Genomic DNA, 72089 nt, shown 5'->3' on the forward strand with positions numbered 1-72089 from the left:
AATCAACTAAGGGAAAGAAGAAAAATAGTAGCGCTGTGAATGAGGAACAAACGTGTGGCAACTTTAGTGCTTAAGCGGCTTCTGCACCGAGCCCTCTTTGAAAATATTGTCAAAGCTTTTGCTATGAAATAAGCATAAACCGTGTTACTACCAACATTAAAAAAGCCTCAAACACCTCAAGATTAGCAATTTAAAGCTTGACGCATTTTGGAACGCAAAGATATAGTGATCGCTTTAGTATATTGTATGTTCCCTTCGATCACACCCTACCTAGCAATTGCTGAGAACAGGAAAAAGATACACAGCGCAACACACAACGCAAACTGAACATCGAATATATCACGGCCGGGCAAGTCATTTTATATCAACCAATCACAGTTAGTTATCCAACTAGTCGGTGATCACAAGTGAGTGGTATGTCACTCTGGCTATTTGTGAGTGTCAATCACAAATCACGTGTTTGAATTGTAAATAAAGCCCATACTGCGTGCCAATGTCTCATTAATATGAAAGAGTCAGTGATGTCTGATTGACAGCGCGCAAGGACCAATCACCAACCAACCTAGGCTCCTCGGTCACTGCTCAGGAAATATAAGGCAGAACCGGCCGCTACACTCCTCACAAGACCACCGCTGAGCTTCATCTTCGGACGACAACCCAAAGAGAACTGACTGCAAGAACACGATTACAAGGTAAGGCTCTGCTTCTTTGCCATCCACATTAAATGTTTGCAAAGAAATGTTGAATTTATGCCGCGTAAAAATCACACAGTTGTTTTCAGGCGTGATAATTTACGTACACATTGCTAGTTTAAGATTGCTCGTCGTGCAGTGTATTGGTAAGCAATAATGACATCACTCTAAATCCAAAGAAGTATTTTCAAAACCTAACCTGATCGGTTTTCAGCCCTGTGAATATTACACTTTTCGAGAAAACACTCACACCCATGCACATTTTGTTTTGTTTTTGTCATCACGAAACTCTCTTTATTCTGAAAATCAGTCTTTTGAAAGATCATTGGAAGTCATCTACAATTCTGAATTTGTCTTAAGTGACGGACTACTTTCACAGGGTGTTCGGCAGTATTTTTAATCTAACTTAACCTAGATCACGATTCGGAAGGTTACTTTTTCGGATAAATGCAAATGATCATACACGCCTTTAACTATTGAATTAAATTAATCCGCAGCTTTAACGTCCTATATAATGGAAGCATATGACAGTAGTAGGTTGAAGTCAGCCTTTGATTATCAGTCTGTTCATATTACAGAAATGTTTAATTTTGACATAAATGTCTCAAATGAAACTATGATATTTCTCCCCACTTTTACCGTACCTGCGGAACGTTTTGGCAGTTGTTTGACCGTTAAAAGCGAACGTTATTGAAACCAAGGCTGACTTCCAGCCTGGGGTGTTTACATTAAACGTTGATGAACTTTTTTGGAAAAACGTTTTTTTTTTTTCTCTTCTATTTCGTTTTCTAGTTCTCTAACGGTATGTTCAAAGTTGAAATGAACAAATGTAATGCCTTTTATTGTTTGCAGTTGAACAAACTATGTGGAATTCTTTTTTGGTGCTTGACATTTTCCTGAAATTTCTTATATAAACCAAAATCCTATCTGCGAATAATATCGCGGTAAAAACTGTTTTTTTTGTTTTTTTTAGGGGGGGGATACGCCCAAGAGTACGTGAACGTGGAGTTCAAGAACCCAATGAGAGAGAGAAAATTTAGCTAATGGGGGTGAGGTGGGTTGGATTTCACATCCACAAAATGAGAGCCTTACTCTCGTCAGTGATGGAATGGAGAATGACGGGGTGTTTGTCAAAACTATCAAGCTACACTTCCTTTTGTTGTATAAATTTTCCTGATATTCTGATATTCTCTTCATGATACTGCGATATTCTCAAAATACACAGTTAAACCTCTCCTGCTTATTTTGGGGTTTTCTGCAAACTTTGCGTAAAGCCTTTGTTTTTGTTGAGATTGTCTTTCTTCTTCTTAGGCGAGCCATCAGATAACAGACCGTTCGGGTACCGGGTCCGGTATGCTAATTTCTTTCACCCCAATCGGTATGAAGCCAGAAGCCACCCGGTCACTGAAGCGTGACGCCCCAATCGGTCCAAACGGGTGACTCAGGGTTTCACAGTACGCAACATAAATTGAAGTCTGGACATTGTTGGAGGATTATTCGGCCAGCTGGGATTACCAGCGGCAACTTCTTTGAAGCTCATCACAGTCATTGTTGCCTACTGGAGGATTAGCGCTTCACAAATTGGTTCCTTTGTGATGAGCCAGAGCCATGGTGCAGAAGCATGGTGGAGTTAATCCAGGCCGATCGGTTCCATGCAAGGTCCCAATCCCTTCAACATACTGGGCGGGCTCAACCCCGAACGGTCCGGGGAGGGATTCTAATTTGAGGGTTCGCCTTAGTGTTCTATCCAAATCCCATAGCTTTTGGACATAAAATTTGCAACTTTGGAAATAAAACATGGTCATATCCCAACGAAACAAAAACAAGGAACAAATAGTAAATTCGTCCATATTAATGTAGCGTCATCATGACGTAATTAAGGGGTCCTCTGACGTCATCTAAAAGTTGCACAGTTTAAAAGTCCTTTATCTCGAGAACTACAAGTACTATTGAGTTCAACGTTTTATATACGTAGTCAGGGAAGGTACACAGATACAATTTGAGATGATGTCATGATGACGTTATCATATGATTTTATATGAACCTTTGAAGTTGTGACAATTGTCGCAATATCTAACGATCTCAACATGTTACAACATTATTTTGCATTAGGTTTTGAAACGTCATAGACACATGCACACAATTTCACCACAAAAATTGTTAGATCATCATGACGTTACCAAATATGTAATATTTTGGGGGAAAATGCAAATAAAGTACAATGCGATCGTTATGAAACTTGGTCGGTAGGTAAACATTGTTACCAGTATGCAAAATCTGAGGTGACGTCATGATAACGTTTTGAAAATATTTTTTAGGTGTTTTTCTTAACCATACACTATTTTCGTTTCATTGAGGAAAAACGATCCTCTCATATCCTTGTATAGTAAACTGAAATTGTAGTAAATTGCTATAAACAAACTGATTTCAACCTTTCTTCATTTAAGTACGCTTGTTAGGTCATGTATATTTGCACAAAATTGTGACAAATTTGTGACGTCATGATGACATCATCAAAAATGCGATTTTTCACAACACATGTAAGGGTAGGCCCGATCGTCATGAAACTTGATGGGTAGGTAGATTATATGCAAGGTCCGAAGTAACGTCAAGATGAAGTCATCAACTGATTTGTAATAGATTTAAACAAAAAAGCTTGATTGTTTGCTCTACTAGCACAATTTGACAAAAAGAAATCTGATTGACTTTAAACTAGGCACAGACAAAGCAGTGGCGTCACCAGACTTTTCAGTCTGGGGGGCACAGGGGGGCACAAGCATTTGATGGGGGGGGGGGCACTTAGGTGGATACGGATCGCCGTCCTGGGGGAGGGGTCTAAGGGGAGGTGGTTCCCCCCTCCCCTTTGGACAATTTTCGCATACGGAGGATGGGCTAGATGCAAAATGGTGCCACATTTGATGCTAAATTCGATCTGAAGATATCTCCAGAAATTGCTATTTTTGAGTTAATGATTTTAACAACGCGCATAATTTTTTTTACCAACCCAAATCTCAGATGGGGGGGGGGGGGCACTCGGGGGGGGGCACTAGGTTTTCCAGGGGGGGGGGGGGGCACGTGCTCCCCCCCCTCCCCCCCCCCCCCCCCCCCCCTTGGCGACGCCACTCAGACAAAGACCCAAAAGTAAAAATTGTCCTAGACAAGTGACATTGTGATGGCGTCATCAGGGAAATCAAGGACAAACACGTGCAACACCATCGATAAATCGATGATAGAAACCAAATCCAGGCCTCCTCGGTTTGGACACGTGTACAAAACCAATAAGAGCTGTTGCGAAAAAGGTATAATACAAACAAAGGAAAAGGGAAGAGGAACAAACGAAAAGCCCCGATTTACACCATAAACAAACGTACTAACTCCTGCAGAGGTTTGCTGGAAATTGACGTCATCATGGCGGTATCACGTGTCACGTGACTGTGCATACTTCGAAGCATAAATCTCCAGATGCCCGATTGGGTTGAAACTTGTTATGCATCTAGACCGGGATTTGTAATAAATGAAAATGACATGTCATTGGACGTCACATTAAATGTGCATTACGCTAAGGCTGATATCTACAGAACTGTGTGTCTGATTTGGTTTTACTTGGTATGTTCCTAAACTGGGGGAATGTAATAGACAAAAAATGGAAGTGACTTATGATGACGTCATCGCATGACATGTCACGTCATCATATGATATGTCACACAGAGTTGTATTTTAGGCCTATGTCGAAATGCTATATGTCCCATTTGGTTGTAACTTTGTATGTAGATAATCCGGGATGTGTTACAGATGAAAATGAAAGTTATTTCATGATGACGTCACCATTTGACATTTGGCGTCACATTAAGGCGTATTTTTTAAGGCTAATATATTCTAGGTACAGAATTATAGGTCCGATACAGGACCTATAATTCTGTTGTTAGATGATGTTGTAGATGACAGTTAAATTGACGCCATGATGACATCACCGTATGGCACGTGACGTAACATCAAATGTGATTTTCCATGTCTATGCATAATTACTGCATGTTCAATTTGGTTGTAACGTGGTATGTACCGGAACGGGATGTGTTATAGACGAAGACTGAAGTAACGTCTTGATGACTCGACATGTCACGTGACGTCAAATTAAAGGTGCAGTTTCAAAGGCCTATATCTGAAGACCTCGTTATATGCAATTTGTTTATAAAGGTTATATTTTCATGTTCCCCTTATTTTCATGCCTCTTGTCGATAACGCAACATGATGTTGCATTTGAAACAGTGTGCTATTTTCAGAACCATACATCTCATTACTCTATAACTTTCTAATCCACGTGTATGTCATATCAGTGTATAACATGACCTAAACATGCAATAACCAGCAGTCTTTAACACGACTTCAACATGCATTAACAAAATGCCGAAACAGCTTTGTGTTTGTCCACAAACATAAGTCCCTTTGTTAATTGTTTTCTTTGTATAATTTTCAGGTGACATTCAACTTCATTTACTGAGGTGTCTATTTCAGTTTCGGAACGACGTATAAAGGTGGGTGTTTAAGAAATTGTGTTTAAAACTGCACCATTCTTTATCAACATCGTTTCAAACCTGTGAGACATCATGTGAGGAGCAAAGCCAATCTCCTGAGAGATTTTTTTCTTGAACAGAATTGAAAACGTAAAATATTCACAATGTTTTTCATCCTGAATACAAATAGGCTTGTGTATGCTTTTTGGTTGAACTAACAAAAGGCGATGAAAGTCAAGGCGTTATTCTTGAGGTGGGTGTCGCCCACCCTAACGTGAGACAAAGTACATACGCTCCTTTTCCCTCTACAAAAACGTAAATTTCCGTCGATAGTTTCTTGCTTTTTTTATCAAAGCAGACAGAAAAGATCTAATATTATTCTGTCTGCGCTGAGTTGAATGCATATTTTCATTCATTCCCATTTCCCCACTGCTTTTGACCAAAAATAATGCATTCGTCTCTCGTTTGTTCTCTTGCTATTTTAGACATGACTTCCTTTTTGTGATCTAGGTTCTCTGTTTTTTCGGTGTGATATATAGATGAAGTTCTGCGTGACAACAATTCTTTCAATTGCTCTCCTTCTCGGAAACTCTTTCAAACTTCGAGCTTCCGTTACTGGGCCGGTTCCCTCGGATGGTGATGGCCCTGCGTCTCAGATGTGCCACTCCTACTGCCAGGGACCAGCCGCAATACCTGGAATTCCAGGTTTGCCTGGTCATCCAGGCCAGTTAGACCCCGCTGGGTCAAAGGGCGATGCAGGATGTGCAGGTGAAAAGGGTGAGATAGGACCAATCGGTCCCATGGGTGAACGGGGAGCACCTGGTGACGCTGGAATAGGCCTGCCCGGAAAAATAGGTCCAAGAGGTACACCGGGTTTAGTTGGACAAACCGGGGAAACTGGTGTCAAAGGTGAAAAGGGTGAACCTGGGGAGACTGCATACGACTCCAACGAGCGGGTAGCATTCACCGTGACGACCAGCACAGATGTTTCTTCGAGTCATGACACACGTTTGCCCTTCGAGGTTACCAAGACGCTTCTGCTGGGTACCAGTTTTGATCTCGAGACCGGTACATTTAATTGTGCGGTGTTTTCTGTTAACAGATACCCACAACATTTTCTTTTCATCCACAACATTTTCTTTTCATCCACCTTTGGAAAAACAATGACGTGGTTGTCTCAGGCCATAGCTCTATGTCAAATCTTTATGAGCAGGTGTCTGCCAGCGCAGTGGTGATTCTCCAGCAAGGAGACACGGTGTATTTGACAATGAGAGGCAAGTCTTGGAGCAATTCACAGTATCACCCCGCTTCATTTAGTGGATTCCTCCTTTACGCCGAGTAAAATAATAACCTCGTTCATACCTAACCATGCGATACGATTTTGTTACTCCTTTCTAGTTAGCTAAAAAAGACAAAACATTTTATGTCAGTATCTCTAATAATATGTAAAAATGTTTTTAATTCTTGCGGTATTGCATGAAACATTTACACGCATCGTAACCAAAATTTTCTAGCAACTTGCCGTATACATGAGCATTAACAATTCCAAAGGGATATTTGGTTAAAAACGTTTTAACACATGAAGTAATGCAAAAAAGTGATTGTTTACTTAATACAAACCAATAACATCATTTGTAAACCGTTCCTCTTTTTGTGTAAATAATGCTCAAGTAACTGTAATTGTAATAACATGCGTTGCATAATAATGCGTTGGTATCTTTAATGTCAACAAAAGTTTAACAACCTTGTAATGTTGATTTCTACTGTTTACATATTTAAAAAATGTCTAGGAAGTCACAAAAAAAGTTTAAGCATATAAAATTATGTTCTTCATCCAAACTGCAGTGCAAAGAATCATTAAAACGATATTGTATTTTACATTGTGCTCTCTTTTTACGGAAGAATCAATACAATCATCAGTGTTAGGACGGTTCCGGGAGCAACCGCGAGTAATAGGCAGGGCGGTTTCGGGTGCTACTGTGACCAGTGGGTTTAAGGAACAGTCTCCGTTGAGTTGAGTGTTTTCAAAGAAAAAAAATAACCACTATATTTTTGCATGAATTAAATAATCATAAATCATACTTTTATATAAATTTATTATGGTATTTTAATGTCAAGAAACTGTGTCATCACATCGTCAGAAATCTCAATATATTATTGAGCATTTGTCACAGCAAATGTTGGTACACAGTAAATGTTGGTGATTTGTAACACATATGCCCTTAGAAAAAGACCAAAACATGATTATTTTAAAGAAGCTAGTGCATTCCGATATAACTTTTTTGCCACTGGAAAATTGTGCATTTGCTGGACTCCGTGTGTATGCTCTCAATCAATAAGAAATAACTTGTATAAAATAATTATAAAATTAGGGTTAAGACATCAAACCAGAAGAGGGCGGTATGAAAGGCAAGTGATCTTGCTCATAATTCCAGAGAAGTAGGTGTGCCAATGGTATAAAATGCGGCAGAGAGTCACTACTTTGGAGTTTTGAGGGGTAACGTGCAAGGAGTCACTGCCTGTTTTTTTGGACTAGTGGATTCTGACGGATAGCCAATAAATTCACCATGGAGTATCGTTGCATATCAACCAAAACTCATAAGTATTAGCTGAAAGAAAGATTCACCTTTTATTTGTTTCAATCCTAGGATGTCGATGGAAACAAGGATGAATAAATAGGGAATAATGGGTTTTCTGCTTTCTGGCGAAAGTCACCATTATATTATATTTGAATACCCTGATGGTAGTCACTGGACCAGAATATTGATTTAAGGGAAAGTGCATATTAAAAAGAAATGAAAAATAATCAGAATCTGTGTAAAATATGTCGCTAAGTTATTAAAATATGTTACTCATTTCATATTCAAAGTCTATACAAGCTTTTTTGACAAAGTTGACAAGGTATTTAGTAAAAGGAAAACAAAGAATAGCATACATACAAACATCCGGCTGCTAGGACGGTTACTGTTTGAACCAAGTGAAAGGACATTGTGACGTTTAATTTTGAGCCAAACATAACACAACATCCAAGCAATTGGATTAAAATAAGTTGACTTGTTAGTCTATCATCGATAGCCAGGATAATCTTACTCACGTACTTCATAATACGGTACCCTGGCGCACTAAGTCTACATTATTCCAATTTTGATCCCTCGAAATTATTTGTTTCTGAAACATCTGCATTTTTTCTGACATAATTTCTGACCAGATCCCTCTGCACAAGAGCTGACCTGGAATTAAAAATCTAACAAAATAAATAGTAACGCACTGTACCGCTCTGAAATCCCACTCCTATTGGTTGACAAACTTGACCCTAGTCTAATTGTTAACTGAATATTCAGTGCGTAGGAAAACGTCACAAAGTCTACACATAGAATGTCAATATTGGCTGACGATGAGCGTCAAATTGACTTGTTCAGACTTGTTAGCCGTATGACGTCCCTGGCTAGCAAAGATTCAGACCTACGATGTAAATAACTAGTGACACATTCAAATCGAAAATATATATAAAAAAATATATACAATGTATATTAATACAGTTATTAGCTACTATAAGGCGTGAGTAGTTAAATCGACTATTAGATCTACCTCGCTTCATAGCATTGCTCAGCAAGTTATTGTGCGCTGAAGCACAGCATTTTGCATGAATTTTCACAAACAGCTTACAAAACAGTTCTAGTGGCTTTTTTTTACATTAGAGTTTGCATATGTAATACTGCATACAAAATTAGTGGATACGAAAACGTGCTAAAAACAGTAAATGGATCTATAAAATAATAACTAATAAGCAATATCTCGGATTCGTTTTTTTTCTTCTTTTGATCCACCCTGTATAAAGAAATTTAGCCGTGATCCGATTAAGATTTCCTGGATTTATAAAGGTTTGAGGTTTTTTTCTTTTTAATTATTCACTTCCTATTTCTTCACAGCCTAACAAAATTAGTCATGATCTATATTAAGTTGCAACGGTATGTTGTTCAAAGCATATTCTTTATGATTTGTGAATTAAATTGATTACACATGGGACGTATAGTGTCTTAGATTTTTTTAGAATAGCTGTATTTTTTTCTTTAGTTTTCCTCTCTAGAAATCTCGCCTGAAAACGAGTTACCAGAATCCGTTGCAATGCAACTACTCCTGGTGCTTATTTTGGAGAGGACAATATTATCTCCTGGGGTATTAGGGATATCACTACTGGTAGTAAACTTGGTTGTCCTTTTCGCTAAAGGGAAGTTATATGTGTTGCTTCTCCGATACAGACGAACCGGAATGCGCCGCAGGATAGGCAGCCAGGCCTCGCGAACCTCCTTCTGCCTTGCGCAGAACAGAAGAAAGATCAGCAAACCTTGAGCCGAGTTAAAAATGGCAAAAAGCACCTGAAAAGCAAAGGTGGAGGCCCTGATAGCGGACAAGAGTCCGAAGATCCAAGTCAGACCGAGCAGCACTGAGATTGCCACGGCGTTCTGCAGGCGCCGGACCGTCTGCTGGCGTGTGCTTTGACTGCTCACTGACGTAGCCTGGCACGTCAGCTTGCGCATGATCAATGCAAATATGACGAAGTTGAAGAGAAGAACCAAACCGATTGGCAGCAACAGACCAACGTAAAAGGCACTTCCAGGTTTTAAAAAGCAGCTGTCAAATCAAAAGATATATCGTACATTGTATTACTTCACTGTATACCACAACAAAGCATTGTCCCCGTCACATTGAGGCCCGACATCTTCTGTGAAATAAAATGTGTCTCGATGGACATCATTAATACATCCAAAACTGAAACAAACGCACTGTCGTGTTCAAAATAAATAATTACGTTGAGCGTATTTGTTGTGACCAACTTACTGTTTGTTGTCTGAATATTGCGTGTAGTCTGCAGCAAGAATAGTGATGACGACCAGCAGTGGCAACCCTGTATGTCAAATTGGTAAGGAGTGAGTTATTTGAAATAAATTACGTGGTTGGATTTTCATAAACACAGGCCACTGAACTTCCAAAGCAAAAACTCAAGTGCATGATTTTACTATTATCTCTTCTACTGTGATTTGCAGTACGTTTGAAAACTGAATTTTGAGGCAACATGTTATTTTGACACGAACGTACCTTTCATGAATCTTATCTTCAAGCCATTATGATATCGTGTCTCAGAATTCTTAAACAAACATTTTACTGTGTTAATTAAATCTGAAGGGTAGGCCCGCACACATGGCCAAACAAAAAATGTTAACTTACTGGCAATTGAAAATGGGCTTGTTAGAGCCTTTCATTGAATCTCAGCAATGTCCTGCGATTTGTTTTAATTGATCTTTGCGTGCACTTAATGTACAATTCATCAACTTCCTCAACTTTTTGTGTCAATTGGCGAATTAGTCTGTTTATTTAGGCCTCAGCTGTCTTCATGGTTTATGATCGTGTATACTATGTCATAAGCTGCTTACAATATTTTGTTTAGATGGCAAGATGCTTGAACAGTTTTCTTTAAGATAATGCAGAAATCTTACCCCAGCTTGCACAGGAAGCTTTGATCATGAAGTGAGCAACGTTGGCATTCATCACCTTGACCAACATAAGGTATAAGTTGATGGCTTCAACAGCCATCCAGAGCATTGCAGCCAGAGTGAAGTAATGGATGAGGACAGCTACGAAGCCGCATGATACTCCGCAGGGAGATGCCTCAATGCCTGCCAAGAAGAAAACGTACAGTCCCAGCAAAGCGAAGCACAGGCTAAGAAGGATCTGTTGCGGTTGCTTGCTTCGGAATTTCCTGATATAGTGAGAAAAACACACACAACATATTCTGAAAGTTGTAGGAAAGTCGAGCATTAACCTGACTGCGTGCGAGCAGCAAGGACGTTAATTATCTCATGTAACATTTCGTTACAAGAGACACAATTAGTGAAAAACACGCCCAATAGACAATATGTATGCAGCAAGCCACTTTGGGTTTTATACTACAAGGGTTTTGCCTACTTCCTAGACCTATATATATCTAACTTAATAGGCCTACCTTAGTTATTGAGTTTCTTAGGCCGAGTATTTAATGAGCTTACCAAATTCATAGCCATTTCTGCATTGTTCGTTTTCATTTGATCGTTTCCATTGTATTTATTAAGCTGCACACATATTTTTTGTTCACTAGCTCCACTTACTTGAAGGAAAGGTACGTCACCACAGTAGTAATAACTGCCACGATGGACACACCACATATCATTTTACTGATGACGTCAAGCGCGACACTGCTTCTTCCGTAGATATCCTGCCATCAGAATAGCAAAGGAGGATAAGTGACACATCCTGCTTGCTGCAGTTTTGCATTTATCTGACAATTTATGAACAACACATTGATGTTGATCTCACCACAATGACAGCGAAGTTAGTCAAATGATCGCAGATGCAAACAGCTCTACCCTTGCTATCCATCTCCCGCTTGCACCCTTTAGCGGACCAATCTCCGAAACCATTATTCAGGCTGAAATCCCAGTAGACACACTTGGACCTGCATTCATATCCATCCGCTGTCTCGCTTTCACTGTTGACCTGCAAACAATGTATCGGCGAAAATAAAATGGTTAAGGTGGTCCAATGGTTATACAGTGTCCGAATCATGTGCCGAGATACGTAAGTTCGAACCCTGGCAGAGCACATGGTGCTTGTGTTTTAAGGCAAGAAACTGAACTGCAATTGTCTCTCTCCTCCAAAGAGTGTGAAGGTAAAGTCCAGATTGCGTTATTCTCGAGCTGATGTATGAGAAACAAATTGTCTCTTGTCCTGATCACTAGGTGTAATAAACGTGAAGTGCTTTGATGCCCTTGGCATAAAACGCTGTACGCGCAACAAATTAAGAAAAGCTTGGGTACAACCTGCATATCATTTGGTTATCGATGATGGATTGTGGCGATGTGAAATAAACATGCTGTGTCAAGGAAGGATCCAAAGAGGTGTACATATTTGGGTAATATATTTCATGTTGACTGCATGCACCTCATTATCCATCCCATCCCCATTGAAAACCGTGCACCTAAATACCATAGCCAGCCAGTTTGAAAAAAAGGCTAAAACACAAATCACATTGCTTGGCTGCAACTCAGTTATGATTGGTGATGGTGGGTTCTCTATTTTGACTCCTTCCACAGTGGCAGCGATGATGCGACTACCAACAGAACGCCGGAATTCACCGGGGCTTTCATTGGTGCGTAGTGTAGGCGACCGGAACAACTTGCTGTTCTGGTAGACAAATACACTGATGTTAACAGTCTCTCCTGTTTGGAAAACAACATAGTTGTGATTCATGTTTGAAAATAACACAGATGAAATTTAAATCCAAGTAAATTCTTACAAAACAAATTACAAAGTATAATCAACCGCATACATTAAGGGGAGTCAGGTTGGCGCCGTGGTTTTTCTCTCGACTTCCCTCCTGTGGTCTTGGCTCGATTCCTGCCATGCTCCACTTATTGAACTATGTTTTTAGTCCTACTTCATTCCAAAAAATATTCATTCCTTGGGCTTTTCAAAAAATATTCATCGTGGTTCCCCCACGTCTAAAACTGTAATGTAATCATTATTTTCTGTAAAGGTATCTTTAAGCTTGCAAAGTAAGGCATGAAGAACGCCATTGGCAAATCGTCGACTTCATCGAGCGAAATATATAAAAAATAACATTAATAATGTTATTATAGCAATAATATGACCTAGAACGGTGAATTAGGGAGAAAATATTATGTCCACAGACCTGTATACCAACATTTGTCTACATATTACCTTTGACCCAGTGTGATTTGACACTACCCAACTTTCCTTATTTCTAAATGCCTCCTCCTACTATCTAACTTTCTTTCAAACCAGTACAAAAACTCCCCTCTAAAGGGTACTTGTGAACTTAGGGAGACATCGAAATGTCTCCCCAATGTGGCATGTGGGGGGGGGGGGGTACGGTAATTAACTATACAGCGTCTCCCTAAATATACGTATACAGCAGTTGTAGCATGACCAATTTTGAAGGAGTATACCCATTGTCTCTGCTTGAACAGTTTCAGCAGGAAGAAATATAGAAGATTCCGTCTCCAATGACTCATCCTGCTCGTGGCAGATGACGGTATCATTATCCGTTAACACATCGGGCGCATCGTGATCTCGTAGAGTTGCAAACCAGAAACCACTCGGCTTGGAACCTCTGGGTAAGGTCAGTGCAAGAACGGCAACGCTACTCTGAGTCTCGGTGAAGTTAGCATCACTCGTAAGCTGTAAGGCTGTAGTGTATGACTCCAGGGCCTGAACGATCCGTGACGGCGAGGAGTTCTCGTCGATTCGGTCAAAGATGGCCTGGTCTACCTGCAGGATGTTGTTGACTGTAATCACAATGTTGGAAGCAATCTACAACGAAAAGAAAACAACTAAAGTCTTGATTCTCAGTCACTTTGTGATATAGACTTTAGATGAATTTATGTCACATTTCATTCACAAGTGTCAACCTGAACTACGTCCTGAGCTAAAACGATTACCTAACCAATGGAAGCACATACTCTGTTAATGTTCACGCGATTTCATGCTATTGTTTTGCAATTTCTTCTAAAGTCAGCTGGCATATGTCCCCATCTTTGAACAAAAAAATGTCACACAAAGATAATCTGGCCACAAATCAACCAGGTTGACTGCAAACGATAGGTTTTTGCCTTGGGATATATGTTTGCCTCACTGTAACGGCCTCACGAGGCAGAAAACCCAGCAAAAATTGACTGCACACAGTGATATTTCGTGAGTTACGTGCTGAGCAAATGACGTCGAATGAAGGTACTGAATATACTGTGTTCATAAAGTTCATCAAGATGAAAGACAAATTCAATATATGGACCAAAATACAAAACAAAATTCACCTCATTTGAGGGGTCACTAGCGGTTACAAGCTCCTCCAAAATTTCTGCCACTTGAATGATGTTCAAATGATTTAATTCTGCATGATTATTGGTAAGACGTGCAACTGTCTGCGAGATGAAGAGCGCATTCTGACGTGTAATGCCAATCTATGGGTATACATAAGAGTGATGGTTTAAGTTGGTCAATTCTAAGAGAAATTTAATTAAAATGTGTATAGGTACTTTTTAAGGTTAACATTTCAATCGCAAAACTGTTTTTTCCCTGTTAAGATTTGGATATTCATAGCGTTTGGTAGCTAATCAAATTTCAGAATACCAAAAACAGATATGCGTACCTTAGCCACGCATCTGAGAAATGCGTTCAAGTCGGTAATATCTTGACACGTGTCCAACTTTGGCTTCTCTGGAGCTGTATTAACGTAGGATATATGGATTCCTTCTAATCAGCAATATTACGACAAGCAAAATAGTTTTGGTAATGTGTATCGATGTGTCGACTCGTATGCATGGATGTATACTCCCACAGCTATAAAACAATACGATACAAAATCATTTTCTCTTGATTTCCGATAAAAAGGCTATTCTTCGACATCAGTGCTAAAAGCGTCAGTGACTGTTGTCAGACAGAGAAATAACAAACAGTTACCTTTCACAAAGAAGCTTAATGTTTCCGATGCCGAGCAACCATCTGAATCAGTCACTTCACAGGTCACATTGTGTGACCCAAGTCCAAACACTCCTCCCCTAACACCGACACTAATCGCAGATACGAGATCCGTACAGTTGATGCCACTCAGGATAGGACCTTCTTCTACGTCTGTAGCTGTTATCTCAGTCCAAGACACCTCTGCAGCAAACCCACCAGTTGCAACAATCGGATTTGCGATACTTGGTACTGATATGACCGGATTAGCTGTGTGACAAACCAGATATTGCTCATTTCGTCAGCGCTAAATATCACACAATCTGGTAAAGACAAGTACTTTCTTCTCAAACATAACGTAGGTACGGTATAGGTCTTTCAAACATGGTTCCATCGGGGAAAAAAGAAACATACATCAAAAGTACGTCACATACCTGAGACAATGAAGATTATCTTTCTTATTAGCAAAATCCAGCCCTTATCAGTGACAAGGCAGATCACTGAGTTTAATCCATCATGAGTAGTGAAACAATACACGTGCTCAGCACGGGCGAATTTCACTTTCCTGTTGTTATTGAAGGCAGTAATAGCTGCTTGTGGGATCGGGGAATTCAACCGATCGGCATCAACACACATATGTATAACAGTGGGTTCGGATACAGCTGGACACCCTGTAATGAAACCGTAGCATCCGCATTGTAAGTAAGTCTCAATTGAAATTACTCGAATCGTCAAGAAAGAATTAAGCAGTTAATAGTGTTGAACTGGTGAAGGAAACACACTGCACCATTCAAACAGTAACCACAGCTTGTTGAATCTCAATTGACTGTTTAGTCACGTTCATTACTGACTGTTATGACGCTAGTAAAATGGGGCCAACAAGTTCCAACATTTATTCTTAACCTGCCTTAAAATTCGCTTAAAACCCGTCATCGCACCCCCCCCCCATTTATTTAAGACTTAGATCCGCCCTTGGTCACTCAGATCATAACAATTCAGCTTGATGTTGGTCTGACGATAACCGCAGTTTCACTGTTAACTGCCGCTTATTTTGGGTACAAAAGTAGCATCAATAAAATCAAATTATGTAACATTTAGATACAGTTCATTGCCATATCGTTGTTCGCAGGGGTTTTCTTTATTATTTCAGAAAACGACAACAAAAGTCAACCTCATGCAAGACGCCAGAATGAGTTTTCGAAGTTGACCGTCGTTTACCATTCAAATGCGGATATGATGGCAATCTTTCGAGACAGGCAGGATCAAAAGGAGCACTTGAAATTAGAAAACATAAAAGCAGTATCATTTATTCGGTACTGATCACCAGGCCAAATCACAATTTTGTCCATTCATGGCATGGACATTAATTGTGGCTTTGATTCAGACTCGTTTACACCACCTTTACAGAAATTGCTTTTAATTTTGGGATTCTATAATGTAAGTAATTGAAGGGCAACACACTTTTTTTCTCGATATATTTATTGTTAGATACAAATAACCTGGTGTATTATATTTGATTTGATCCTTATTTGACATGCAATTATACGGTTCTAATGACTAGACTGAGATGGTCATGGGTTGGATCTTTCATAATAATATAGAATGAGGTTACTTACCAAGTTGTTCTTGGGTTGATCGGAGACTGTATGAAAGGACATATTACGAAACCTGCGAGCGTGCACTTGGTTTTAAGGGGCAAAGTGATGACATTCTCTTCCGTTGTCACAACGAGGTGTTTGCTGGAATCATTAGTCAGGAACTTTAGCCCTGTAATGGGATATCGTGTCCCCTTAAACAAATAATACAAAGATTTAGAAGACTCACGTTAAATTCACCACGGTTCATTAAAAGTCATTAATAAGTCAGTCAAAGTCATGTCGTATTATTTGAATCAAGTCTCAGGTCAAGTGCAAAGATTATTAAGTGAACAATTTCTTTCTTATTCACAGACCTTTGATTCAGCGGCGTAATTACTACAAGAGCAGGCACGTGGGACGTCCTTCAATAATTTCTTCCACCCCTACCCCCCCCCCCCCTTGCCCCTGCCTGGCCCCCTCCCCATTTAAAATCTTGATTTGAACACTACAATTTGTCTTCAGCACCTCTCTTGAAAAATATATGAGCATATTTTCGAAATTGCTTTTACTTTACCTGGCGTGACTGAATTGATTTTATCTCCAGCACTTCGCTAACAAACCGAAAATGTTGAGAATTTCCAAATTAACGTGCATTGAGTGAAAACTTGAACCGGAGTAGGGTGAAAAAATAACTTTATGAGTGTTATATTGCATCTCTATTAGAATGAGGATATTTAGAACAGAGACAGTGGTGGTCTGAGGGCTAGGGTCCAATTCTGGTAAAGGGACCAGATTTTATAGGAGTCTTTTTTATAGGCCACCGAAGAGCATGATTTCCTATAAAACTGTTCCATATTAGTTATGGAAATTTCAAGTTCCTTGATTTGCATAGGCCTACTATCACTCATGGCACGACCTAGTTTTCTCACCAGATTCACTTCAACTACTGCAAATGTCTCATCTGGGCGGCTGCAATATTCTTTAAAAACTTTCATCACAGTTCCAGATGCTGTCAATAAAGTTGGATAGATGCAAGTTATAAGCTAGTTTCTACAGCAAAAGTAGTTCTGACGTCTGTTGTTCTCTGGAGCAGATTTTCATTTGCACCTAATTTTGATGTCTTCTCAGCCTACACTGTAATCTCGCTTGTAATACAACGAATTCATTAAATGCTAAAATAGAATCATGGCTCCAAAGAGAAACAATTGAGAGAAGCACAACTCGCCAACTAAAACAGCACAGCCCACAATTAGACGAGGGTTTGCTGGAGTACACAGAACAAATAAAAAAAAAAGTTCAAGCCATACGGTATTTCTTTGACCAACATTAGAAATATTTAAGGGCACCAGTTAAATAAAGGGGTTAGGTGTATTAATATAATGTGTTTCACAGCAAACAATGTTGATGGCAATCGCAAATTTGCCTGTGTACATTAGAATACGAAAACATTGCTTGAGTAGTAAGCATAGTGCATTTGAGAAGACACGAAAATTTGTTTTCCGTCATCATTTGTCAAAAAAAAAATCATGTTTTATGTTATGACGAGACGAACTGCTTGCCTAACTTCGTAAAACCCTTAACAAAGAGTTTATTTCACTGCACACTATGCTTTATATACCTATGGCATACACATTTAACATCGTGGCATCATACTTTTCCACTCCACTGCATGTCCCAACGAAACAAAATCAAGAAGAGAAAAAATAATTAATACATTAACTACTATACTCACTTGTACCAATGTAGTAAATAGAGTTGTCAAAATCGACAGCTAGGCTGGTAAAACGAACATCGTCTACGTTAAATATGGGCGGATCTGATGTTGGAAAATTGGCCGGTGGTGCAACTTGAGTTCCTCCAGTTCGTTCCATGGCGTTATAGCTGGGCACCGACTTGTGTAGCAGCGGAGGGTAGTCGGTAGTGTGAACTTCGTGACACTGAGAGGAAAAAAGAAAAAGTTTATAAACAAAAGAATCCGAATATTTGGTCAATAAGAATCGCTTTTAGTAAAATGTACAGAGAAAGAGAGGAAATATAAGCTCTTGTCAAAAAAAAAGTTGGTGCATATAACAAAGACCTTTTTTTATTATACGCACAGCATCGTCACAAAACAAAATATGAACTAGTGAAGGTTTGCGGTAGCACCATGTGGTGGATGGGGCTGCACTATACTGGAGCTGAGTGATCACTGATGCGTGTAGAAGTTGATGCCTAAGATTGGTTGTTGGGGCCTGAAGATGAGGATGCCAAAGACTGGTCACTGAGGCGTGGGGATAATGATGCCGGATGCTGGTTACTAAGGTTATGACGATGAGAATGCTTCAGTGGGCTGGTTTAGGCGTGTAGGTGAGGATGCTTGGGAGTAGGGGGCGCCAGATGTTGCTGAGGTGGAATCAGATGTCTTGTAACTAGTGATGCGATTCTTTTGGATCTCGATGGCCTTTCTAATTCTTCGTGGAAGACAATCCACAGGGTGTTACCTAAAACCTTCACTAGTTCATACTAAAGCCATGCAAAGTTTCAAATCTTACAAAACATGAAAGAAACAGTGACAGGTTAAACAGCTCAGAAAAAATATCTATTTTACTGTTTGGCGTAATAAAGTGTACGTAATATGATAGCAAATGTAAAGATGTAAAGATTAAATTGCGACTAAAATGTAAAGACTAAGTGCTTTCATTCTTATATTAGTCGATGACGTATAGGTAAATCGGAGAAAACCATACCGTTCCGGGCCTTGGTTTTAACTGCGTAGCCACTTCATTCCACAAGGAGTTGATACCACCCCAATCATTCTGTTGCGTGAAATAACCGTTATCGAAAAGATTCATGATATCTTGCATCCTGTAACTGCAGAGAGCTGACGTCGGAGGTCTATTTCTGTGGTAAGATATGATACAAACAATGCAGGGTTATAACAATTATATGGGAGTGAAGCCATCAAGTCACGACATATAGGTCTAACAATCGGTGGCTTGTTGATGGCAGCTGAGAGAGGGGAATAATGTTGATAGCACAAATGAGTTATGTATTGTTTACACTTGGTAAAGGATTGACGCGTGTGCCTCGTTCAAAAACAAATTCCACATCGCAATGGCAGAGGCTTACTTCTCTCCGTCATTTTAGCAGGTATCAGTGAAACCAGTGTTAATTATACAGACCAATAAAAATACCAAAATACACCAAAAAAAGCCCCCAAAAACGGGGACAAAATTCAGTTGTTAGATGGCAAAGTAGTCTGCCTTTTAACTAATATTTATTTTTGGACAGCAAAACTGCGTTTAAAAGAATGGAATATTTTACTTACTCTTGGAGTGTGAAAACTGCGTATACTGTTTGACTACTTTGGTCCCAAACCACATCCTCTGTCAATAAACGTGAGGTATTGAAGTAAAGTTTATTGAAAATGAAAGCTTTCATTTCATTTACCTTTATTCGTCTTCAGACCAATCCAAAGCAACATTGTTTAATAAAATCACATTTACCTATATTCATCTATCATGTGCATTTCATTGTTCCCCAACATGCAGTTGATGAATTTGTCACGAACGATTGGAAAGAATTTGTACAAAATGTGTGGACAGTTGATAATATTCAATTTGATGAAATGAACAACTTGACCGAAAGTCTCAAAAAAGGATTGGATAAGGTAATTATGAAAGGTTTCCTGATGCCACATAGTAGCTTAAAGCTACAGTCCATCATTTGTAATTTTTGCGTTTTGTTCGTTTGAAGCAATAAAAGGGTTCAAAATCTAATGAAGGATACTGAGCAACTAACCTGATGAAATTTCAGCTAAGCTTCAGCTGTACATTCCGAGAAAAACAGCATTCTAAGATCTCAATTTCAAATCCAGAGTTACTGAATCATGTTTTGAATTGTTTTGAATTGCAGCTATACGCAACGTCGCGCACTGATCCGACGAATTATAACAACCGCGCGCGCGGGTGCGTCGTTCCAATACTTGTGCGCGCTGCGCTGAATAACAAAACGAACTACTAATTTAAATTTTCCTACGGTGCTTCTTAAGAATCACCGTTGGAAATGCCTTGTTTTTCAACAATAATTACGCCAGTTACTTTTCGGATGGCTGTAAATGATGGACTATACCTTTAACAATGCGAGCCTCAGACAGTTTGCTATCTGAACTTATTGTACAAGACAAAGGGTACACTAGGGGGCAAAGAAATGAATTTGTGTGAATTGACGTTTAAAAATAATTAGCCGTTGACAACTCTGAAAGTAGCTAATATAATTATGCTTTTATATTCTGCTAAAACAACCTGCATTGAGTTTGACTTTACTTGCCATAGGCTTGCAAGAAGAGGTGACCCGTATTGCCCGGAATAAATTGACAGGTGTTTTATATACATACGCATATAATTATATTGAAATGCCGGCTCATCTCCATTGGGTACGGAGCATTCCAACGAAGCCTTGATGAAGGTGACAAACTTGTGTGTGCCAGTATTGTCTCCTGTATCATTCTGGGGAAAAATTGACACAAGTGGAGGATGACAAAGTAAATCGACTGAACGAAGATACATTGATATTACTCTACAGCGTGTGGTAGAAATGGTTTGTATGCTTGAACAGAACAACCGTTGAAAAGGGAATAGCATGAAGACCGATTTATTGTACTAAAATCATTTTATATGTATATTGTTTTCAGATTAAATTACAATTAAATAGCTCCATTATTTCATTTTGTGTTGAAGTTGCTCTAACTGAAGCAATATAATTACTTGTCATGATTAATATTAATGTAATAATTGATTTACAAAGTCCATATTTCTGTAGCCAAACAATATTATAGGTGGATCCTTGTGTGCACTGAAGATGCCAAAGCAACCACACACAAAACCTCCTTTTGTATTCAGAGCCTTAAAGATGCCCAAAAGTGGAACAAAAGGAAATGTATTCAAAATGAAAAAATCATTCGGTGGAAACAATTATGCACAACTTGTCGAAGAGCATGGAGAGAAGAAATGTTACTTGATGAGTAAACAGACCAAACAATCTAACAAGCTCCGCGAGCCAGTTTGACCCAGAATCTGGCCCAGTATATTTTACCTCGTACACTTTTCAGGTTTCAACTGACACATTGTGGGCTCGTTAAACTCATATTCTGGGTCATTTTGACCTTGAAAACTAGGCAAAGGTGTCATATTAATCCTGAAAAAAAAGTGTTAATTTTGACTCTGCAACTTGCAGGTCAAATTGAGCCGGATTTATTTGGTAAAATTTATCCAGGATTTTTAGGGTGTATACCAATATGCTGACACAAACCTGAGCTTTGAACAGTTTACTTTACGCTATTACACATCTGACCATTTGAAAAAAAATGATGACCCACCAACCCAGTGCTTCCGTTTAAGAATTTGAAGATATTCCTTTACCTTGCACACTCGGGCAATGCGCGAGTTCACTTTGGGTCCAGCGGTGTACTCCAGTGCAACTTCACGGTAGAACAGAAACACATACTCGTTACCATCATCGTGTGTGTACTCAAACGGTCTCCCCACAAAGGTTGGTTCTTTGAATACACACACATAAAAATCAGAGATATGGCACACAGTTTGTTATATTATAGAAAAACATATAAGTGCCCATCGCTAAATGGAAAAATTACACCGCTATCCCACGATTCCTCCTTAAATCTTACTTAGATGGTTAACTTTGAACAATATTTGGTCAAAGGAAATGCAAAAATTCAACATACTTTCAAGATGTATTATACTTTAAAGCAAATACAATTTACCTGGCCTGACATTTCGATATCAAGCGAATGTCTTGTTAAGATTGAAACGAAGATAAATATTAATCCAGTAAGTAAAAGCCGTTTGCAGCCGTTAATTAATTTCCATGTTAATCAGATGTTATCGTGACGGCAAAACACTTAGTATGCTAGGTAAAAAAACGAGCCAACTTTACTGTTATTGTTACACTCTAAAAACAACTTTAGTCAAAATATTGACTGGTTTTCCTAGTAATTGAAAATTGAAAAGGAATTTAGTTAAACATGCAAAGTTTCATACTTTGACTGGAAAAAATAGTTGGGTTCGACTCCAATTTCAGTTACTTGCATAACTATTTTTCCAAAGTCAATAATACTGACTGGAAAAATCTAGTCAGTTTGACTGATTTTCAGCTGCACCCAGCTGACCCTGAATGGCTAGTCAAATTCGACTGGTTTCTAGTCAAATCTGACTAATGCTTTTTTAGAGTGTACACACCAAGGTTTTGTTCAACTGAGAAATAAAATATGAGGGTAACAGTCTATATTTAATTAAAAATCTTGTATTGTACACCAACACGAGAAGCATTCTAAAATCTTGTACATTGAAGCCGGAGTAGTCTATATGTCTGACTCACCCTTGATAAACCCATCTCCAGTAGTGACTGTATCCAGCTCAAACTTGATGGGATTGCCAGTACTTAAATCTGCTTGTACAGAATATTTGTTGAATGTGTTTCTCGCTCTACTCCCACCATAGAGTATATCCCCACTATCACTGTCTGAAATAAAATTAAAAAAATTGGTTGAGACCAATGCAACATTTTTTTACTTATTGTTGCCTATGGCTTACATGTTCATATGAAAATCAGCTACAACTATAGGTTTACTTTTTAAGAAAGCAACAGTCTAGTTGAAATCATTCCAGGTACAGTTCAGTAAATATCTGCTAACTTCAAGATTTCACTTTAGCTTGTTTGTGTAGTTTGTTTTTGTTATTGATACCCATACCTATTGCTAAAATAGGGATACTTACTGAACATAGCTGTCGCTGCATGAGTATCTTGTTGTAGAGGAACCACAGCTAGGTGGGTATAATTTGTATTCAATGGATGACACGACAAACTGATAGTACACTGAAAAGGAAAAACACACACAAATACATTAGCAGAACACAATGCTGAACGATTATGCTTGATCTTCAAAACCTCTGCCTGTCATACAAGCAAAAAAAAAATTAAAAAACGAAGACATTTCACAGAAGAACAACTGACATCATTTAGAAACATTTATGATCATATTTTGTATCTCGGCAGTTTGCAACGGTTATAATTGATCTTCCAAACCCTCCACAGCTCCACAAGCTTCAATGAAAATGTCACTAAATTGGAACATAAATACTTACCAACATACTTTTACATAGATTTTCCTCCAACCATGTGTGAGAATATAATTTAGCACCTGTAATTTCAACTATACATTCCCCAAAAGAAGCTAAAGGCCTACCCATTGCAAAATCTGCCCATCAACAAGGACGTTGCCAAATGAAAAAAAAAAAATCGTTTCAATCCAATGACAAAAAAATGTTTTTCAAAGATATTAAAATACCTATCTGATTTTAAGTTTTTGCCTCCCTAAAAAAAAGGGATGACATTATTTTTTTTCATCAAGCCGAGCCCAACATATGGTACACTTGTCTCTCTATATTTAATTTGGGATAATGGACGATCGGAAAACCATGCACCAAAGAGGTGAAAAAAAGAAACATTATTTATAGTTAAATCTCGCAACGCAACTTAAGGTTCAACAAGTGGTTTGTGCTTCTCAAGTGAGTATTTGTTTGCATGAAATCATTGACCCTTAATATCTTCGGCATGAAACAATATCAAGTTTCCTTTCTATCACTGACAAGCTGACCTTCGGGAATTGTGGACTCTGTTGTTCTCTATTTTTTCAATGTCCCCTATTGAATGCAACCGAGTCTCCGACAACCAACTAATACCAACCAGCATACGAATCGACCAGCGACCCACCGCCCATCGCAACCCATCGATACACTACCAACCGACCGACTGACTGCTCTATCTGCCTACCTCATAACACTGTCTGTTCATTGCATTTGTGCCACACACCAGCAAATCACCAGAACTCGTTCTTTCTGCAACTCGTATGAAGTTCCAACAGACTGACTATTTTTCGATAAAGTAGACAAATAAATGTATGAATGGCAACTTTAATGAAGACAAGGGAAGTGTCACTTGTGAAGAAATTGCTCCTTAGAAAAGTTGGCCGCAGCTAAATCAAAAATGTGCTTTTTCAAGATAGGGCATTCCAAATTTGAATGTTAGTATTACTAATTGTTTCGGTTGGATGGTCTGAGGAAATGCGCGTACATTCCAGGGGGGAATTAGGAGATGTGCCCTCCCTCCACACGTTTAGACTAGGAGGATGGGTAACTGGATAATCCCCATATGCACCCACCGAATTTGTTTTTGTGAGACCCCAAATGCTGCTGTTATCTTCTAACAGTCCTACTATTAAATAGTCCTCAAAAAATGGAGAACAAACAGTACAAAACTCTGTTTACAGCGTTTCGATGTAAGGTTGTCGGACGTAAGCGCGCAACTTCGCATGAGATGTACGGAACAGTTGTAGCATAAACAGCGCCCCCAATTGTCATGTGGTGTCGTCCCCACCCTCCCCTTTCAACTTTTCACGGCTTGTCAATTTTTACAATTTGTGGTCGTCCCCCACCCTCCCCCACTCACAGACACGGATTTACGCCTCCGTTTGAGAACAACACACTGTAGTTCAATAATGACATTACTACATAATTATTTGCAATGTGCATGTATGATAAAGCGTGAGCGTACATGTAATACAATGAAATTTACGACTTTTCGTATGCAAACCAATCGAAGAAGTGTTGTACATATATGTAATTTATTCCTGCTAATCTGTTATAAGGAGGAAAATAATTGAAGCCATTTCAACATATTGATGCCCCTAGCGACAACTGTTTGACAAATTTCAATACGCCCTGAGCTATATACGTTGTCTTCTGGATCTGAACAACTTTTATTTAATTTCCATGCAAAATTACAGTGCACCATTGTTAGGATAAAGGAACAATACTGAAAGATTCACGGTGGGTGAACGGACATACTGTACTGACGTACGAACGACTCACCTCTTTATCCAAAGGGTGTAAAATCGGACATGTTATAACAAGACCCTCAGGCTCCATTGTTTCAAATGACATCTAGATAAAAGTAAAATCATCCTTCAATTCACTAAAAAGTACATTTCTAACACCTTTATGTATTGTTTTAAATATTCTGGTAAAACTGGCCGAAATGAATGCTAAATATTCAAATATTTAATCTAAAGAAACCACAATATATGATTGTTCATACAATAATGGATGTAAACAATAATTACCAGCCATGGGCGTCGGGAGAGGTGGGGCGGCAAGGGGTGCCCTTGCCCCCCCCCCCCCCCGGAAAAGCAACAAAACAAAGGCAGGAGAAAAAAAAAGAAAAACAAGACAGAAAAAGAAGCGCGGGGTCATAATGCTGTTATTTTAATGGGTTGGTGGGGGGTAAATATCCCTGCCCCCCCCCTCTAAAAATGATCAATCAAGAATATGCTGGAAAAGTACAGGATTTTTTTTAGGGGGGGGGGGGCTTTGACCCCTGTAGAAAATCCTGGCGACGCCCATGTTATCAGCCCCATCTAAAGGTGGTGCAGAAATAAGGAAACACATTTTTGACAGCAATTTCCACCTACTTGTTGAGCATATTTCAAAAATTCAATTGAATGGTATTAAATATTGATCCTAAAAGACGAAGTCACGAGAAAAAAAAAATGATTCCAAATGCATTTTCGTCTCTGAGATATGGTAGTTTAAAAACTTCATGTGCCAAAACTGTTTGTCCACGGACGGCTCTATATCATCCGCTTGACAGTTGACTGAGTTCAGCAGGTTGATTTGAAGACAAAAAACACTACACCGGGTTTACACGTGGACAACATTGATTTTGATGACTTATATTCAAATTAACATCATAACACTCTTTTTTTCACCACGTATGGTTAATGAGTTGTACTGCATTGCATTATAAACAAAACAAAAACAGGCGCTGCCTTTTTCAATTCCGATAATTTTAAACCTGCCAATTGACTCCCATGGACCTAATTAATAATTACACGCACTTTTAGTGTTTAATGCTCTAAACCACTCTAGATCGCCAAGGCGTTTGAAATTTATTCTAGTATTTCTTGAGTTATTGCCATCTAAACGAGAAAGGGCGTGCTTTATAAAACTAGTGGTCTCGCACTCCAGGACATATACATCCGCACGCCGAATAATTGAAGTTTCGGTCAATAGAGGGCACGCCACATAAATAGTGGTCTCAACAACGCACAAACACGGATGCTGCACAATTGAACGAAAACAACAAACTCGTTTCCGATCAACTACCCCAGAAATTTCGTACAATTAGTTGTCACGATGTGTAGCATGAGTAGTTTGGATGGCGTGAGAAACCCTGGAGCTATGGATATAATATGATCGTAACAATCCAGTGTTTTAAACGCTAACAATTCACGTTGACGTCCATTAGAATTGTATTTATCGCGCTTAGAACCCTGTATTGTTACGTTCATAATAGCTTGAATGTCTGACGGTTTTTTAATGAAATTACATTATTGATTTCAAACATCATGACGATTGAGTGTACGGAAATTCATTTTAATGCATTGTGTATTTCTGGAGTTGTTGGCCCCAAATCGAGTTTGGTGGTGGAGATCGAGACCACTATTATAAGTGAAAGAAACTACGAAACTGTACATCTTTATAATCACAGTAATGTCTTACTTTTGTTGTTGTTACTTTGTTGTTTTCAAGTGAAAGTTTTAAGAGTGTTTCGTTGCCTCCGGTGTAGACATCTTCCCCGATCTTATTGAGAATCTGGTAAAATGGCAGACCAGGCTGACTCACATTGATACTGACATGTGTTTCTGCAAATTCGGGGGAGAAGCAAAATCTTGACTTAAAATTGAATGTCATGAATTACAAATAACTGTGCACAACCACTGTTGCTCTTCTGTTGACTAAGGCTTATCTCCAACTGTCTTACAAGGTTCACCAATTATGAAGGAATAATAACTTCATGATTATTTCATGTTTAGAACTGAAGACAAATTCACTGTTAGTGTCGATTATATCGAAATTCAAAGCCGCTATTTTGCAGTTTCTGATTAGCAGAGAGTAACTCGAGGAATTACACGATTTTGAGTAAAAGTTACCCGTATCTCTATATATCAATCGAAGCTGGAACAAAAGGTGGATCTGTTTTATTTAATGAATAATTGTCCCGGCTGTCATTTGGATGAAGTGGAACGTCACTCAAGTTCGATGAACTTTTGGTACATGTATTAAGAAATGGGATGGAAGAATGTTGTTTTTGGAAGTGAGATAATAAACAAATACAATACATGATGAAAAAAATTCATGAACTCAAGATTATATCATATTCAACAAATATGTTTTTATCACCGTCTAGAGGTTTGGTTCTCCAGTTTCTTTCCAGCTTCACTGCTTCCAGCTCGTTGGGAATAAACGTGACAATGCAATAGATTATCAACAACATCACTTTGAAGGTTGACATCCTGAAAAATAAAGGCGATATGAAAAATATAAAGAATGAACGGCCTATCCGAAGAAATTAACATTGATTCTGTATCAGATTCGCCAATTTTCCGAACTATTGAGCTTTTCGAACTGTTAGTACATTTCCATGATTGTGCGCAGATGTTTATTTTTAGTAAAAGACACAATCTAACACTATTTTCAGATGTTGTGTTTTATTGCATTTTCTTATATTTTTGAATACCTATGACATAGTTTTAAACAATTACCAATTCTTTCTCCAACATTCGAAAGTACTGTTGCTGAGAGCAGTCTATTTGAATTTGCGAAAAAGAAAATTTGAAAATATTTTTGTGTGAACCCGTGATAAACTCCATGTTAGTAGTCCTTCAGCAATACTTTGTTACGTTAACATGAAAGTGTTCTGTGACACACCAATGCGAAGACGTCAGAGAGTTCTACAAAATTTAGTGGCTCGTTTCCCAATAAACACTAATGCAATATGCTCAGAGATTTTATTTGCAATGTTATAGATTTTAAATAAATACAAAGTGTTGGGTGAGGCAGCATTATATCTGTCTTCACCGCGAGTCTCCCACAATAAAAAAAGAGAGAGAACGACAAAAAAAGAAGACAAAACTCAGAGATCAATTTTTGAAAAAAAATCTACTGAATCCTTGTGTTTGGAGAGAAAGAGGGTTAACAAAAGCAATATTGTAACTTAATTCTTGTGGCCGTGGAATAGTGGTAAAAAAGTTGAACATTAATTATTTTCAAGGTTTTAATCAATTTATGTAAGCGTTTTATTCGTACAAATACTTGTTGTTCTACTTGTCAATTGTCTTGTCTGTTGCCAAGTGTTTGCATTGTAGATTTGATATTTCATTGATTGCATTTTATGGAGAGCCAACAGATTTTGGCAATCCTTCAGGGATATTATCACTATTGTTTTTGTTTTGTTCTTTTTTTACACTGGCTTATTACCTTTAATTTTGTATTGTATTCTGTGTTAACGTGTGTGTTCTTACCTCAGAAATAATAAATGAAATGAAATGAAATGAAAAGAATAATACAAGCAGCTGCCCGCTTTTAGGAATCTGGGTAACAAATGAGATGATTAAACTTTCAGTGATACCTCTCTTCAGTGTTTACTTTGCCATAACATTGGTATGGTTTTGTTATATATTGGCACATACGATTGAAAAAAAAAACCTTATGCAGAAACAGAAAAAAAACTCTACCATGATTAGATGACATCTGTAAGGTTTAGCTTATATTCTAAAATAATCTGATTTTCACAATTTGCGGAGTCCTCAGACCCATGCTCAGTTTTCTTTGCCCTTGTGTAAAAAAGTTGCCGATAATGTTCGGAAACAGAGAACGGACCGATTTATGTGCGAACTTGGTAAATTCTCAAATATGTGTGCATCCAAGTTGTAGTACGTTTATTCTCAGCGGTGACCCTACGAGTAAATTGTAAAACCTGCAGGTTATTTACCTGTTCCCTTGTGCAGTAATAATACTACAACCTGCATTCAGCACTACCGACCCATGGTGCTCAACTTTACATAACAATCAGTCTGCACGTCTGGTGCGACAGCCAACAAAGCATGCAGTTTACATTATTGTTCGGAGTTCAAACTGTTAACTGTAGAATGAAGGAGGAAATAAATATTGTGTGCAGCATGTTACATGGCTATTTCTGTAGCCGTGGCAAAATAAAGAAAATTTGTCGTTTTTAAATTGCATTGTTATCGAAGGAATCATCTCTTTTCATCGCAAATTGCAGTTAGAAGCTTTGAGAAGTTTTAAGAGAGGCAATCTAAATACCGACGATGCCTTGTAAAAAGAATTAAAGAGAGAGAGAGAAAAAAAAAACTTATTGTTTTTGAAGGGACAGTCAATTTACTTACTGTAAGTGCAACCCTTCGACCTAGTTGTACTCGATTTCTTTTTTGCTCACTTGGAAATACCAACATCTCATTCATTGTAATGTCTAACATTCTAGGGCCCGATACTCTTTGTCAGAGTAACACAAAAGTACATCATGTGACGATTTAAAGTATATACCACCAAGTATATTAGAAACCGAATTGTTCTTTTTAATTTCAATTTAGAAAGTATGAATGAGTGACGTCCTGCCTACCTGTCTCAGAAGAAAACTGTAATCCAGGTAGACGCTTGTGGCAAACAAGAGCAATTAAACCACTGGTAAGGGAGCTTTCTTCTCCACGAACGTTCAGGAACAACCCTCGTTCGTTTGAAAAAGATGTGATTGTTTGTGTATCCAAAGAAAACTCAGCTTGCAGGAGCAAATCTGGGGTTTGGGGAAAACCTCGGGTCCAATCTGTTGCGCTTCCGCTCCCACAGTGAATTGACGTTTCACTCAGCTTTTCTTTATTAATGCAAGAGGGCTATGATTCTAAATGGTTTCCGAACCTCGGATTCGTTTCAGCTCTGGTTATATGTCCGGGTAGTTGTCCTTGTACTTTGCATCAGAAAAAAAAATGAAAGGCTTTTATATTATAACAAAAATACTTGCACATAATTTGAATTCCTTAACCTGCAGTAATATAATGTATGCTCTCTTCAAATTTCTTGAAATGTACCAAAATTTGGTGCACATTTTCCGGAGAGGTAGCAAAGTCATTGACTATCAACGGAGAGGATATTATTTCAAACACTGGCTCGTTGAGAATTAGTTTCAAAAGAGAATATTGTTACTTAAAGCTTAAGATTCTAACCATGCCTACTTCGGTCATTATTTGATTTTCGTATTACAAGCTTAAAACTGTGACTCTGAGCAGGCAAATGAACATAATCAACGAATGTATTTTGATTGGGAGGGGACATGCGGACATTGCACGCAAACCCATTCTCTCATTTTCTTGCAATGGGGCATACGCCGTGAAGTCCTGCGGAGACCACACAAACCCGTCGTTTTCTTTTGAAGGTTACCGGAGTTGCCTCGTCGTCGGGGTTCTTTAAGGTGAAATGGTGCAGCAAGTGTGTGAACAAGACGAACATCTTTTGCCTCTTAACCCTAAAGGGGCCGGGTTATTTTGACCATCTCTCAGCCGGGGGGGGGGGGGGGGGGGGGCGGATGTGTGTGTGTGTGTGTAGAAAGCCAACGTAGCAAATTCTAATCTAGCTAAGTCTGACTTGAAACTATCATTAATGTGCACTTTCCTACTCCAAATGGCGTGAGCTCCTCGCGGGATTGAAACTTTTCATCTGCGCCAAGAAATAGCTCTGGCCGAAAGTTGTTCGGTTCCTCCCATACAGACGGATCAAAGTGGGCTGAGGCTATCGGGGCAGGCTTGCGGCAGGACTGGGCAGTAAAGCCAGTAAGCTCCCCCTTACAAAGAAATTCGTTATAGACAAACATAAGGCCAGTTGAACAAGTCCAGCTTCAAATTGATTTGTGCAAACTACATCTAACGCTGGTATATGCGAAAAGATGTCGAAAGGTATGGGGAGGCGTCAGCCCCAACGAGACTTTCCTCGGCGACAACCTTCCAGCAATCGCTTACAAAAATAAAAGGCTTCGGTACGTACGGAAGCCCAACAGTTGCAAATTGGAGGAAGCGTCAGGCACATAACACGCAATCGAAGCGGGCGCACAGACGGATACGGACACAAATTCTATGAACTCATGGTTCATAGAATTATAGCGGTCCCTGAGCCACAGGAAAAGACTCCAAGCTCGTTTTTATAATGAATGCATACGGGGGCAAGTGAGTCTTGATTTGATAGACTCGAGCCATTCACCATGAGTCCAACTCATGGCAAAAAAAGCCAAACTCTGCAGAGGCATCAGAGTACAGGTGTAATAAGCCATTGCTAAGCAAAACTGAAGCTGGAAATGATATCGACGTGTCATTAAAATGAATGATGGTTGAGTGAAAAAAAAAAGCATTTCCCGTTTTTTTGTGGGAGACAGGACTGATCCAAATAGCCTTTTTCTTTTTACTCACCCTGTATATCGCATGTTTGTAGTTTACACATCTCCAGATGGCGAATCCGTATGAACGATCGGACCCTGGTGTAAAAATCTTGTTTTACAATAAACCAATCTGGGCAAGCTATCAGTTCTATCACGAATGCCCCTTCAATAGCGACAATTTTGTGCTAGCATTTGTCCAGATAATAAGTCACATGACACTTGCTATTTACTATAATGTCCACACAGTGTTGTTCTGTTGGAGGAGATTTCGTGGGCACAGTGACCACGTGCCCAGATTCGTCTTTATGGCCGAGGACTTGTACTAACAAAAACAATGCAGCATGTTAAGCGCAAACAAAATACAAGCCGAAATTAAACCAACTAACATTTTCTTTTAATAGAGGACGCGCTACCCAAAATGAAAGTGGTCAACACCGTACACGGAGAAAAAAAAACTTTGTTCAATTTCGTTTGAAATCTACCGTAAATCTGTCCAACTACTGAATAAAATAACAAGGCACTCATTGCCTGGACGATAACCCAAGAAATACCTGTTTTTTTTCTCAAGAAATACATATCTTTCTCCGAGTTGACAAAATGTATTTGGGTGGGGATCTTTACTTCTGTACCGCGCCCTCTTTTGAAAGAAAAAAAAACGAATGAAAGTCAACTTACATATAGATTTAAAAACAACACACTCGTTTTCAGGACGATAACTCAAGAAACATTTGGTTTCCAGATGACAACTTAAGAAATACTAACTACATTGAACCGAGAATCTGCATATCAATTTAACGTGACGTGCGACACAATTCGGTTAAAAATCGGGGAATATCGTCGAATTACAAAAAAAAATTCAACGAAACATGTTAAATTTTAAGCGCGAAAAAAAATCGACCCGAATTAAAGTCAACTGTTATGGAATGATCGCAATGTACTCATAGAGAAATACCTGTTGCAACAAATTGAAATATCATCTAGTATTAGATGTGACACATAACACAATTTTCTTAAATATTGAGAGAAATTGTTAGACAAATTTAAATGATATACTCATTTTATTATAATTATTAAGCGCGAAAAATACAAGCCAAAATGAAGCCAACTATTTTTTTTTCAAAAGAGGGCGCTCTACACAAAAAGTGGTCACCACTGTACAGAATGTTGCACGTCGATAACATATGCTCAGTTTTGGATAAAAACTACTGAAAACTTGACCAACTACTGAACAAAAACAACGCACTCGATGTGCGGAAGATGCCCAAGAAATAAGTGGTTTTTTTTTCTGCGTGTTGACAAAACCTTCTTGGGTGTGGACGACTATTTCTGTTGCGCGCCCTCTTGTGAAAAAAATACAACACGAATTAACGTCAAAACAAACTCGCTATATTTAATAAAAATGTTCTATACTAATTTCATGTGAAAATAATATGAAACAAGAACATGCAAACCAATGCATTGTACTAAGCGCGAGGCAAATTTAAGGCAACTTTCAAGACGCTAAAAACTCACTCGGATTTCAGACAATGAATTGAGAAATACTTGTTAAACTAAACAGAACTGTCGTACATTAACTTAGTGTGACGTCTTACAAAATCGGTAGAAATCGTCAAATAGCAAAAACGATATAAACTAGACCTGTGTTTACAGCGCAAACAAATAAAAAATAAACGCGTCCGAAATAGAAGTCAACTTTTATGGAATTAAAATGAAAAACAACGTACTCGGTTTCTAGGCGATAGCTCAAGAAATACATGTTACAACGATTTGGAATTTCATCTAGTTATTGTTTGTGATATATAACACAATTGTTTTTTACTATAAAGAAAAATTGTTAAACCATTACAATGATATAACCAAAATAATGCAGTATGTACAGCGCGACAAAAACAAGCCGAAATGAAGTCAACTCTTATTTCTAGCAAAATAGGGCGCGCTACACAAACAGTGGTCACCATCCTACAAAATTGTTGCACATCGACAACACATGCTCAATTTCAGTTATAGTGTACCATAATCCTGCCCAACTACTGGACGAAACAGCGCACTTGTTTTGCGGACAATGTCTCAAGAAATACACATTTTTCTCCGTGTTGACAAAATTGTATTTAGGTAGGAACCAATTGTTCTGTAGCGGGCCCTAACTTGACAAAAAAGTATAATACGAATTAAAGTCAAGTTATATCTGGAACAAAACAACACACTCGTTTTCCGGACGATAACTTGAGAAATACTTGTTACAATAAATCGCAACGACGTATATTAGTATTACTGTGATATTTTAAAAAAATATGTTTACTATTGAAAAACAATCGTCAAATAATAAAACTAATATCACCAAACAAGTTGTGTCTAGTAAACGCAAAACAAATACAGAGCCACAAAATACAATTTAAGCCATATTACATGACACGAAAACAACACACTCGGTTTCCAGACGATAACTTGAGAAATAGCAGCTATATTGAATCGAACTTCTGCATAATAATTGAATGTTACTTGCGATACAATTCGCTTGAACATCGTGCTCAATCGTCAAATAAAAAAAGAACGTATATAAACAAACCACATACTATTTTAAGCGCGAAAAACCTGACCAGAACTGAAGTCAACTTTCATGGAATGATAACGTACTCGGTTTCTGGACGATAGCCCAAGAAAAACATGTTAAAACAAATTGAAATTTTATCTAGTTATTGTTCCTGCTGTATAACACATTTCTATTGAATATAAAGAGAAACTGTTAAACAATTACAATGATATAACTAAAATAATTACGATGATATAACTAAAATAATGCAGTATGTACAGCGCGACAAAAACAAGCCGAAATCAAGTCAACTCTAATTTTTTGCAAAAGAGGGCGCGCTACACAAAAAGTGGTCACCATCCTACAACATTGTTGTACATCGACAACACATGCTCAATTTCAGTTATAGTGTACCATAATCCTGCCCAACAACTGGACAAAACAGCGCACTTGTTTTGCGGACAATATCTCAAGAAATACACATTTTTCTTCTTGTTGACAAAATTGTATTTAGGTAGGAACCACTAGTTCTGTAGCGCGCTCTAATGCGAATTAAAGTCAATTTATATCTGGGACAAAGCAACACAGCTTGTTTTCCGGACGATAACTTGAGAAATACTTGTTACAATAAATCGCAATGACATATATTGAGATTCATGTAACATTTAACACAATTGGGCAAAATGTCAAATAATAAAACTAATATCACAAAATAAATGTTGTCTAGTAAAAGCGAAAAATACAAGGCCGCAAACTACATTTTAAGCCAACTTGCATGACACGGAAACAACACACTGGGTTTCCAGACAACAACTTAACAAATGGTAGCTACCTTGAAACGAACTTCTGCGTAATAATTAAATGTGACGTGTGATACAATTCGGTTGAAAATCGGGTACAATCGTCAAATAAACAAGTATATAAACAAAACATAAAGTATTTTAAGCGCGAAAAATCTGACCAGACTTCAAGTCAACTTTCATGAAATGATAAGAAAGTACTCGGTTTCCGCACGAAGAAATACCTGGTGCAACAAATTGAAATGTCATCTTGTGTGGTTTAATGGACGATAACTCAAGAAATACTTTGTACATTGAATCGAAATGTATAATATCACAAAGAAAAGTTTGTCGTATATTAAAAAAGACAAATTCGTGATATTTAACACAATTCTGTTGAAAATGGTAAGAAATCATTTTGAAACATTAAAATAATCCAATGCAGTTTAAGCGGGAAAAATGCTAGGCGACTTTTTTTCTTATCTTCATACCTCCTTCTCCATGTTTCCCGCTCTCAACAAAAATGAAAGGAAAAAAAATGAAAAAGTAATACAATACAAGAAAAGGTAGATTGTATGGTACATTGAACTTATGTATATGACTTAAAACCCTTAGAAATATCCCTGAAACGCGCCTAGACGTACATAAATACGTATACGGATGGCTTTGAGCAGTGCCCAATCAAATGATGTTCCCCCTCCACTCTTCGAATTTTGTTTTCAACGTTCCACGTTTATACCAAAAAACATTCAATTTAAATTTTGCATTAAATTACATAGGCATTACATCATGTTTCAATAAGTCAGTATAGGATCATGCTTCCGTCAATTTTATACATAGTCCTCCGGCAGACTTAATTTTTGAGATCTTCAGAAATCGCGCCTGAAAACGAGTCGCCGACATCAGCATCTGTAGCAACACAAGTACTCCCTGTACCGGTACTCATTTTGGAGAGGGACATACTATTTCCCGGAGATGATGTGATATCGTTGTTGGCACTAATCTTGGGTGTCTCCCTCACTGATGAGACGTCGCTTTTCCGATACAGACGAACCGGAATGCGCCGCAGGATAGCCAGCCAGGCCCCGCGAACATCCCTCTGCCTTGCGCAGAAAAGCAGGAAGATAAGCAAACCTTGGGCAGAATTACAGATAGCAAAGAGCAACTGAAAGGCAAAGGTGAATTCCTTGATAGCGGACATGAGTCCGAAGATCCAAGTCAGACCGAGCAGCACCGATATGGCTCCGGCGTTCTGCAGGCGACGGACCGTCTGCTGGCGTGTGCTTTGGCTGCCGATGGACTTCGTTTGGCATGTCAGCTTGCGCATGATCCATGCAAAGATGACGAAGTTGAAGAGGAGAACCAGACCGATTGGCAGCAACAGACCGAAGTAGAAGGCGTTGCCGGGTTTCAAAAAGCAGCTAAAATATTGCAAAACAAAATAACAAGTAATCGTATGTTTGAATGCCTAACTGGAATACACTACAAAACATACATTTCTGATGCCATTTTTTCCCCAGTACATTCACACATTTTTTAAACAAGATACATAACATTAGTCTGGGAACAGACATTCATGTATGCAGAGCCACATTCCAGAAGTTTGATACATAATAGCATGTAAATGTTATGCGACCACGAGCGTCAGCAATCGGGAGTCGGCTTTAAACATTTAGACGTCATTTCGATCAGAAATATACACCGAGCTTGGTCAATTGGTGAATTTAGCTGCCACGGGAGACCCGATAGAAGAATTGCAATGCTAATGGTAAAACTCTGAAGGCCAATAGGCCTACGCAGTTTTGTTTTAGGTAATTAATCACCAAATCTAGGCAAATATCATAGACACCTGTGTGCACGTGGCTATTCCATAGCGTAGTATTACATCCGTTGGTAGGTAAATGGTTTTCTGCAAATGCGACTACTACTCTCAGCTGTTAATATAAATTAATACGTTGAAGCCTGTTTGCTCCCAACTTACTGTTTGTTGTCGGAATACTGGGTGTAGTCTGCAGCAAGAATAATAATCACCACCAGCAGTGGCAACCCTGCATGGCAAATAACGAACGAGAAAGCCATTACAAACACAGAATGAGCATGTCACAAGTTATACCAAGTAAAGGCGTCTGGGTTCATACAAATAAACGTTGTACATGTACATTGACACACCAAAAAAACCACTGAATATCCACACAAAAATCATGTTCCTTTTTATTACTCATCTCTTTCAAGGTGACAAAAGTTAATATGTGGGTTTGATTTTGTTACAAATGTTTCCATAAATATTTTCTTCAGGCCATCGTGCTTACTCGTCGTTAGGAGATTAGCACATCCTTTCGGTATGTTGACCAAATCTGAAAGGCATTCCCTCATTTGTGAACTGAGAGGCAATCGAAAATAAGCCTGGTCTAACCATAATTGGAGATTTAGACAAGCCCTGTATTTTGTTAAGTGATCTTTAGTGCACATCATTGTTAAGGATCATCTTCCTCCAACATTTCGTATTTATTATTCTAGCTGTAAAGTTGCATTTCATTTTATACACAACATTAAATGACAAATCTTACCCCAGCCTGCAAAGGACGCCTTGATCATGAAGTGAGCAACGTTGGCATTCATGACCTTGACCAACATAAGGTATAGGTTGACAGCTTCCACGGCCATCCAGAACATTGCAGCCAGAGTGAAGTAATGGATCAGGACAGCCACGATGCTGCATGATACACTGCAGGGAGATGCCTCGATGCCTGCCAAGAAGAAAACGTACATTCCCAGCAAAGCAAAGCACAGGCTGAGCAAGATCCGTTGGGGCTGCTTGCTACGGAATTTCCTGGTAAAAAAAAGACGTAGGTTCTGAAAGTCATGGGAAAGTTCTGAAGTCAAAGTGCTGCGTGAGAGCAGCAAATACACTAAAATTCCCGAGTCAGGGATCACTGACCTAGAATCTGGGTTCCCGGTTTTTTTTCATGGTTAATTTGACACCTTTCTGGGGAAAATGGATATATAAATGACTCATCTTTACACAATCACCTTCGTAAACTTGTCATTTGATCCGGGAAGGTAATTATTGACCTTGAAAAGCGCCAGGCCAAACCGAACATGGCTTCTGGGTCAATATGACCCAGGAGTTTTGAAAGTGGAGAAGCTAGTATCCCCACGTACATTTCGTTAAAAGAGTCACTAAAGACAAGAACGGTAATAAGTAGAATGTTGACAAATTCTACTTTCAGCTTGAAGTCACTCCGACTTACCGCTTGACTATTGCCCTCTTCCTTCGGCTTGACTTCGTAGACCACGTACATACATAAATAGGAAAATTAGATGATTCTAAATCCAATACAATACATATTATAGCATGTACGACTAAACCGATTTCAATTTTTATCAAAATGCATAAGAATGTTGTTGTTTTGATTTTTTACCAGCTCAACTTACTTGAAGGCAAGGAACGTCCCCACGGTGACAATAACAGCCACGATGGACACACCACATATCAGTTTACTGATAACGTCAAGCGCGGTACTGCTTATTCCGTATATATCCTGCCATCAGAACACAATAAAAGAATACAATGATATTCAAATACTGCCTGTCGTATTTTGCATTCATCTTAAAAATATATAAGCGACTCGTGTAATGTTTTCATCTCACCACAATGACAGCGAAGTTGGTCAGGTGATCGCACACGCAAACAACTCTTCCCTTGCTATCCATCTCCCGCTTGCATCCTTTTGTTGACCAATCTCCGAAACCATTATTCAGGCTAAAGTCCCAGTAGACACACTTGGACCTGCATTCATATCCTTCCGATGTCTCACGTTCACTGTTTATCTGCCCATAAATACCGTGAGCAAAAAAAATAAAAATAATAGTTACGGTGGCCCAAAGCTGTTTTGTTCGACTCGAGCCCAAGGGCGGATCCGGGGGGGGGGGGGGGGGGGGGGGCAAAGGGGGCCATGCCCCCCCCCAAAAAAAAAAACGAAACCATTTTTTTGTTTTTATGTGACACCGCAATAAAGGCAGGCAATGAGTACACCACCATCTTTTCCTCAAAAAAACATTGGTTAAAGTGGTCAGAAATTGCCTCAGATCGCACCACAGAGCATCTAGAATCCCAAAAAAATTCGGGGCCCTTAAGCGGGCTCCGAACCCCACGCCGTAATTTTTTGACCCACTTTTTGGGGGGATCAAAATTTTTTTTGGCCCCCCCAAAATTGTGTTCTGGATCCGCCTTTGCTCGAGCCTGGTGTTTTGGTCATTGCCACTACCGAAAAGGTATAAATGGCTACTTGCATTAGTAGAGAACGCATTGCAATGATCTCGAGCTTGATAAAACGCTTTAAGGCCGTCATTTGTAAGCGTTATATTAGCACATTACCATTATTTAAAGTAAAGCCTACATTTATATGGAATATTGATTAAAGAAAGACGATGATGTGACATGAACACGTCGCTGATGGATTTGATGTCTAATCATCAACAACCCCCAGCCTATTCCAAATTCCTTCATAATGTCGCAGCTCACAACTTGTAACATACTTTAGGTCTGAGGATTTTGGTTTCGACTGCATGCAGCGCCCTGCAGTCGAAACCACATCGACCCTCATTCCCGCCGTCCCCTTTTGAAAACGTGAATTTAAAATCCACAGCCACTTTTTTTTGGAAACTCGTAATTCAGTGTTCATTTCCAATGATTGAGGCACAAATTACATTGATCGGTTGGAACTTGGTTACGATGGGTGATGATAACTTGTCTATCTGGACACCTTCCACCGTGGCAGCGATGATGCGACTACCAACAGAACGCCGGAATTCACCGGGGCCTTCATTGGAGCGAAGTGTAGGCGAACGGAACAACTTGCTGTTCTGGTAGACAAATACACTGATGTTAACCGTCTCTCCTGTTTGTGACACATAACAGTGCAGATATTCATGATGTGAAAAGAATAAAGACAATATTAAAGTTGGTGTATACGTGCTTTTTGGATGTGGCCATGGGCGTCGCCACATTTCCCCCGAAAATCCTTGTACTTTCTGCTTTTCCGGGGGGGGGGGTAGCTCACCCTTGCCATCCCCCCCCCCCCCCCCCCACACACACACACACACACACACACACACACACACACGATGCCCATGTGTGTGGCAGCTTGAAAAAAAAATCAAATTAAATAGAAACTTTTCTAGCATTACATTAGTTAAGAGCTTTCCAATGAGACATCGCACGGAAAAAACAAACAAACAAACAAACAAATCGGCCGATGACAAGTAAATCACTTAATTACTTCCAACTTTTCAAAAAAGAGATGGACGTTCCTAATTCGTCGTTCTGAATGGTGTGAGCAATATCTGATCTGAAGCGGGCCATTTAAAACCACTTTTAAAACCGTATAAAGGCATGTAAAACAAACAAGCGAAATTATTTGTTACAGGACCTTATAATGACCTTATAATCCATTGTAAGGAAAATCAACATTTTGCAAAAAGCACGTTTATACCAACTTTAAACACCCAAACAAGTAAAATTGTAAAAACAAATTGTATTAATAATAATAAATACTCCAAATACTATAAAAGGGCGACACTTCAGTAGACCTGTGCGTAAATTTCAATGACCCCTAACCCCAATTTAACATTATCCTATTTCCACGAAACTCCACATTTGAGGGTTTCTCTTCCCAACAAAGCTTTTTAAGCTACTTGTGGGGGTAAAACAATAAGTCGACCCCAAATTGTCACCGTTATGGTTTGTGTCGCCCGCATAATAGAACACTGTTCAGCACAAAGTGTCGCCCTAGCATGACATTGAGGGTAATAACATGAACGCTTCTTAGGTGTTTACCGACTGTAACTGCTTGAAGAGTTTCAGAAGGAAGAAATATAGAGGCATCCGTCTCTAATAACTCATCGGGTTCGTGGCGGATGACGGTATCATTTTCCGTTAACTCATCGGGCGCATCGTAGTCTCTTAGAGTCGCAAACCAGAAACCACTCGGACGGGAACCTCTTGGTAAGGTCAGTGCCAAAACGGTAATGCTGCTCTGAGTTTCGGTGAAGTTACCATTACCCGTGAGCTGCAAGGCTGTAGTGTATGACTCCAGGGCTTGAACGATCCGTGACGGTGAGGAATTCTCGTCGATTCGGTCAAAGATGGCCTGGTCTACCCCGTTCGAAGCAATCTAAAGAGAAAAGGAAACAACTAAAGCCTTGCTTCTCAGTATTTCTATTTTTAATGTAGGCTTGAGATGCATTAACGTCACATTTCATTCACAAGTATGTTGGCTTTTTTATTTAAGCAAAATTGATACAAGGAGAGGTTGTTTTACGAGAGCTACATTGTGAAGTACTCGCACATTATATTGCCGTATCAATCGGTCTTAGTATTAAAAACAATGCCTCACAAGATCAATTATGAAGAAGAGGAATATAACTCATTTTATTTAAAAAAAAATCTTGCCACCCACAAACAAAATCAATCTAGCCACAACTGAACCTTCTTGTCCTCTAAAATAAAGTCGTTAACAAATTCGATGACACTTTCGCTAGGGGCCACCATCTTGAAATCAAGTGACGAGTATGTGCTTTCATTGGAAAGTTATTTTTTTTTAGACTAGCACGTAGCCGAGGTTGACCATACACAATGGATGTTAGCGCCTCGGAAGGCGAAACAAATCAAACAGGATATTTGCCTCACGGCCTCGCGAGGCAGAAAACTCAGGAAATTGACTACACACGGTGATATTTTGAGCTACGTGCTGAACAAACGGCGTCGAGTAACGTCTTGTCTCGGCACGTAGCTCTCGTGTGCGGCGGATTTTAAGGGAAAACAACGCAAGTACATGTACCTCATAAACCCCTTCGGCCATACGACCTCGTGTCGCAAATCTACTTTCATGAGAAAAAGTGTGTGTGTAAACGTTATTCCGTCTGTTATTCCTACACAATGCATTTGTATTTTAAGCAGGCGTGGAGTGTTCACATCCCTCCCAAAACAGGCTTGTTAAGTTCTACCAGGTAGCACTAAATATACTATGTTCATAGGATTACCAAGATGACAAGAAATCCTTTATATGGACAACAAATATAGAACAAAATTACCTCATTTGAGGGGTCACTAGCGGTTACGAAGTCCTCCAAAATGTCTGCCACTCTAATGATGTCCAAATTATTTAATTCGGCAAAATTACTTGTAAGACGTGTAACTGTTTGCGAGATGAAGAGCGCATTCTGACGTGTAATGCCAACCTATGGGTATGCATAAGATTGATGATTCAATTTGCTCAATTTTAAATGAAATTTAATTAAAATTTGGAGAAGTTTTATTTTTATTAAAAGGCTTTATATTCAAATTGCAAAACTGTTTTCCTCCGGTTCAGATTTGGATTTTCATAGCGTTTGGTAACGTATCAAGTTTCAAAGATACCAAGACAGATCCACCGCAAAGGACTACTTTTACCTAATTGGGTGGTATTACATCCCATGGTTATTGATAACTGTGCAAATTTAGGTCCCGAAACTTGAATTTGCATACTTAGTGGTAAAGCTAATACCTTTGAAAACAAATATGGTCAAAGGACAGGACCTTCCTTTAAAAATTTCCATTTCATCATCAACATTTGCAAGGTTATTTTCATCATCTATACGACAAACGACGAGAAAGGATCTTTTTTTTAACGTACCTCACTAACGCAACTGACAAAATTGTTCAAGTCTGCAATATCTTGACACGTTGTGTTCTCGACTGCAATATCTTGACACGTTGTGTTCTCGAGCGTTGGCTTCTCTGGAGCTGTATCAACGTAAGATATATGGATTCCTTCCAATCAGCAATATTACGACAAGAAAAATAATTTTGGCAATGTGCATCGATGTGACTAGTATGCATGAACATATACTACTGAGGTTTTATCGCTGGTGATGTTTGAAGACCATTGTGGCGATGATTCTTGAAATCGCATTTTTGGACGAAAGATGTTTTAGGGTCATTGTGTTTAAATGGTGATACTCTTTAAACGGATTGAGCAACTTCAATATTTGTTTTCATCTAAAAGTAGCCAATGAAATTGGCTTTTCGGTCATTCTTATTTTTGGTGCTACTTTTTTTGTTTAAATATGTAATATAATTTTGGGGGTTTGGGTTCCGCTTTTTTTACCCAATCGGTAGCTGCCGCAGCTATGAAACAATACGATACAAGATCATTTTCTCTAGGTTTCCGATTGCAAACAAAGGCTATTATTGTACATCAGTGCCAAAAGCGTCAGTGGCTGTTGTCGGACAGAGAAAGAGCAAACGGTTACCTTTCACAAAGAAACTAACTGTTTCCGATGCCGAGCAACCATCTGCATCAGTCACTGCACAGGTCACTTTGTGTGACCCAAGTCCAAACACTCCTCCCCTAACACCGACACTAATCGCGGATTCGAGATCTGTACAGTTGATGCCACTCAGGATTTATCTTTGCCTGCGTGACGGTTGTATAGCAGGCAAAATTTGTCTAATCGGTTGAGGAATGAATTCCGCGAGGCGGTAGTGCGTGTAAGGGTGGAAAGGGTGTGTCAAATTTGAATATGAAAGACGTGCATTGAATGTACGTAGAACGGGTGAGGCGAAGGCGTGGGGAATCTTTCTAGCTTGCGACTTCAGGTCAGTTAAGAACAAACAGAGACTGGATCAGCTTTAAAAATAGCTCTATGTAAACGTTCGAAACGTTTTGTCTTGCTGGCAACCACAAGGTTTTCCAGAGTTTTTGCTCATTGAGTTTTATCTCTGGGTTTATTCGGGAGTTTGTACGATTACATTGAATATCTGTATAATTATTGTTTAAAATTAAACAATTAAAGAGCCAGCTCCAACTGGTTGACTGCCCCTTGGCAAGCCGTACCCTATATATGGTTATATATGTTGTATATTAATTTGGTGTTGTGTTCATAGGAAAGGATGTATCATTAGAATAGACAGGACCATCTTCTACGTCTGTAGCTGTTATCTCAGTCCATGACACCTCTGCAGCAAACCCACCAGCTGCAACAATCTGATTTGCGATACTTGGTACTGATATGACCGGATTAGCTGTTTGACAAACCAGATATTGTATATTTCGTCAGTGCTAAATATCACACAATCTGGTCAAGAAAACAATTCTTCTCAAACATAGCGAAGTTATACGTCTTTAAACTGGGTTTCATTGGAAACAAGACTTAACCCCATGCAGGTTTTATTTATACAGCAAAGGCACTTGACATACCTGAGACACTGAAGATTAGCTTTCTTATTAGCAAAATCCAGCTCATGTCGGTGACAAGGCAGATCACTGAGTTTAAGTCATCATGTGTAGTGAAACAATACACGTGCTCAGCACAGGCGAATGTATTCATGTCGTTGTTGAAGGCAGTGATAGCTGCTTGTGGGATCGAGGAATTCAACTGATCGGCATCAACACACATATGGACGACGGTGGGTTCGGATACAACTGGACACCCTGTAATAAAACCGTAGCATTATACAATCAGGTTAGTAAGTCTGAAATAAAATAACTCAAATCGTCACTAAAGAATCGTATGAAAGGAAACACACTGTACCATTCAGACAGTAACCAGCGCTCGTTTGATCAGAACTGATTATTCCTTGACAGGGATGAAGTGCCCCCCCCCCCCGTTCATTCACTGACTGTTATAACACTAGTTTATGAGGCCAATAAATTCAGAAATGTTTCCTCAACCTGCCTTACAATTCCCTTAACACCCGTCATATCAACCACCCTCCCGGTTTCCTTAAGACCAGTTCCGCCCCAGGCCTGGTCAGAGACCATAAGCCGAATAAGTCTGAAGATATATAACCACAGTTTCACGATCAACTGCCCCCATCTCAGTAACAGTAGCATTACTAACATCAAATTATGCAATTGTCAGCTACAGCTCATTGCACTATCGTTTATTGCAGATTTTATGGTTGTTTTTTGGGGTTTTTTTTCAGTAAGCGACGACAGAGATAAACTCAAGTAAGATACCAGAATGACTTTTGGAATGTGACCTTCGCTTACCGTTATAAAGCGGATATGATGGCGCTCCATCGAAACAGGCAGGATCAAAAGGTGGACTTAAAATAAGAAAATATAACAGGGGTATCATTTTTTTGGGTACTGATCTTAAGGCCAAATCACAAATATGTCCATTGAGGGCATAAAACACATGGCTTAGATTCAGACTCATATACATCAGCTTAAAAGAGGCTCGGCTGTCATATTGTATTCACTGTGTTTTAAGTTTTGACACTGTCAATTGTTAATGGCAAAGGATCATAACTCTATGGAAAAAGGAATATCTTATGATGAAAGTAATGAAATGTCAACACATATTTTGTTTCGAACTATTTGTTGTTATATACAAATAGCCTCGTGTGGTAATCTATGATACCTTAAACTTGCCTTATTGTAAATACACGTGGTGTTTTTGTTCGATCCCAATTGGACAAGTAATACAGTTCGTAGACTGGGCTGGGAGGGTTATGGGTTGGACCTTTCTTACTTTACCGAATTGAGGTTAATTACCATTTGAATGTACTGGGGTCGAACGCAGACTGTGTGGCAAGACACATCTCGACACTTCCGAGCGTGCAGTTGGTGTTCAGGGGCAAAGTGATGACATTCTCTTCTGTTGTCACCACGAGGTGTTTGCTGGTATCATTAGTCAGGAACTCTAGCCCTGTGATTGGATTTCGTGTTCCCTTAGAAAATTATACGAAGATTGAGAAGACGTATGTTTTATTCATCACGGGTCGTTAAAAGCCACTGAAAGGTTAGGCAGAACCACATCGAATCAACTCTCAGGTCAAGTGTAAAGATATCAAAGTGAATTGTAACAAGGAATTCCTTTCTTAATCCTAGATCTTTCATTCGGCAAATTTGTGTCCGCTCCCATTAAAAATCTTGAAAAAAATTGTGCAACCCCAGCCGGAAGTTTAACCTTTGACACCCTTTTGTATTTAATTTACTCGTGACTGCATTGATTGATTGTATCTCCGGCATTCTCTTTTTTTCCCTTTTCAAAACGAAAATGTTGAGGATTTCAAGAATAACGTGGATTGAGTGAAAAATCAGACGATAACTTGAACAGGAATATTTATATTGCACATGCCTAGTTAAAGATAATTGGGACAGTGACAGTCTGGATGTGAGGATTAGAGTCCAATTATTTTCAAGAGGACCAGATGTAATAGGAGTACAGATTTTATAGGACACCGTTATACTAAACAGTATGGTTGCTTTTAAAAGTGTTCCCATTGGTTCCTGATTTGAGTAAAACGCCCAATTTTCTTACCAGGTTTACTTCAAACACTGAAAATGTCTCGTGTTGAGGGTCGCTGCAATTTTCCTTGAGAACTTTCATCACCGTTCCAGTTGCTGTCAATGAAATACAAAACAAATGGAAGCAAGTTAAGGATCAGTTGCTGCAGCAAAAAAAAATATAACAAAAAAGGAAGTAGACTTTTCTTTGCACCTAATTTTGATGACTTTTCGGCCTATATTGCCACATATATTCACGCTTGTACGTTTAAGTAACATGTAGATAACAATTCAACGAGAAGAAAGAATACACCGAATGTAAAAAAAAGGAATCATGGCTCCAAAGTGAAACATTTGAGAGTTGCACAACTCGCCAACAAAAACAGTACAACCTGCAATTACACCAGGGTTTGCTGGAGTTCACTGAATAAAAGACCAAATTAAGTTCGGTTCATCAAGACACCAAATTCGATGCATACTGCGAGCAGGGACCGGACAGAAATACAACCAAAGGGGGCACCAATTAAATAAAGCGGTTACGTGTATTAGTATTATGTTTCACAGCAAACAATGTTTATGCCAATTGCGATTTGCCTGTGTTCATTGGAATACGAAAGAATAGCTCGAGTAGAAGGTACAGCGCATCAATACCAGCGCGGTATTGAGAAGACCTTTTTTTAAGCTGCCGTGGCCGAAATTTGTTTTTGTCATGATATGTTAAAACAAAAATCCAATATTTATGTCATGACGAGATGAACTGCTTGCCTTACTCCTTATGACCCCTAAAATGGAGTTTATTTCATAGAACAGTTTGCTTAACATACCTATACGAGATAAACATTTAGCATCGTGGCATCATTCTTTTCCCCTTCACTGGATGTCCCAATAAACAAAATCAGGAAGAGAAACAATAAATGATACATTAACTTCTACTCACTTGTACCAATGTAGTAAATATAGTTGTCAAAATCGACAGCTAGGCTGGTAAAACGAACATCGTCTACGTTAAATATGGGCGGATCTGATGTGGGAAAATTGGCCGGTGGTGCAACTTGAGTTCCTCCAGTTCGTTCCAAGGCGTTATAGCTGGGCACCGACTTGTGCAGCAGCGGAGGATAGTCAGTGGTGTGAACTTCTTGACACTGAGAGAAAAAATAAAACATTTATATACAAAATAATCCGAATATTGGGTCAATAAGAATTGCTTTCAGTAAAATGTACAGAGAAGGGGAGGAATTATAAACTCTTGTAAAAAAAGCCCAAAACATAAAGATAAGTTACTGTTGGTGCATAAAACAAAGACATTTTAATTTTAGGCACAGTATCGTCACAAAACAAAATATGAACTAGTGAAGGTTTGCGGTAACACCATGTGGACATCTGTTTTTGGGAAGATGAATGGTTCTGAAAAGAATCGGTTGGTTGTAAAAGTCGACGTTCCGATCAGTATGCTTTAATTGTCTTCGGGAGATGGTCGAACAGGTGGATCGGGCTGGACTATACTGAAGCTGAGTGAAGTAATGCGTGAAGTAATTGATGCCGAAGGTTGGTCGCTTGGGCGTGGATATGAGGATGCTGGAAACAGGTCAACGAGGCGTGGCGATGATGATGATGATGGAGGCTGGTTACTAGGACGATGAGGATACTGGCGGCTGGTCGCTGACTCGTGGAAGTGAGGATGTTTGGTAGAAGGGGGAGCCAGATGTGGCTGAGGTGGAATCAGATATCTTCTGAACTATGCGATGCCTGTGGATCTCTATGGCCTCTCTAATTCTTCATGGAAGACAATCAACATGGTGTTACCTGAAACCTTCACTAGTTCATACTACAACCATGCACAGTTTAAAGTCTTACAAAATATGAAAGAAACGGTGACACATTAAACAGCTCAGAGAAATATCAAGTTTGCTGTTTGGCGTAATGAAGTTTAAGTAAAATCATAGTAAATGTAAAGATGTAAAGACTTAATTGCGACTAAATTGTAAAGACTAAATTGCGTATAAAACCGCGAATGCTGTCATTTTTTAATTAGTCGATGAAGTATCCGTAATTTGGAGAAAACCATACCGTTCCGGGCCTTGGGTTAAACAGCTGAAACCCTTCATTCCACACGGCGTTGGTACCACTGCCCCCACTCTGTATCAAGAAATTACCGTTATCGAACAGATTCATGATATCTTCCATTCTGTAACTGCAGAGAGCTGACGTCGGAGGTCCATTTCTACCGTAAGATATAATACAAACAATGCAGATTTATTACAATTATATGGGAGTGACGCCATCAAGTCATGACATATAGGTCTAATAATTGGTAGCGTGTTTATGGCAGGTAAGGGACCGTGACCATTCAGCCCTGGTATGAAAAGGGCCCCCCGGTACCTTGTCCGGTCCAAAGCCAGTCCGGTCTTCAGCCCAGTCTCGTCCAGTACATTGTCCTGTCTGACCAGAAGTTTTGAAGTCAGCCAGGCGCATCGATTTATTGCCCTTCAGAGAACCTCCAGAGCAGAACAATAACAGACTTACCGGATTAAAGATAAAATCCTTCCATAACGCCTTGGTAATTTACGGTCCCATTGTGCGTGAAACCACAAGGCAGGGGTTTTGATCTGTGCCGACGAAAGTGTTCTATTGTTTCGCGCAAAGAGATGAAAACCACAAGCGGGTTTCTTCTGGGATATATTACATGTGTCAATACTTGCAAACAATAGACCCCAGGATAGAGGAGTTCCTGATTAGCAACTGGACGGCTCCTGGGCCGGTAGCTGAGAGGACTTCTTGGGAGGGGACGACCTTACCGGGGGGCCCTTTTCATACCGGGGCTGAATGGAGAGGGGAACAGTGTGGATGGTACAAATGAGGGTTTTATTCTTTACACTCGGTGAAGGATAGACGTGCCTCATTCGAAACGATTTCCACATCGCAATGGCAGAGGCTTATTTCTCTCTGTCATTTTAGCAGGTATCAGTGAAACCAGTGTTAATTATACAAACCAATAAAAATACCAGAATGCAAAACGAAAACCAGGGACACAATACGGCTGTCAGATGGTAACGTAGTCTGCCTTTTTAACTAATATTTATTGTTAGTGAGCAAAAGTACGATACAAAAATGGAATAAATTTTACTCACTCTTGGATTGTGAAAACTGCGTATATTTTCCCACTACTTTGGTCCCAAACAACATCCTCTGTCAACAAACGTGAGGTATTGAAATAAAGTTTATTAAAATAAAAAGCGGTCATTTCATTTACCTTTCTTCTTCTTGAGACCAATCAAAACCAATATTGTTTATGAAAACGTGTACCTACATTTTAGCCTACGATATATCGTGTGCATTGATCCCCAACAGTTAATTAATTTGTCACCAACCTTTGGAAAGAATTTGCGCAAAAAGTATGGACAGTTGATAATATTAAATTTGAGGAAATGAGCAACTTGAACAAAAGTCTAAAAAAAAAAGGATTAGAGGACATGAACAGTTCCCCGATTCCCCTTAACCGAGCTAATAGTACAACAAAACAGAGATAAGGGCAAAAAGGAATGTGTGTGTATTGTCGTTTGACCCCCGAAAAAAAACATTTGACAGGCTTGAACGTAGCTCGTATTTATATGTTATTATATTCTGCTAATACAACCTGCATGAAATTTGGCTTTGTTTGGCACAGACTGGCAAGAAGAGGTGACACTTATTCCCCGGGAAAAAAAAAATGACAAGTGTGTTATACACTTACGCATATAATTATATTGGAATGCCGGCTCGTCTCCATTGGGTACGGAGCATTCCAACGAAGCCTTGATGAAGGTAACGAACTTGTATGTGTTCATACTGTCTCCTGTATCATTCTGAATATAGACAGAAGTGAACGATAATAGTGTAAATCGGCTGAACGAAGATACATTTATATATCTACAGGGTGTGGAAGAAAGGGTTTATATGCTTGAATAGAACAACCGTTGTAAAAGGAATAGCCTGGAGACCGTTTAATTGTTCCAAAAATCAATTTATAATTTTTTGTCAGATTAAATTACAATTAAAAAGCTCCTTTAATTCATTCAATGTGTCGAAGTTGCTCTATAAGCCGCAATATGATTACACACGATGCTTTATTTAGTTTCACCAACCGTTAATCGTAAGTAAGTTTTGAAACATGGTGGTAATTTAAACTAGTGAATGTTGTGGTGATACCATGTAAACAAATCTTTTTTGAAAAGAAGTGTAGTCCAAAAAGCAACCAACGCACAACCAACCGGTCCTTCAGAACCACACTTAATTAACCACTCTTAATTAGAGAGATTATCGACATGGTGTCACTGCAAAGTGTCACTCGTGACTCGTAAGGTTAGTCTTCTTCATGTGCAATTTTCGAGATTCATCTTGAGCAAAAACATTTAGTAATAATGTAATAATGTAATAATTACTTTACAAAGTTCATATTTTTGTAGCCAAACAATATTATAGGTGGATCCTTTTGTGCACTGAAGATGCCAAAGCAACCACACAGAAAAACTCATTTTGTATTCAGAGCCTTGAAGATGCCCCAAAATGGAACAGAAGGAAATGTATTCAAAATAAAAAAAAAATCATTCGGTGGAAACAATAATGCACAACTTGTCAAGTAGCACGGAGAGAAGAAATGTTACTTGATGACAAACCATACAATCTAAAAGTTCCGAGCCAGTTTGACCCAGAATCTGGGCCAGTCTATTTTACCTCGTACACTTTTCAGGTCTCAACTGACACATTGTGGGCTCGTTGAACTGAGCTTTAAACAGTTTACTTTACGCTACTACACATCTGACTAGTTGAATAAAATGATGACTCACCAACCCAGCGCTTCCATTTAAGAGTTTGAAGATAATTTCTTACCTTGCACACTCTTGCAATGCGTGAGTACACTTTGTATCCAGCGGTGTACTCCAGTGCAACTTCACGGTACAATAGAAACACATACTCGTTGCCATCAGCGTGTGTGTACTCAAACGGTCTCCCCACAAAGGTTGGTTCTATGAATACATACACACACACACAAATCAGAGATATTGTTTACACACAGTTTGTTATATTATAGAAAAACATATAAGTGCCCATTGCTAAATGCAAAAACCAAACCGCTATCCCACGATTCATCCTTAAATCTTACTTAGATGGTTAACTTTGAACAATATTTGGTCAAAGGAACTGCAAAAACTCAACATACTTTCAAGATGTATTATACTTTAAAGCAAATAAAATTTACCTGGCCTGACATTTCGATATCAAGCGAACGTCTTGTTAAGATCGAAACGAAGATAAAGATTAATCCAGTAAGTAAAAGCCGTTTTCAGCCGTTAATTAATTTCCATGTTAATCAGATGTTATCGTGACGGCAACACACTTAGTATGCTAGGTAAAAAAACGAGCCAATTTTACTGTTATTGTACACACCAAGGTTTTGTTCAACTGAGAAATAAAATATGGGGGTAACAGTCTATATTTAATTAAACATCTTGTATTGTACACCAATACGAGAAGTATTCTAAAATCTTGCACATTGAAGCCGGAGTAGTCTATATGCCTGACTCACCCTTGATAAACCCCTCTCCAGTAGTGACTGTATCCAGCTCAAACTTGATGGGGTTGCCAGTACTTAAATCTGCTTGTACAGAATATTTGTTGAATGTGTTTACCGCTCTACTCCCACCATAGAGTATATCCCCACTATCACTGTCTGAAATAAAATTAAAAAGTTTGGTTGAGACCAATGTAAAAAGTGTTTACTAATTGTTGCCTATGGCTTACATATTCATATGAAAAGCAGTTACAACTATAGGTTTTCTTTTTAAGAAAGCAACAGTCTAGTTGAAATCATTCCTGGTAAAGTTCAGTATATGCTAACTTCAGGATTTCACTTTTGCATTTTTTGTTTAGTTTGTTTTTGTCATTGATACCCGTACCTTTTGCTAAAATAGGAATACTTACTAAACATAGCTGTCGCTGCATGAGTATCCTGTTGGAGAGGAACCACAGCTAGGTAGGAATAATTTGTATTCAATGGATGGCACGACAAACTGATAGTACACTATGCAGGAAAAACACACAAAAATACATTAGCAGAACATGCAGGTGAACAATAATGCTTGATCTTCAAAACCTCAGCCATACAAGTCATACAAGCAGAAAAAAAGACACGAAGAAATTTCACAGAAAAACAACTGACATCATTTAGAATTATTTGTGATTATATTTTGTGATCATTTAGAATTATTTGTGATTATATCTCGGCAGTTTGCAACGGTTATTCCAAACCCTACACAGCTCCACAAGCTTCAATAAAAATGCCACTAAATTGGAACACAAATACCTACCCGATTCCAACATACTTACCCTAACAGTCCTGAATCCTCCAATTTAAATACAATTTTGAACACCCCCTAGATAAAGTATTGATTTCCTCCAACCATGTGTGAGAATTACAACTACATAATACGTTCCCCAAAAGAAGCTAAAGGCCTACCCATTGCAAAATCTGCCCATTAGCAAATAAGTTGCCAAATGACAAAACATGTTTCTCGAAGATATTAAAATACCTATCTGATTTTGAATGTCTGCCTGAATGTGAAGAAACAATTCAATAACTCAAAGTCTGATATTTTTTTTTCGAAATTCGACCCATAAACAAATCATTTCGTGTCGAAGTTTGTTTGTCGGCACTACTTGAATAAAAGTTGCGAGATATAATTGACTCAGTGTTTCATTTTGTTTCGTCTCGTCGGTACATGCTTTTCCGATCGTCCATCCTCCAAAATTAAGTATAAAGAGACAAGTGTACGATAGGCTAGCCCTTAGAAAGAAATTCGAGATTTTTTTTTTCATAAAGCCAAGCCCAAAATATGGTACACTTGTCTCTCGATATTTAATTTGTGAGGATGGACGATCAGAAAACCATGCGCGGAAGAGGTGAAAAAAAGAAGCATTATTTATAGTTATATCTCGCAACACAACTTTATCTTCAACATGTTTTTTGTGCTTCTCAAGTGAGTATTTTTTGCATGAAATCATTGACACTTTGTATCTTCGGCATGAAAAAATATAAAGTTTCGTTTCTATCAAAAACAACCTTTGATTCGAGGACCTAAAGGACAAAAAAGAAGTGAATGACATGTGACCAACCCACTCACCAACCAGTCGATTAACTGACCTATTGACACACAGAGTCACTTACCGGCTGACCGACTCGCTAACCCACTGACCAAATGTTCGATCAACCAACAGACAAGCCAGCGAAAAAAAAAAACCCAAAACACAATCGACCATCACTGACATCCAACCAACTGGCTGACCGACTGACTCAACCACTCACTGATCAAACAAACAATCATCCCACAAACTGAACTACGGTGCAACTGCCTAACAGATTAACCACCATCTCACCGACCGACCCACAAACTTACTGATCAACGAAACGATCAACCAACCAACCGATAGACCGAGCCACAATCCAACCAACCAACGCACGGACCGACTGACAAGTTGACCTTCGAAAATTGTGGACTCTGTTGTTCCCTATTTTTTCAACGTCCCTTTTTGAATGCTAAATACACGCACTCATCCACCCACCCAACCACCAATCGAGTCTTTAACAAACCAACTGATACCAACCAGCTACGAATCGACCAGCGACCCACCGCCTGACAAACTGAACGACCGATCAACAGACCACAGCCCACCGATACTCTACCGACCGACCGACTAACTGGACTATCTGCCTACCTCATAACACTGTATGGCCATTGCATTTGTGCCACACACCAGCAAATCACCAGAACTCGTTCTTTCTGCAACTCGTATGAAGTTCCAACAGACAGTCTATTTTTGGATAAAGTAGAAAAATAAATGTATGAATGGCAACGTTAATGAAGACAAGGGAAGTGTCACTTGTGAAGGTATTGCTCCTTAGAAAAATTGGCCGCAGTTAAATCAAAAGGGGGGGGATTTGGAGATGTGCCCCCCCCCCCCACAAACACACACACGTTTAGACCAGGGGGATGGGTAACTGGATAATCCCCATATGCACCCAACAAGTTTGTTTTTGTGAGACCCCAAAATGACGCTGTTATCTTCTAACAGTCCTACAATTAAATAGTCCTCAAAAATGGAGAACAAACAAAACTTTGTCTACAGCGTTTCGATGTAAGGTTGTGGGACGTAAGCGCGCAACTTCGCATGAGATGTACGGAAGAGTTGTAGCATAAACAGCGCCCCCAAAAGTCATGTGGTGTCGTCCCCACCCTCTCCTTTCAACTTTTCACGGCTTGTCATTTGTTTACAATTTGTGGTCGTCCCCCACCACCCCCACACACAGACACGGATTTACGCCTCCGTTTGAGAACAACACACTATAGTTCAATAATGACATTACTACATAATTATTTGCAATGTGCATGTATGATAAAGCGTGAGCGTACGTGTAATACAATGAAATATACGACTTCTCGTATGCAAACCAATCGAAGACGTTTTTTTTTTAAATATGTAATTTATTCCTGCTAATCTGTTATAAGGAGGAAAATAATTGTAGCCATTTCAACATATTGATGCCCCTAGCGACAACTGTTTAACAAATGGAAAAAGTGGGCCTAGACGGGACTTTAAAAGACAAAAGTTCTCTAACGTAACCAATTTCCACATGCTGGAAACAGCTGGATTATATTTCAATACGCCCTGAGCTATACGTTGTCTTCCGGATCTGAACAGCTTTTATTTAATGTCCATGCAAAATTACAAGGCGCCATTGTTAGGATAAAGCATCAATAAAGAAAGATTCAAGTTGGGTGAACGGACATACTGACGTACCAACGACTCACCTCTTTATTTACAGGGTGTAAAATCGGGCATGTTATAATGAGACCCACAGGCTCCATTGTTTCAAATGACATCTAGATAAAAGTAAAATCATCATTCAATTCACTAAAAAATACATTTCTATCACCTTTATGTATTGTTTTAAATATTCTGGTAAAATTGGCCGAAATGAATGCTAAATATTCAAATATTTAATCTAAAGAAACCACAATATATGATTGTTCATACAATAATGGATGTAAACAATAATTACCAGCCATGGGCGTCGGGAGAGGGGGGGGGGCGGCAAGGGGTGCCCTTGCCCCCCCCCCCTCCCCCCGGAAAAGCAACAAAACAAAGGCAGGAGAAAAAAAAGAAAAACAAGACAGAAAAAGAAGCGCGGGGTCATAATGCTGTTATTTTAATGGGTTGGTGGGGGGGGGGAAATATCCCTGCCCACCCTCTAAAAATGATCAATCAAGAACATGCTGGCAAAGTACACGATTTTTTTTACGGGGGGGGGGGGTGCTTTGACCCCTGTAAAAAATCCTGGCGACGCCATGTTATCAGCCCCATCTACAGGTGGTGCAGAAATAAGAAAACACATTTTTGACAGCAATTTCCACCTACTTGTTGAGCACATTTCAAAAACTCAATTGAATGGTATTAAATATTGATCCTAAAATACGAAGTCACGAGAAAAAAACAATGATTCCAAATGCATTTTTCGTCTCTGAGATATGGTAGTTTAAAAACTTCATGTGCCAAAACTGTTTGTCCACGGACGGCTCTATATCATCCGCTTGATAGTTGACTGAGTTCAGCAGGTTGATTTGAAGACAAAAAGCACTACACCGGGTTTACACGTGGACAACATTGATTTTGATGACTTATATTCAAATTAACATCATAACACTCTTTTTTTCGCCACGTATGGTTAATGAGTTGTACTGCATTGCATTATAAACAAAACAAAAACAGGCGATGCCTTTTTCAATTCCGATAATTTTAAACCTGCCAATTGACTCCCATGGACCTAATTAATAATTACACGCACTTTCAGTGTTTAATGCTCTAAACCACTCTAGATCGCCAAGGCGTTTGAAATTTATTCTAGTATTTCTTGAGTTATTGCCATCAAAACGAGTTTGTTCTGTACTTCAAAATTGAAATTTCCTCCAGTGATTTGTCATGATGACTGTGTTACATTATGAGATGTAATTTCATGAGAAACCATTAAACAGTAAAAAAGTACATACCCCCCAAAAAAATGTATTTCAAACGTGAAAAATACAAACCAAATGAAAAATGGAAAGTCAACGTCCATTGAACAATAATAATACACTCATTATTTGAGCAATAACCCGAGCTCACCAACCCAAGCTATATTTAGCTGTAAGTTGAGCAAGTGATCGGTCTTGATGTCTAATTACATAAGAGTAATACATTTCGTGAGAAACCGTCAAACAACTAACATTTCTTTCGAGAAAGGGTGCGCTTAATAGAAGTAGTGGTCTCGCACCCCAGGACACACGTGTACATCCGCACGCCGTGGAATATTTTAAGTCTCGGTCAATAGAGGGCGCGCCACATAAATAATGGTCTCAACAACGCATCAACACGGATGCTGCACAATTGAACAAAAAGAACAAACTCATTTCCGATCAACTACTCAAGAAATACAAAATGGATTAAATCGAAATTTCGTGCAATCAGTTTTCACGATGTGTAGCATAAGTAGTTGGAATGGCGTGAGAAACCGTGGAGCTATAAATATAATATGATCTTTACAATGTAGTGTTTTAAACGCTAAAAATCCACGTTGACTTCCATCAGGATTGTATTTGTCGCGCTTAAAACCCTGTATTGTTACATTCATAATAGCTTGATTGTTTGACTTTTTTGAATGAAATTACATTGTTGATGTCAAACATCATGACAATGGAGTGTACGAAAATTCATTTTAATGCAACGTGTATTTCTTGAGTTGTTGACCCCAAATCGAGTTTGGTGGCGGAGATCGAGACCACTGTTATAAGTGAATGAAACTACGAAAATGTACATCTTTATAATCACAGCAATTTCTTACTTTTGTTGTTGTCACTTTGTTGTTTTCAAGTGAAAGTTTGAAGAGTGTTTCGTTGCTTCCGATGTAGACATCTTCCCCGATCTTATTGAGAATCTGGTAAAATGGCAGACCAGGCTGACTCACATTGATACTGACATGTGTCTCTGAAAATTCGGGGGAGAAGCAACATCTTGACTTAAAATTGAATGTCATCAATTACAAATAACTGTACACAACGACTATTTGCTCTTCTCTTCACTAAGGCTTATCTCCAACTGTCTCACAATTAGGTTGACCAATTATGAAGGAATAATAACTTCATGAATATTTCATTTTTAGAACTGAAGACAAATTCTCTGTTAGTGTCGATTATATCGAAATTCAAAGCCGTTATTATTTCGCAGTTTCTGATTTCCAGAGAGTGAAACGAGGAATTACACGATTTTTAGTAAAAGTTACCCATATTTATATAAATCAATCGAAGCTGGAGCAAAAGGTGGACCTGTTTTATTCAATGAATAATTGTCCCGGCTGTCAGTTGGATGAAGTGGAACGTCACTCAAGTTCGATGAACTTTTGGTACATGTATTAAGAAATGGGATGGAAGAATGTTGTTTTTGAAAGAGAGATAATAAACAAATACAATACACAATGAAACAAATTGATGAACTCAAGGTTATATCATATTCAAAAAAATATGTTTTTATCACCGTCCAGAGGTTTGGTTTTCCAGTTTCTCTCCAGCTTCACTGCTTCCAGCTCGTTGGGAATAAACGCGACAATGCAATAGATTATCAACAACGTCATTTCGAAGGTTGACATCCTGAAAAGTAAAGGCGATATGAAACGATATGAAAAATGACGGCCCATCCAAAGAAGTTAACATTGATTCCGTATCAGACTCGCCAATTTTTCGAATTATTGAGCTTTCCAAACTATTAGTACATGTCCATGATTGTGTGCGGATGTTACTTTTAGTGAAAGACACAATCTAAAAAAAAAATCAGATGTTGTGTTTAATTGTAGTTTATTACATTTTTGAATACCTATGACGAAGTTTTAAACAATTACAAATTCTTTCCCCAACATTTGAAAGTACTGTTACTGAGAGCAGTCTATTTGAATTTGCAAAAAAAACCGAAGAATTGATTTGAAAATGTATTCGTGTGAACCCGTGATAAACTCCATGTTAATAGTCCTTCAGCAGTACTGTGTTACGTGTCCTTGATCGTATTCTGTGACACGCTAATGCGAAGACGTCAGAGAGTGCTACAAGATATAGTCACTTGCAAATTGCTTATAGTTTTTATTTACAATGTTTTAGGTTTGAAATAAATACAAAATGTTGGGTGAGGCTGCAGCTTATATCGGAAAATATCACCGCGATTTTACCGCGATTCTCCCACAATAAAAAAGGACAAAAAAACCACCCCACAAAACTCAGAGATCAATTTTGAAAAAAAAAAAAATCATTTACTGAATCCTCGTGTTGGGAGAGAAAGAGGGTAAAAAAAAAAGCAAAATTGTCACTTAATTCTTGTGGCCATGGAATAGTGGTTAAAATGTTAAACAATATTAATTATTTTAAAAGTTTAAATCAATTTATATATCAGTACAAATAATTATTGTTCTACTTGTCAATTGGCTTATCTGTTGCCAAGTGTGTGCATTGTAGATTTGATATTTCAGTCATGCATTGTCTTGGTCTTAATGGGGGTGTTTTTTTTTTATATATTTGTTTTCGATAGGATTGGGTATTTTTTTATAAACATGCATTTTTCTGTTTTCTTTGTACTTGATTGCATTTAATGCAGAGCCAACAGATTTTTGCAATCCTCAGGGATGTTATCAATATTATTTTTGTTTTGTTTTGTGATTTTCTTTTTTTTACACTGGCTTGTTACCGTTAATGTTTGTATTGTATTCTGTGTTCACGTGTATGTTCTTACCTCCGAAATAATAAATGAAAGAAAATGAAATGAAAAGGATAATACACGCAGCTGCCAACTTTTGGGAATCTGGGTAAAAAATGAGATGATTACACTTTTATTGATACCTCTCGTGAATTTTTACTTTGCCATCGCATTTGTATGGTTTTGTTATGTATTGGCACATACAATTGAAAAAAAAACTTATTCAGAAAAAAAAAATCTACCATGATTTGATGTCATCTTTAAGGTTTATTGTACATTTACAATAATCTGATTTTCACAATTTGCGATTTCGGATTCCTCAAACCCATGCTCCGTTTTCTTTACCCTTGTGTAAAAAACGTTGCCGATAATGTTGTGAAACAGAGAACGGACCGATTTAGTGCGAACTTTGATAATTCTCAAAGATGTCTGCATCCAAGTTGCAGTACGTATATTCTCAAAATTGATCCTACGAGTAAATTGTAAAACCTGCAGGTTATTTACCTGTTGCCTTGTGCAGTAATAATACTACAACCTGCATTCAGCACTACCGACCCATGGTGCTAAACTTTACATAACAATCAGTGTGCACGTCTGATGCGACAGCCAACAGAGCCTGCAGTGTACATTATTGTTCGGAGTTCAAACGGTTAACTGAAGAATGAAGGAGGAAATAAATATTTTGTGCAGCATGTTACATGGCTATTTCTGTAGCCGTTGCAAAATAAAGAAATTTGTCGTTTTTAAATTGCATTTGTTATCAAAGGAAACATCTCTTTTCATCGCAAAATGCAACTAGAAGCTTTGAGAAGTTTTAAGAGAGGCAATCTAAATACCGACGATGCCTTGTAAAAAGAATTAAAGAGAGAGAGAGAAAAAAAAACCGTTTGTTTTTGAAGGGACAGTCAATTTACTTACTGTAAGTGCAACACTTCGACCTAGTTGTACTCGATTTCTTTTTTGCTCACTTGGAAATACCAACATCTCATTCATTGTAATGTCTAACATTCTAGGGCCCTATACTCTTTGTCAGAGTAACACAAAAGTGCATCATGTGACGATTTAAAGTATATACCACCAAGTATATTAAAAACCGAATTGTTCTTTTTTTATTTTAAATTAGAAAGTATGAATGAGTGGCGTCCTGCCTACCTGTCTCAGAAGAAAACTGTAATCCAGGTAGACGCTTGTGGCAACCAAGAGCAATTAAACCACTGGTAAGGGAGCTTTCTTCTCCACGAACGTTCAGGAACAACCCTCGTTCGTTTGAAAAAGATGTGATTGTTTGTGTATCCAAAGAAAAATCAGCTTGCAAGAGCAAATCTGTGATTCGGGGAAAGCTGGGGTCCAATCTGTTGCGCTTCCGCTCCCACAGTGAATTGATGTTTCACTCGGCCTTTCTTTATTAATGCAAGAGGGCGATGACTCTAAATGGTTTCCAAACCTCGGATTCGTTTCAGCTCTGGTTATATGCCCGTGTAGTTGTCTTTGTACTTAACATCAGAAAAAAAATGAAAGACTTTTTTTTATATGAACACTTGCACATCATTTGAATTCCTAAGTCTGCAGTAATGTAATGTATGCTCTCTTCAAATTTCCTTAAATGTACCGATTGAAAGTTGGTGCACGTTTTCCGGAGAGGTGGCAGAGTCATCGAATATTTACGGAAAAGACAATTTGTTGAACAAAGAATCAGTTTTGTCATATACAGACAATAATAACCTTCTATTCGGTAAAATTTGATTAAGGTATTCAATGTATAATAATCTACGTGAGCAAACATGCTCCTCTGTCACACTCTTGATTTCAAAATAAACTAACAGTAACGATTTTAAAAAGCGATGCAAATAAAACTATGTATTCAGCGCTCGAGTGGTTTAAAAAGTGTATATTATTTCCATTTCGATTCTTAAGTTCGCATTACAATTACCTCCCCTGAGTTTTACATAATGTGATATGAAATACTTGTGCATCCGATGTTGCATTAATTGTGTGGGTTTCCGACGGAATTTATATTTGGTCTCTCATAAACGTAATCTTCGAATGTCGATAATAAATTATTCAAATATTTCAAACACTGGCTCGTTGAGATCTAGTTTCTGAAGAGAACATTGTTACTTAACCCTGCGCAGAGTGACATGTGCACCTTTGGTGCACAGGTGACCAATTTTTTTGAATACCCAAAAAAAAATGAGGGACACTGACGGTCACCTTCCATCTAATCCTCATTCAACCCTTGCCAAATAAGCTGGTTTAATGAACTTTGCAGCCAGGGCTTCACCCAGGCCGTGTCAACAAACTTTCGACCAGTCCTCCTGCCAAGTCTCATTGAAACATATACACACACCTGTAACTTGACACAGCCATCTCCCTTCATAGCCGCAAACCACACCCTCCAGTCAGTTATCTTTTAAGTGCACTGTCTGGCAACTGCCTGGACACTGTCTGGCACGTGGCTTTTTGTTGTTTTGACATGATAAGGGTCATGCGTAGTGCGGGGAAGAACCTGTGGCCCAAAAGGCCACCGTTGGCGAGCTCTGATAAACATTTTTTTTTTTTTGTAAACGCTGCGCAGGGTTAAAGCTTTAGATTCTAACCTTGACTACTTCTAACCTTGCCTACTTCATTGCAAGCTTAAGACTGTGACTCTGAGCAGGAAATTGAACATAATAGCAACGAATGTATTTTGATTTGGTGGGGACATGCGGACATTGCACGCAAAGCTATTCTCTCATTTTCTTGCAATGGGAAATACGCCGTGAAGTCCTGCGGCGACCACACAAACCCGTCGTTTCCTTTGAAGGATACTAGAGTTGCCTCGTCGGTGTTCGTTAAGGTGAAATTGTGCAGCAGGTGTGTGAACAAGACAAACAGCTCTTGCCTCTCAAGATGCTCTCCAAGGCAGATGCAGCCACTTAAATTTTGATTCAAAAACAAGAAATTGGTATGGGAATTTTAAAAGTAAACTTGTTGTATACATTTATCTCGCACGGTATAACATTAGTATCACATTCATCGGATACGAACTTCTCAGATGTATTCTGTCAGTGAGTTCCTTTTCATTGCTCTCCTTTTATCGGACATCTGAGCACCGACCCAATTTATATTACTGACATCTCACCAGCCTGTTCGAGTGCTCAAAGTCGCTCTATTCATTCTTTTTACGTCTCAGTTTTGTAAAAGCTAAAGTAGCAAATTTTAATCTAGCTAGGTCTGACTCGAGACTATCATTAATGTGCACTTACCTTCTCCAAATGCATGAGCGCCTCGCGGGATTGAAACTTTCCTTCGGTGCCAAGAAATCGCTCTCGACGAAAATTCTTCGACACCTCCCATACCGACGGATCAAGTGGGCTTGGGATAACGGGGCAGGCTTGCGGCAGGACTGGGCAGTAAAGACAGTATAAGCTCCACCACATGAAGAAATTCGTTATAGACAAACATAAGACCCGTTGAAAAAGTCCAGCTTCAAATTGATTCGTGGAAACTACATCCAACGCCGGTATATGCGAAAAGATGTCGAAAGTTATTGGAAGGCGTCTGTCCCAACGAGAGTTTTCCCGGCGACAACCTTTCAGCAACCGCTTACAAAAAAAAGGTTTAGGTACGTACGGAAGCCCAACAATTGCAAATTGGAGGAAACGTCAGGCACATCAGATGCAATCGAAGCGGGCGCATAGACGGATACGGACACAAATGCTATGAACTGTACCAATCAAGACGGACATCGATTGCAATCAAAATTATAGCGATCCCTGAGCCACAGGAAAAGACTCCAAGCTCGTTTTTATAATGAATGCATACGGGGGCAAGCGAGTCTTGCACCTTGAACTTCTAATTGTAGCTGTGTAACAACTGATAATGTGGTAACCAACGGATAATGCATTACCAACCGATAATGTCACAAAAATTAATCGATACTGTAACTGTATCACTATACCCGATAATGCAAAAAAAAAAAAACAATGACCAATAGTGTAGTAAACTTTACTACACTATTCGGTCAATTGTTATTGCATTATCGGTTCTAACTGATGATGTAACAACGATTGACTGATTGTGTAACACCATTTACTACACTATCAGTTATTTTTGTTCCTTTTTTTTTACATTACCGGTTAGTGATACAATATCACTAACCGGTAATCCTTGACACGAGATTTAAACTGAACATTACATGTCAAAGACTGAGCCACCAATTTACGCACCTGTTGCACTATTAACGGACACTTTGACGTTTGTCTAATAGTGATGCATGTACTAACCACAGCCTAGGTATCACACTAAAATATAACTCGCTTCTTGTGCAATTGCTCACCCATAACATGACCGCAAGAGCTATGTTAAACAACTCAAGAATGCTATAAAAAAAAAACCGCCTCGATTTGATAGACTCGGGCCATTTACCATAAGTCCAGCTCCTAGCTAAAAAGCACCAAACTCGACTGTGAAGAGGCATCGGTGTATGGATGTAATTGCCCATTGTTAAGCCAAACTGACACTGGAGGAAATAATATAGCCGTTTCATTAAAATGAATGATGGTTGAGTAGGGGAAAAAAATATCCCGTTTTTTGGGTGGGAGACAGGACTGATCCAAATAGCCTTTTTTTTTCTTTTTACCCACCCTGTATATCGCATGTTTGTAGTTAACACATCTCCAGATGGCGAATCCGTATGAACGATCGGACCCGAGTGTAAAAATCTTGTTTCACTATAAACCAATCTGGGCAAGCTATCAGTTCTATCACAAATGCCCCTTCAATTATTATATAGCGAAAATATTGTGCTAGCTTTTGTCCAGATAATAAGTCACATGACACTTGCTATTTACTATAATGTTCACACAGTGTTGTTCTGTTGGAGGAGGCTTTGTGGGCACAGTGACCACGTGCCCACATTCGTCTTTACGGCCGAGGACTTGTACTAACAAAAACAATGCAGCATGTTAAGCGCAAACAAAATACAAGCCGAAATTAAACCAACTAACATTTTCTTTCAATAGAGGACGCGCTACCCAAAATGAAAGTGGTCACCACCGTACACGGAGAAAAAAAAAACTTTGTTCAATTTCGTTTGAAATCTACCGTAAATCTGTCCAACTACTGAATAAAATAACAAGGCACTCATTGCCTGGACGATAACCCAAGAAATACCTGTTTTTCTCAAGAAATACATATCTTTCTCCGAGTTGACAAAATGTATTTGGGTGGGGATCTTTACTTCTATACCGCGCCTTCTTTTGAAAGAAAAATAAAACGAATGAAAGTCAACTTACATATAGATTTAAAAACAACACACTCGTTTTCAGGACGATAACTCAAGAAACATTCGGTTTCCAGATGACAACTTAAGAAATACTAACTACATTGAACCGAGAATCTGCATATCAATTTAACGTCACGTGCGACACAATTCGGTTAATAATCGGGGAAAATTGTCAAATTACAAAAAAATGTATCATTGAAACATGATGTATTTTAAGCGCAAAAAAAAAATCGACCCGAATTGAAGTCAACTGTTATGGAATGATCACAATGAACTCATAGAGAAATACCTGTTGCAACAAATTGAGATATCACCTAGTATTAGATGTGACACATAACACAATTTTCTTAAATATTGAGAGAAATTGTTAGACAAATTTATATGATATAATCATTTTATTATAAATATTGTGCGCAAAAAATACAAGCCAAAATGAAGCCAACTTTTTTTTTTCAAAAGAGGGCGCTCTACACAAAAAGTGGTCACCACTGTACAGAATGTTGCACATCTATAACATATGCTCAGTTTTGGATAAAAACTACTGAAAACTTGACCAACTACTAAACAAAAACAACGTACTCGATGTGCGGAAGATGCCCAAGAAATAAGTGGTTTTTTTTCTGCGTGTTGACAAAACCTTCCTGAGTGTGGACGACTATTTCTGATGGGCGCCCTCTTGTGAAAAAAATACAACACGAATTAACGTCAACTTATATAAGGAACAACAAAACAAACTCGCTATATTTAATAAAAATGTAAACCAATGCATTGTACTAAGCGCGAGGCAAATTTAAGGCAACTTTCAAGACGCTAAAAACTCACTCGGATTTCAGACAATGAATTGAGAAATACTTGTTAAACTAATTAGAACTGTCGTACATTAACTTAGTGTGACGTGTTACAAAATCGGTTTCAATCGTCAAATAGCAAAAACGATATAAACTAGACCTGTGTTTACAGCGCAAAAAAATTAAAATAAATGCGTCCGAAATAGAAGTCAACTTTTATGGAATTAAAATGAAAAACAACGTACTCGGTTTCTAGGCGATAGCTTAAGAAATACATGTTACAACGAATTGGAATTTCATCTAGTTATTGTTTGTGATAAATAACACAACTTTTTTTTCACTATAAAGAAAAATTGTTAAATCATTACAATGATATAACCAAAATAATGCAGTATGTACAGCGCGACAAAAACAAGCCGAAATGAAGTCAACTCAAATTGTTAGCAAAATAGGGCGCGCTACACAAACAGTGGTCACCATCCTACAATTTTTTTGCACATCGACAACACATGCTCCATTTAAATTATAGTGTACTATAATCCTGCCCAACTACTGGACAAAAGAACGCACTTGTTTTGCGGACAATATCTCAAGAAATACACATTTTTCTCCGTGTTGACAAAATTGTATTTAGGTAGGAACCACTAGTTCTGTAGCGCGCCCTTATTTGACAGAGAAGTATAATACGAATTAAAGTCAACTTATATCTGGAACAAAACAACACACTCGTTTTCCGGACGATAACTTGAGAAATATTTGTTACAATAAATCGCAACGACGTATATTAGTATTACTGTGATTTGTAAAACAAATATGTTTACTATCGAAAAACAATCGTCAAATAATAAAACTAATATCAACAAACAAATTTTGTCTAGTAATCGCAAAATGATACAGAGCCACAAAATACAATTTAAGCCATTTTCCATGACACGAAAACAACACACTCGGTTTCCAGACGATAATTAAGAAATAACAGCTATATTGAATCGAACTTCTGCATAATAATTGAATGTGACCTGCGATACAATTCGGTTGAACATCGTGATCATTCGTCAAATAAAAAAAAAAACGTTTATAAACAAACCACATACTATTTTAAGCGCGAAAAACCTGACAAGAACTGAAGTCAACTTTCATGGAATGATAACGTACTCGGTTTCTGGACGATAGCCCAAGAAAAACACGTTAAAACAAGTTGAAATTTTATCTAGTTATTGTTCCTGCTGTATAACACAATTCTATTAAATATAAAGAAAAACTGTAAAAAAATTACAATGATATAACTAAAATAATTACGATGATATAACTAAAATAATGCAGTATGTACAGCGCGACAAAAAAAACAAGCGGAAATGAAGTCAACTCTAATTTCTTGCAAAAGAGGGCGCCGTACACAAAAAGTGGTCAGCATCCTACAAAATTGTTGCACATCGACAACACATGTTCAATTTAGGTTATAGTGTACCATAATCCTGCCCAATTACTGGACAAAACAACGCACTTGTTTTGCGGACAATATCTCAAGAAACACCCATTTTTCTCCGTGTTGACAAAATTGTATTTAGGTAGGAACCAATTGTTCTGTAGCGCGCCCTTATTTGACAAAAAAGTATAATACGAATTAAAGTCAATTTATATCTGGAACAAAACAACACACTCGTTTTCCGGACGATAACTTGAAAAATACTTGTTACAATCAATCGCAACGACGTATATTAGTATTACTGTGATATTAAAAAAAATATGTTTACTATTCTCAATAACTTGAGAAATAGCAGCTATATTGAATCGAACTTCTGCATAATAATTGAATGTGACTTGCGATACAATTCGGTTGAACATCGTGCTCAATCGTCAAATAAAAAAGAAAGTATATAAACAAACCACACTCTATTTTAAGCGCGAAAAACCTGACCAGAACTGAGGTCAACTTTCATGGAAAAACATGTTAAAACAAATTGAAATTTCATCTTGTTATTATTCCTACTATATAACACAATTCTATTGAATATAAAGAAAAACTGTTAAAAACTACAATGATATAACTAAAATAATTACGATAATGTAACTAAAATAATGCAGTGTGTACAGCGCGAAAAAAACAATCTGAAATTAAGTAAACTCTAATTTCTTACAAAAGAGGGTGTGCTACACAAAAAGTAGTCACCATCCAACGAAATTGTTGCACATCGACAACACATGCTCAATTTAAGTTATAGTGTACCATAATCCTGCCCAACTACTGGACAAAACAACGCACTTGTTGTGCGATCAATATCTCAAGAAATACACATTTTTCTCCGTGTTGACAAAATTGTATTTAGGTAGGGAACCACTAATTCTGTAGCGTGCCCTAATTTGACAGAAAAGTATAATAGGAATTAAAGTCAACTTATATCTGGAACAAAACAACACACTCGTTTTCCGGACGATAACTCAAGAAATACTTGTTACAATAAATCGCAATGACGTATATTGATATTTATGTAATATTTAACACAATTGGGCAAAATGTCAAATAATAAAACTAATATAACCAAACAAATGTTGTCTAGTAAAAGCGAAAAATACAAGGCCGCAAAATACAATTTAAGCCAACTTACAGGACACGGAAACAACACACTGGGTTTCCAGATAAGAACTTAACAAATAGTAGCTACATTGAAACGAACTTCTGCGTAATAAGTAAATGTGACGTGCGATACAATTCGGTTGAAAATGGGGTACAATCGTCAAAAAAAAAACAAGTATATAAACAAAACATTTAGTATTTTAAGCGCGAAAAATCTGACCCGAATTCAAGTCAACTTTCATGGAATGATAACAACGTACTAGGTTTCCGCACAATAACTCGAGAAATACCTGGTGCAACTAATTGAAATGTCGTCCAGTATGGTATAATGGACAATAACAAAAGAAATATGTTGTACATTGAATCGAAATGTCGTTTATCACAAAGAAAAGTATGCCGTATATTAAAAAAGACAAATTCGTGATATGAAACACAATTCTGTTGAAAATGGGAAGAAATTATTTTGAAACATTAAAATAATCCAATGTAGTGTGTAAAGCGGGAAAAATACTAGGCGATTTTTTTTCTTATCTTCGTACCTCCTTCTCCAAGTTTCCCCCCTCACTAAAAATGAAAGAAGAAAAAAATACAGTACAAGAAAAGGTAGATTGTATTGTACATTGAAATATGTATATGACTTAGAAATGCCCCTAAACGCGCCTAAATGTACATAGATACGAATACGGATGGATTTGAACAGCGCCCTATCAAATGATGTTTCCCCTCCACTGTTCCATTTTTCTTTCAACGGCCGGTGATTTTTACATAGCAATACATTATATTTCAATTAGTCAGTAAAGGATCATGCTTCCGTTATTTTTATACCAAGCCCCCCGGCCGACTTAATTTTTGAGATCTGTAGAAATCGCGCCTGAAAACGAGTCGCCGACATCATCATCTGTCGGAACACAAATACTCCCGGTACCGGTACTCAATCTGGAGAGGGACATACTAGTTCCTGGAGCTGATGTGCTGTTATTGATGGTACTCATCCTGGTTGTCTCCCTCGCTGAAGAGACGTAGTCGCTTCTCCGGTACAGACGATTCGGAATGCGCCGCAAGAATGGCAGCCAGGCCTCGCGAATTTCCCGCTGCCTCGCGCAGAACAACAGGAAGATAAGCAAACCTTGGGCGGAGTTACAAATGGCAAATAGCAGCTGAAAGGCAAAGGTGGAAGCCTTGATAGCTGACATGAGTCCGAAGATCCAAGTCAGACCGAGCAGCAGCGAAATGGCCACGGCGTTCTGCAGGCGCTGGACCGTCTGCTGGCGTGTGCTTTTGCTGCCCATGTACTTTGCTTGGCATGTCAGCGTGCGCATGACCAGTGCAAAGATGACGAAGTTGAAGAGGAGAACCAGACCGATTGGCAGCAACAGACCAAAGTAGAAGGCGTTGCCGGGTTTCAAAAAGCAACTAAAATATTGGAAAACAAAATAACACGTAATTGTATGTTTGAATGCCTCACTGGAATGCACTACAAATCATGCATTTCTGTTGTCATTTTTTTCCCAGTACGTTCACACATTATTTAAACGAGATACATAGCATTAGTCTGAGGAACAGACATTCAGGTATGCAGAGCCACTCTACGCTAGTATGATATATCCCAGAATGCACATTTAATGAAATCGGAGTCAGCTTTAGAAATTGAGACGTTATTTCGATCAGAAATGTTCACTAAGCTTTGTCAAGTGGTCGATTTGGTTGCCATTTGTTTGTAGCAATAAGGCGTTGCGGGAGACCCCATAGAGGGATTCCGCTGAATTGTAAAACGCCGAAGGCCAAGACGCAGTTTTGTTTTGCTTTAATACTAATCACTGAATTTGCTTGCGTGCACACGGCTTTTTCATAGAGTAGCATTACATACGTTGTTAGGAAAATGGTTTCTGCAAATACGACTTCTCTCACTTTAGAATACAATTAAATGCGTTGAAGCCTGTTTGTTTCCAACTTACTGTTTGTTGTCGGAATACTGGGTGTAGTCTGCAGCAAGAATAATGATCACAACCAGCAGTGGCAACCCTGTATGACAAATATCCAACGAGAGAGCCAATACAAACACAGAATGAGCATGTCACAAAGTATGTCAAGTAAAGGCGTCTTGGCGCGCGACTCAAGGTACAAACCAAAAACTAAATGCATTTTATTATCTCCTCAAGGTGATAAAAGGTAACACTTTCTTTTGGTTACAAATGCATCCATATGAATCTTTTGTACACGCGAACGTGCGTACGCGTCTTCGGAGACTAACCACTGGTGACCCAACAAATTTGTGAACTGAGAGGCAATCGTAAATGAGCCTGGTATAACCATCAATGGAGATGTAGCCATGCCCTGTATTTTGTTTTAATGATCTTTAGGTGCACTTCATTCTGTTGCATTTTATTTTAGTCACAACATTAAATGACAAATCTTACCCCAGCCTGCTAAGGACGCCTTGATCATGAAATGAGAAACGTTGGCATTCGTCACCTTGACCAGCAGGAGGTATAAGTTGACAGCTTCCACGGCCATCCAGAACATTGCAGCCAGAGTGAAGTAATGGATCAGGACAGCTACGATTCCGCATGATACTCCGCAGGGAGATGCCTCGATGCCTGCCAAGAAGAACAAGTACATTCCCAGCAAAGCAAAGCACAGGCTGAGCAAGATCCGTTGTGGCCGCTTGCTACGGAATTTTCTGGTAAGAAAACAAACGACGTAGGTTGTGAAAGTCATGGAAAGTCCAGTCATGGGAAAGTGCTGCGTGAGAGCAGCAAACACACTAAACATTCCTGAGTCATGGACCTTTGACCCAGAATCTGGGTTTTCCTCGCCTATTTTTTTTTTTCAGGTTCAAACTTGACACCTTTCCGGTTCAAATTGACATTTCTGTTACTCATTTCTACCCAATCGCCTTCGTTAAAATGTCATTTGGACTCGGAATGTAAATGCTGACTCTGAAAAGTGCCAAATCAGCAGAAGATGGCTTCTGGGTCATACATGGCCCAGGACTTTGAAGAGTAGTGAAGCAATATCCCCACGCACTTTTAGCAACAAGGGACCCAGTAGAAAAGAATACTAATAAGTAGAATTTGGCCAGGATTATACTTGCAGTTAGAAGTTACTTTGATTTACCGCTTGGCTATTGCCTTCTTCCTTCGGCTTAACATACGTCATCGAGTTTCTCAGACCGATTCAGTAAAACCTTTTTAAACTGAAAATTAGATGAATATGTGTCTTATACAATACATGTTAAAGGAAGCATGTACTCCTAAAACCATTTTTAATTTTTCAAGAAGCATGGACTTTTTTTTGCAAGCTCAACTTACTTGAAGGCAAGGAACGTTCCCACGGTGACAATAACAGCCACGATGGACACACCACATATCGTTTTACTGATGACGTCAAGCGCGACACTGCTTCTTCCATATATATCCTGCCATCAGAAAACAGTAAAACAATACAGTGATATTCAAATCCTGCCTGTCGTATTTTGCATTAATCTTAAAATATATAAGTAACTTGTGTTATGTTTTCATCTCACCACAATTACAGCGAAGTTGGTCAGATGGTCGCAGACGCAAACAATTCTTCCCTCGCTATCCATCTCCCGCTTGCATCCTTTTGTGGACCAATCTCCGAAACCATTATTCAGGCTGAAATCCCAGTAAACACACTTGGACCTGCATTCATACCCTTCAGATGTCTCACTTTCATCGTTTATCTGCACAAAAAAAGATCGTGATCGAATGCATTGGTTACGGTGGTCCAAGGTGGTTGTGTTCGACTCAAGCCGCGGTATTGGGTCGAGCCCTTTATACGAGGAACATGGTGCTTGCGGTCATTGCCTCTCTCCACCCAAAAGTATAAATGGGTACTTGTGAAGATAAAGAACAGATTGCGCTGATCTCGAGCTGCTTAAAAAATGGCATCATGGCAAGATAAAGCGCTTGAAGACATGTGGTATGAGCGTTATATTAGCACATTATTATCAAGCAAAGCTTTTATTTTAATATTGATTGAAGAAAGGCAATTATTTGAGCTGAAAATGCTGTTTTAATGGAGGATCCAAGACGCTGATGGATTGCATTTCTAATCACCAACAACCCCACCCTTATTCAGGTTCCCTTAATAGTGTCGCAACCTGCAATACTTCAATATTACAACCTGCAATGTACTTCAGGTCTAAGGATAGGATGTTGGTTTCGACTGCAGCGCCATATTCATCCCCATTCCCGCGGACCCCTTAAATCTACAGCCACCCCGTTTGGAAAAAAAATTACACTTCAATGTTCATTTCCAATGCTTAAAGCATACATTACATTGATTGGTTCGAACTTGGCTATCATCGGTGATGATAACTTGTCTTTTTGGACACCTTCCACCGTGGCAGCGATGATGCGACTACCGGTGGAACGCCGGAATTCACCGGGGCTTTCATTAGCGCGAAGTGTAGGCGACCG

The 72089-nt window shown here is 38.7% G+C and overlaps 4 protein-coding genes across 4 annotated transcripts in view; all 4 read right to left on the minus strand.

The window, feature by feature from the left end:
• Positions 1–9273: 9273 nt before the first annotated feature.
• Positions 9274–31671, minus strand: LOC119745061 (adhesion G protein-coupled receptor E1-like). The gene is made up of 19 exons (XM_038221283.1): positions 31658–31671; positions 27588–27700; positions 26963–27049; positions 22666–22809; positions 21690–21826; positions 20666–20777; positions 19598–19655; positions 19017–19170; positions 18023–18227; positions 15148–15384; positions 14717–14983; positions 14406–14509; positions 13207–13570; positions 12266–12456; positions 11555–11734; positions 11347–11453; positions 10699–10961; positions 10043–10109; positions 9274–9835 (listed from the first exon to the last, which is right to left on the minus strand). Exons 1-19 carry the CDS (start codon positions 31669–31671, stop codon positions 9274–9276), a joined length of 3366 nt encoding a protein of 1121 aa, XP_038077211.1.
• A 4117-nt stretch (positions 31672–35788) lies between these two features.
• LOC119745062 (adhesion G-protein coupled receptor G2-like) lies at positions 35789–41488 on the minus strand. The gene is made up of 8 exons (XM_038221284.1): positions 41426–41488; positions 40775–41111; positions 39646–39836; positions 38587–38766; positions 38371–38477; positions 37503–37765; positions 36917–36983; positions 35789–36356 (listed from the first exon to the last, which is right to left on the minus strand). The coding sequence occupies exons 1-8, from the start codon at positions 41486–41488 to the stop codon at positions 35789–35791; spliced, it is 1776 nt and encodes a 591-aa protein (XP_038077212.1).
• A 3987-nt stretch (positions 41489–45475) lies between these two features.
• LOC119745063 (semaphorin-2A-like) lies at positions 45476–57909 on the minus strand. Its single transcript, XM_038221285.1, has 11 exons — positions 57813–57909; positions 57124–57266; positions 52173–52272; positions 51778–51921; positions 51081–51217; positions 49945–50056; positions 49343–49400; positions 48282–48435; positions 47152–47356; positions 46249–46331; positions 45476–45655 (listed from the first exon to the last, which is right to left on the minus strand). Exons 1-11 carry the CDS (start codon positions 57907–57909, stop codon positions 45476–45478), a joined length of 1413 nt encoding a protein of 470 aa, XP_038077213.1.
• A 10577-nt stretch (positions 57910–68486) lies between these two features.
• The window catches only part of LOC119745064 (adhesion G-protein coupled receptor G6-like), a 5473-nt gene continuing 1870 nt past the window's right edge, over positions 68487–72089 (minus strand). Inside the window, exons 4-9 of the mRNA XM_038221287.1 lie at positions 71949–72089; positions 71171–71350; positions 70956–71062; positions 70062–70324; positions 69600–69666; positions 68487–69057 (exon numbers count right to left, since the gene is read on the minus strand). The exon at positions 71949–72089 is cut by the window's right edge and continues 50 nt beyond it. Coding sequence (XP_038077215.1) covers positions 68487–69057; positions 69600–69666; positions 70062–70324; positions 70956–71062; positions 71171–71350; positions 71949–72089 — 1329 coding nt within the window. The remainder of the gene's footprint in view (positions 69058–69599; positions 69667–70061; positions 70325–70955; positions 71063–71170; positions 71351–71948) is intronic.

Source organism: Patiria miniata, unplaced genomic scaffold (assembly GCF_015706575.1).
Source record: "Patiria miniata isolate m_02_andy unplaced genomic scaffold, ASM1570657v1 HiC_scaffold_7, whole genome shotgun sequence".
In the NCBI taxonomy this organism is placed as follows: Eukaryota; Metazoa; Echinodermata; class Asteroidea; order Valvatida; family Asterinidae; genus Patiria; species Patiria miniata.

Coding starts and splice junctions, on each gene's coding strand:
- LOC119745061 (XM_038221283.1), bottom strand. Junction 20,778..21,689: donor GCATTGCCCGAGTGTGCAAG/GTAAAGGAATAT, acceptor ATTTTTCCCCAG/AATGATACAGGAGACAATAC. Junction 18,228..19,016: donor TAAAACCAAGGCCCGGAACG/GTATGGTTTTCT, acceptor TTTTCCTCTCAG/TGTCACGAAGTTCACACTAC.
- LOC119745063 (XM_038221285.1), bottom strand. CDS start 57,909: ATGACGTTGTTGATAATCTATTGCATTGTCGCGTTTATTCCCAACGAG. Junction 57,267..57,812: donor GAAAACCAAACCTCTGGACG/GTGATAAAAACA, acceptor CCGAATTTTCAG/AGACACATGTCAGTATCAAT. Junction 51,922..52,172: donor TGCAGCGACAGCTATGTTTA/GTAAGTATTCCT, acceptor ATTTTATTTCAG/ACAGTGATAGTGGGGATATA.
- LOC119745062 (XM_038221284.1), bottom strand. CDS start 41,488: ATGGTGGCCCCTAGCGAAAGTGTCATCGAATTTGTTAACGACTTTATT. Junction 39,837..40,774: donor TCTTCAAGCAGTTACAGTCG/GTAAACACCTAA, acceptor TGTCACAAACAG/GAGAGACGGTTAACATCAGT. Junction 36,984..37,502: donor GGCGTCCTTTGCAGGCTGGG/GTAAGATTTGTC, acceptor TTTGCCATGCAG/GGTTGCCACTGCTGGTGGTG.